Source organism: Lipophrys pholis, assembly GCF_963383615.2.
Source record: "Lipophrys pholis genome assembly, chromosome: 23".
Lineage (NCBI taxonomy): Eukaryota > Metazoa > Chordata > Actinopteri > Blenniiformes > Blenniidae > Lipophrys > Lipophrys pholis.
In genome coordinates this window covers 1,194,051-1,254,998 of record NC_137645.1, presented here as the reverse complement: position 1 = coordinate 1,254,998, position 60,948 = coordinate 1,194,051, and the positions used below count along the sequence as shown (strand labels likewise).

The 60,948-nt window shown below is 46.1% G+C and overlaps 1 protein-coding gene across 1 annotated transcript; it reads right to left on the bottom strand.

Moving 5' to 3' along the window:
• Window positions 1–638: 638 nt before the first annotated feature.
• On the bottom strand, window positions 639–19,372 carry LOC308127841 (zinc finger protein GLI2-like). The gene is made up of 11 exons (XM_080493198.1): window positions 19,200–19,372; window positions 16,367–16,543; window positions 12,004–12,205; window positions 11,535–11,727; window positions 10,977–11,087; window positions 8,503–8,634; window positions 6,782–6,931; window positions 5,758–5,922; window positions 5,203–5,484; window positions 3,988–4,336; window positions 639–3,302 (listed from the first exon to the last, which is right to left on the bottom strand). The coding sequence occupies exons 1-11, from the start codon at window positions 19,279–19,281 to the stop codon at window positions 1,255–1,257; spliced, it is 3,891 nt and encodes a 1,296-aa protein (XP_080349324.1). The 5' UTR covers window positions 19,282–19,372; the 3' UTR covers window positions 639–1,254.
• Between the last annotated feature and the right edge of the window lie 41,576 nt (window positions 19,373–60,948).

The following is a 60,948-nucleotide window of genomic DNA, read 5'->3' as shown; positions in this document are numbered from 1 at the left end:
CCCTGCAGGGATGACTGCAGCCTTTTTCACCAGTTTCAGCAATTTAGAATCGATTTGACGGGCCGCATGAATCACAGTTCACTTTCTCCCTTGTTCTTGTTCACTGTTCTCTCGGTCTGTACCTGATCATTTCCAAGAAAATACTGAAGTCTTCTCTCTTGTATCGGTGTGGTTCTGAAGGCTGATTGGTCAGATGGTGACTGTCAGATCCTTATAGCAGCAGTGTTTCCAGTCGAAGAACATCCCATATTAACCCATTCACTCTTTCTGACACTGTTTGTTCTGTTTCCACAACATTTTCCCTTTTTCCCCTCTCATTTTCTATAGATCCAAAGATGAGGCAGCACATTGAGATTAGTTTGTGAGAATATCTGGATCACACCACATCTGCTATGACATGTTTTTGTTTTTAATTAGAATTGAATGATTTCACTCTAATAGACTAAGATGCAGGACTTTTCCTGTTGAATATATCACACGCCTCACCTCCCTGCAGATGTATATGAATCATACCCAAGTCGTTTTTATAGAAATAAACTAATTGTAAGCTGCATTTAATGCTTGTTGGCACTGCTGCAGTTTCCTCTTGTTAATTTAATGGACCGCACAAACGACACCAGCAACAACCGTTTAAAAAAATTGAAATCAATATTGTATTTCTTAAAAATGTACAAATGATATTTACATACAGCCAGCACAACGACCTGCTGGAACAACGTATAAAAGGAAAAGAAGCCCAATTCTCTCCGCACACATTCAACGTTATTCTCGCTATAATCGTACGCTGGATCAATGCATGAGTCCGGGTTTCCAGGCAAGAATAGTGTGTTTGAGTGAGACGTCACAGTTAATGTCAGCAGTCAAACGAAGGCTCGCTGAGGACGGTGACAGTAAACCCCTCTGCTGACGTGTTTGATGCTTCGAACCAGAACCTGACGAGTACATTCCAAACACGCAGGCGTCACATGATGACGTTTTAAATGTCATGATATGCAGTGGATGCATGTGGTTCTGGCTGAGGCAGGCACTTAGTAAACGGCTCACACTGCAGACCTGTACGGTGACTGAAAGAACTCTGTTGTTGTTACTGTTACTACCTTAGGCAGAGGAAACTCAATTATGGCTTTTCAAACACGATAGGAAATGGCCATTTTAAATAATTAACAAAGAAGAGAACAAGAAACGAATCTGCAGCGTCTTTCGGCACAATCGCACAAGTCTGTGGAGTTCAGAATGTCTGCAAATACGTTTCCGTCAGAAGTTTTCTGCCACATGTGGCGAAGACATTAAGTCCAGGAACTTGCTTTCCTCTGCCAGGGCGGTCAGCAGTGAGCTCATGTCCCCGATGGCCATGTTCCCCGTCCCGGCTGCCGCCGAAGGCAACGTGACCGAGTTCCTGGGGGTCGTCAGACGCGAGGAGCTCTGGGACAAGCTCTGGAGCAGACCCGGACTCAACGTCCCCGACACCAGGCTGGACTGATCCCCGTCGTCCAGCATGCTCTCAAAGTCGATCTGTGCCGACTCCAGGGCCTCGTCAGAGGCGGCGTCCCTCGCCTTGCGGCTTCCCTCTGGACTGTGAAGCACCGCGTTGTTTTCAAACGGAGGCAGGTTGAGATCACTCATGTTTCCATTGGGTTCAAACACCTGAATCTGTCCTGTGTAATACATGGCATTGTCATCAGCCCCACTGCCGCCACGCAGGCCCAAACTCCTGCTGGATAACGCACAAGCAGCGTCTGGGTTGGTGTTGCTGAGGCGGCAAGTTTGCTGCATCAGTTTCAGGGCTGAATTGTGTCTACCGATGGGTTTTGGTTCTGTGGGGGGTCTCGGTAGCAGGCAGTTCTGATTGGCAGGATTTTGGGAGGTCACGTTGCAGTTCTGTTGATCTGAAATAGAAACCAATCCGTCACAGTCCTCAACCTTCACCTGTATTGGCTGAAATTCAACGTTGGCAAAATGCATGTCAACGACCTCCATGTGAAGCGGCTCCTGCTTGCAGCCGGGGCTGAGCATGCTCCCGCTCGCCGCTCCTGCGCTGCTGCAAGCCGGATACATGGCGTTTCCGTTCTGATCGTAGTCCTCATCGAACCCGCACTGAGAGCTCAAGGCCTCGTTGAGGTTCGACGGTTGGAAGCGGTCAGAAAGCAGCTGGACGCGTCGCTGCTGCATCGTGTCTGTGATGGTCTGAGTCGCCTGCTGGCGGCTCAGGTTGTGACTAAGAGCTCCAAAGTTGTGGCTTTGCTGGAGGACAGCCAGGTTTCCCCTCTGCTGCAGCTTGCTGTAGTCCTGCGAGGCATCCATTCCTCCTGGAGTCATTTTCCTCCACTGAACGTCGGCCATACTGTTGCTGAGTAAAGACTGGCTCGTCTGTTGTTGCCGCCTCGGGCTGTTGTGGGACAGAGGTTGAGTCTTTATTTGACAGTACATCTGCTTCTGCAGAGCGGAGGATCCTGGGAAATCCTGTTGGCTGGCCGTTGTTCTGTCGGTTGTGTCTTTGTTGTCGGTAAAGCCGCCCGCCGTTTCCATGGTGGAGTTCTCTGAGATGCTGGGTGGTCGCAGGCTGTGAGGGTAGCGGTTGAGTCCGCCTTGCTGGGACAGGCGTCGGCGGTCTAATCCCGGAGGCGGATGGGGCTGCGTGGCCAGTCCTGAACCCAGAGCGCCCATGCTGCTGTAGCGTTGCATCTGCGGCTGGCCGACAGAATCCATGGCCGTCTGCCTGACGGGGTCGCTGGCCCGGCGTGGGACGTGTGACGGGACTTCGTGGGGCATCAGGCTCCGGGTGTTGTAGCTGCTGTACTGCTTGGAGCCGCCCTGGGCATCTCCATACAGACCCGAGTGAGCCTTCAGGAACATCTGGTCCATGTATGGGAGCGGAGTCGGTGGAACACCCCCGGTGGCAGCGGCGTATTGCGCCTTGAGGTGGTAGTGCTGTGCCGGGGTCAGACTCAGCGGGCTTGGAAAGCCGCCCATTCCTCCGCCGCCCCCCCCACACTGGCTGGTCTGACTGGAGCGTCGGGAGATGTCCACCGAGATGGGGTCGTAAGAGTCGGCGGCGCTGATGTTGTTGGACCGGTTGGCACTGAACTGCGAGGTCTGGCTCGAGCGCCGGCTGGAGAAGCAAGGGGAGATGCCCGAGGAGCGGCGGCTGAGGGTGTAAACTGAGCTCAGGGTGCTGGAGGTGCTGTCGCGCCGCTCTGACAGGCTTTCCAAAAGAGTCATTTTCCCAGTGCTCAGTTCACCCGATCCAGAACCGGGGAAGGACAGCGGACCACCACCGATACTCTGACTCTCCAGGAGGGACCCTGCCAAGAGACAAGACAAAACATTAAGACGCTTTACTTTAACCACTTTCACAGCACTGCACAGCTTTATAGTTCCTGGTTTGGTTCAGAGCTTTAATTGATTTAATTGATTTAATTTTGTAATGAAACCACACAGTCGTGTGCAGAAAACAAAACACTATAAACGTGAACAAAATCGAGAAAAACCGACTGGACTGATGAGGAATCAGATGCTATCAGGGGAGAGTCTCAACTATTAAACTACTGATATGGACGATAAAACTAGAAATGACCACGAGTCATACCACTACGGGTCGGCCATGTTTGTTTACAGGCACATGAGCAAAAGGAACTATTTACCATGGGGGGAGAATCACATGCACAGTAACAGCTCTCCATAGTCTGCAGCAGTCTCTGCAGGGGGGAATCGTGCCCAAGAAAGAAAAGTTCCACCTTGGGAGCCCGTATAAAAAAGTCACGGATGCAGTGGATCCAAACGCCGGTGGGTGTAAACGGATTCCCCAAAAGTGAAGACAGCTTTGCGGATACAATCGTTTTGTTTGTCGTGTAAACGAGGCCTGAATGAGGAAGTTCATGTCGAAGCTAAAGAGTGAAACCAAGCTGGAATTAATAAGAGCATCCAAAGCCCGAGTCCCGCCTCCAGCCCGAGTCCCGCCTCCAGCCCGAGTCCCGCCTCCCGACTCACCTCGTGCTGATATGGGTGGGAGCTTGGTGCCGAGGACCGCGGGTGCTGGGTTGTTGGCCCACCGACAGGAGTCCCTCACAGTCTTCAGCTTCTCCCTCTTCAGGTGCTCCAGGCGCTGGCTGGTGCTGAGCTGCTTCCTGAAGTGGAGGCCCACCGCTGCGACCCCGCCGGCAGATTCCTCGAAGCCCAGGGACTCCACGGGCGGCAGGTCGTCCAGGGCGCTCAGGTCCCCCAGGCTGCCCCCGCTGTGGCCCGCCATCTCTACTCCACTGTCATTGTTGGTGGCACTGCCAAGTGGTGATGGTTCGCTGCTACATGATGACTGACCGCCAGGGCTGGACTGATACATCTGCAGGAGGACAGGATGGGGGAGGGCGCCGAGAGGGGAGCATGAGATAAACAAGACAAAAAACTAAACACACAACTATTTGTCCCAAAACCAGTTTGTTTTTCAAAAACAGAACAAAAGTGGAGTGGTGGTTAACATGGCATGTAAAACAGTGAATCAGAGCCTCTTTTATCCTCCCCCAGCCTAATTGTGAATAATGAGTGTTTTTGGGGGAATGGGGGTTGAAGAGGTGGGGGCGCGCTGCAGATTACAGACCGTCTTAGTCTGTCTGTGAATTAGAAATGGGCAGGATGAAAGGCTGCTTGCAATCACCACGAGATGCGATCGCATTTCCTTTTTTGAAAAAAAAAAAAAAAAAAAAAGGCTTAAGGAACATTTCTGTGAATCTGAAGCTCTGAGTTTAAACAAACCAGCCCAGGCAACATTTGTCCCCCTTCTGACTTCAGCTTTATTTACTTCATGCATTCATAACCTGCCCCGTGCCGTGGTTCAGGCTCGGGTTATCCATCGACTAGGGGCGACCGGATTCCACTGGAACGGTCATAATGCTTTTTAAATAATGGATGAAGCACAAAACGACGATGGGAAATGAAACAAAGTGAAGTGGTGGATAATAACTGAGCTCACCTTAGCAAAGTCTGTCCAGAAGGGAAGTCAGAAAATAGAGAGACAGGAGAGAGAAGGATCATGGAGCAGCAGAGTTAGTATGTGAGAGACACTGTAGTTGTTAGGACTTTGTTTGATTTACATTATTAAGATTGAGGCGGCCATTTGACCTTTTTGTAAAATGACCGTAAACAATGCGGCGCTGAAGCGTCGTCATATCGCACTGAGGTTATTGTGGAGAAACCTTCCGGCTGTCTCACCACAGAGTTTTCTGTCTTGATGGATTTGACGTGCAGGTAGTCCTCCACCCCTCTCAGCGAGCTGCTGTCCGACATCTTGTCGTCCCGCTGGATCCGCTCTCTGGACCCCTTCTCGTTCTCGCCATTCTCCCGTGGCGGCGGCGGCGGCCTGGGCGGGACGTCGCTGCGCTGCTTCTTGGTGACGTGGGCTTCGGGGCCGTGGACCGTCTTGACGTGCTTCCGGAGCGAGCTGGGGTCGGTGTAGCGCTTGGTGCAGCCGGGGATCTTACACACATACGGTTTCTGAAGATGCAAAGAAATGCAGAGTCAGCAGCTTTCTCACACACACACACACACACACACACACACACACACACACACACACACACACACACACACACACACACACACACACACACACACACACACACACACACTCCTGCAGCTTAAATGATAAATGGAAAAAAGTTCAATTGATTGTCCAGGTTGTAATGAAATGCAAACTCGTGATGTGATTGTGACTGACTCTGGCTGCAGATGTTGCTGCACAGCAGCTTTGACTTTATTATCATTTACCTCGTTGGAGTGCGTCCGGTTCTGGTGTTTGGCTCGGTCCGAGGCGTTGGAGAAGGCTTTGTTGCATCCCTCGTGCTCGCACACGTACGGTTTCTCCCCAGTGTGCGAGCGCAGGTGAGTTTTGAGGTTCTCCAGGCGGGAGTAGGCCTTGGAGCAGCCCTCGAACTGCAAACAAACACTGGGTTTCAGCTATTCTTGCTTTTTTTTCCTCATACATACCACCTATATCGTTCACATACAGCTTTTCAGTTTTGAAGAAGAAAGTGGGAAAACAAAATGGCACGATTTGTTCAAATTCCTGGTTTTGTGCCGAAGTTGCTCGTAAAATGTGTTTAAATTTCATTAAGTTCTTAAATCTGAGTTTTCACCTTCTTCCTCCTCCAGTGCTTTGCACGTTTCAATGGACGTGTTCAATAAATGCATGTGATATTATAAATGTTCGTGTGGTTAAATGTCAAGCATTTTGTGCGATTGAGATATTGATCAGACATTTTAAGACCAATTAAAGCACAAAACTAAGAAATTCCTAAAGGTTCACAAACTTTTAATGCCACTGTAAACCGAAGAACCGGCTTTATTGAGGTTCAAGTTGTGACTGAGCAGAGACTGAACTCAAAATAATTCAAATTGAATGTTTAGTTCAGAGTTTTAAGGCAAAACTGGACATAAAACAGATGATATGTGTTATTTACTAATGATTACTCAATATTGTTCAGTTTTCTGAGAAAAAGGTGACAAAACATTGATCAATTATTTGGATGATTTTTTTTATTCAAGGCAGCACTGACATAAATTTCTATACAAACTGGAGACATTTCTGACCAGCTCCTAATTAAAACACTGATAAGTCAGAATGATGTCGTTTGAATTAAACATCTGACGCCTTCTTCTTCTTCTTCTTTTTCTTTTTTCTAAATAATCCGTCCCGCGTGTGTGTGTGTGTGTGTGTGTGTTAAATCTACACGGTGTGTGATGTGGATGTGATGCCGCCCTCGGGGGCGCCGCAGCGCCGTCCGTTACCCACCGTGCACTTGTGTGGCTTCTCCCCGGTGTGTCGGCGCATGTGAACCACCAGCATGTACTGAGCTTTGAAAGGCTTCTGCTCCCGCGAACAGTCCTCCCAGCGGCACACGAACTCCTTCTTCTCTCCGTGGATGTGGTCGTTATTGATGTGCTGTGGGACGGACACACACACACACACACACACACACACAGAAAAGGCTTGTCCACTAAGAGGCTCTCATGTTTTTTTTCGGCCGGATGTCTCTGTATGAATCCATCTTATCAGAGGGAATCTCGGAGGACGGCAGCAGCGGAGGAAAGTGTTACACTCCCTCTAATTAGGATTTTCTCAAATGAAAAGCCACTTTCAGAGAGAAATCCAAATATTTTTCTCCAGCAAATCTTACAGTTTTCCTCCGCTATAGTAACTGTTGCTCAAGCAGATTTTTGACTCGTTATCTTCACAATGAAACGTGCAGGACACGGTAACTAGAAGCCCCTTTTAGGCAGGTTGTTATTTGGCTGGTTGGGAGCATTAGAATTTAAATTACACAAGAAATTTGACTGATTAAATCTTCTTACTTAGTGTTTTAATGTTTAAAGCAAAAACAAATCCAACATATGAGACGTGAAAGACGGTGGGAATATGAAGAATCAAAGGAAAATGTGTGGTTGAACCTGGTTTGAATACGAGCCGCAGCAGCAAAGTTTACAGTGCAAATTAAAACGACTGATTATTAGAAGATTCTCCCATCTCCGTCCGGCCCTGCAGCTTGAGTTTTGATCGGCGGCACCAACAGAGAAAAAGAACAGGATAGGACTGATTGGAAAAGTGATTCGCTTCATGTTTATTCTCTAAATCTAGAGAGAGACTGAGTGTAACTGCCAGGAAGAGGAGAGGAAGTCACTGGGTTTATGGGAAATGTGCTCTCAATTAGATAGAAAACAACAGCGCTGCAACGATATGGCCGAGCATCACGTCAACCGCACTCCCTTTTGTTTACGGGGATCACATCAAAGCTGGGGAGTCGTGGACGAGGGACGTCTGAAGATGCTTTGCATAGCGGCGTTAAAGGTCTGTAAACAGTCTCTCCTCGGAGTAGAACCAGTGATCGTAGCCCCACTAATCCCCCTCGCCCCGCCGCCCTCTCTGCTTCACTGCAAGTGAGGAATGCTTAAGACCTTTTTAACCACGACTCTGCTCACTGTGAACGGAGAACCTGAAGTCGGTGACGATCTGGAGGTCCGGTTGTCCTGCGGAGGACTCGTAACAGGAGGAAAAGCATGGAAACGGAGAATTCAGAGCGACGCTTCATCTATGGTTGTTAAAGAGACAGACGATACTTCTACAAAAGTAGTCTATAAGACATTTTCACGATTTAAGCTGGATTCAGACTTAAAGATGTAAGAAGCAGACAGAAGTTCAGGTCCCTGTAAGATTTAGGTTCTGTGCTGCACTCGGAGGTTCGGAGGTGTCGAGGTTCAACGAGAGGACAGATCAGTGTTTGGTGGATCATCTATTTGTTGTTGTCACAAGATTCCACAGCAGATTAAAGCCGTTTGGAATATTTTCTTGTTTTAGTTCCTCCAAAGATTCGGTGAAAAACTTTGTTGCCACAACAACCTGAAAGAAGCCCAGCGGGCTGCGTCATCTGAACGCTGGAACAGATTTTTATTGTGGATTCTCTCTGAAAACGTTTCAGCTGCATTCACCAGAACAGCTCGCTGCCGACCCTCACTTACGTGGACCAGCTGCTCTTGCGTTTCGTATTCCTTGCTGCAGCCCTCCCAGTGGCAGTTCGTCTCGTACACGGCCTCGGGCTCCTGTTTGCACTCGTCCCGGTCGGCGTCGTCCTTCAGGTCCAGCAGATGGTTCTGCAGGGAGTGGAGCGTCGCGTTACACCGGACAGTCGGTTCAAACAGAAAGCCGAAGAGACACGTGGAACGGTTTAGAATGTTTGAGACGTCAAATTACAGGCGGTGAAGTCCAACACTGAAGTTAGAGGAATCACACTTGTTTTGACAACTTCCACCACAAACACTCTGGAGACTTGTGCCGACAACCTCAGCGGCCCGTCTAATCCGGCAGTGTGAACCCAAACGAACCAAACACAAGACAGTCGCACTCACATGTGACGCTTCTCAGTACATTTCAACACTTAAACATGAAACTGTACTGGAGTAGCCTGATTAACAGTATTTCATTGGGTTCACAGGTTTAGAGGGGATGGAAATAATTGTACTCATATTTTCAAACTGTTATCAATTATAAATACTGCAAAATGTATTTTTATCATAATTAATTTGATAGTTCTTATCAGTCTCAATTACTTTATATCACTGTCTTCTAACCTTTTAGTTTGGTAACTCCATTACAATCTGGAGAAAAAAGACATTTCTGTGGCCACACAATGAATAAAGTTTCCTGGCACAACGTCTCTTCCTCCTCCTCCTCCTCAGCATCCAACACAGATAACCATCCCACCATGATCTATCACTTCCCCACTTTTTTTAAACTATTAGACAGGTGAAAATGTCAAAATATGCTTCTTTTCCCAAAAACTTTAGAGCCAAACTTCGTCCAAATCAGAACCAAACTTAGTGTGAAACAAAAGTCTAAAGTTAGTCTAAAGCAGGTAAAACTTAGTGTAGAAATAGAACAAAACTCAGTCTGAAATGGTTCAAAACTAGAAAAACAACTAGACTTAGTTTAGAAACAGAACTAGACGTAGTCCAATGTCCAGACAGATCAAACTTGTCCACATCTTGTGCAGAAAAGGTCCAAACTTCGTGTAAAACAGATCAAAATTGTCCCAAAAAGTTCCTGCAAATCAGGAATGTCACAACTTTTCAAAAGCTGTACTCATTTTTTGTTTTTTTATATATATATATATATATATACTGACAATAAAAAGGTTTATTTTTCTCTTTCAAACTAATAAAAAGATCCCAACTTTATAATTAGTGTTTCTCCCCCAAAGCTGCAGTTTTTTTTGCAAGTATTGATAAAACTTTCCTAAAAATATAAATAAAGTTAACTTAAATTTTTACTTCTGAAAGGATCTTTACCTGTTAAGAAAATTACTATATTGTCCAAACGTCCTAAAATAAAATATCTACAATTCAAATCACAAAGACAGAGCGTGTACTGACACACACACACACACACACACACACACACACACACACACACACACACACACACACACACACACACACACGCACACACGCGCACACACACACGGCTACACACTGACACACAACGTGCTGACTGCAGCATGTTTGTCTGCCCCACACACGCTATCTTCATCAATTCTGGTGGCCCCAAGACGACTGAGCGCGGCGCCGTCCCCATGCATCAAGCCCAAACCTGCTCGCGATCGGAGAGGAGGCGCAAATTTGTCAAAAGCAAGAGAAAAAGGCTCCTCAGATGACAATAAAGCCCGGCCAATATTTCATGAAAATGAAGTGCCGTGGCACAGTTTACAGTGGCCGGGGAGGGGGGGGGGGTGTGCAAAGCTCTTATCAGGTGGAGTTTTTCTACGTCCCTGATGGCTTTAACGTCGGGTCAACAGAGGCTGCGATTCACGCCACAGATCAGGACGCACAGGAAGAGAACGTCCACAAACTCCCTCACGTCCTCAGCAGCACGCGGCTGAGAGAGTCAAAGTCCTCTTGAGGATATCTTAAAAAAAAAATATAATAATAGTTTTTGCTCTGCGTCACTCAAGTTTTATCTCATAACGTTGATCCAGATTGTAAAAGTTCCTGAGAAAGGTTCTCGCTCAGGTCAAAGGTCTCACGTTTTCTCTACTTTTTCCTCAGTATTCACATTTTTAATTCTATCTAGGTTCAACTTCGTCAAGATCTTTGTGCATCTCAGTTTTTCAACCTTTCTGTCCTCATATAAATCGTTTCTCCTCCTCCTCCTGTTCTCCTCCTCCTCCTGTTCTCCTCCTCCTCCTGTTCACCTCCTCCTCCTCCTCCTGTTCTCCTCCTCCTCCTGTTCTCCTCCTGTTCTCTTTTTAAAACCTGAAACAAGCCAGGGACAGAGAGGACAGACTGTCTTCACTTCTGGGACGTCAGTCCAGGTATGGGGACGATTAGTACTGCTGGTAGGAGGTGAATTTTGGAGAATATGACCCTTTAAATAAAAGCTGTTCACCAAGTTTAACTTTCCACAGATGTTTTCAGGGTTTTATTTTGGTTCTTCTCACCGGTGAACAAGGAGAAGACGGCCTCAGTCCGTCTGCTTCGGCTTTCACCTTCGACCTCTTGGTGATCAGGGGGTCGACGGTGCTGCTGACGGCCGGGTCGCCGCCGTGGTTCTGAAGAGAGAACATTTAAAATCCTCACAAACGTTTGATGTCTCAGCTTGAAGCCTGAATCCAAAACCACTCTGAGATATTAGAAGTTTATTTACATGCGCGGCTGCAGATAATCACTTGTTTGTGGCGGTTTTCAAAACGAACTGTAATGTTTGGACATTCAGATTTCACTGTTGAGAGAACTTTAGTCTGTAGTTGGAGGAAAACCGGAGACTTTACCGTAACTCACATCGGAACGTCGCTGCAAACTGCAGCTGAGCGAGTCAAAGTTTGGTCAGAGAGTTTTGTCTCGGCCAGAAGGGGAATTTTTCTCCGCCGAGCAAATCGTCTGAGTCGGAATGCGACAGCGGGAAGTTCACACAGTGGAATCTGATCTAAACACGACTTCAACCCGCAGACCCGGTCACCGAGATGAGCTGAGACGTGTCTTCAGCGTTCGACCTTCACCTTGGATGTCGGGTCGCTGCTGTGGACCGCGGCGGGCAGAGACGAGAGGCCGAGGCCCGACTGGCGGCTGGAGAAAGTGGGCGGGGCCTGGATGAGCGGCGGCGTGTGGCCGAAGGCACTGAGGCCTCGCTGCTGGGAGAGGAGCTGCTGGTAGGCCACGGGGTTGATGGGGTGAGGGAAGGGGAAGGAGGGGCTGCAGGAAACATATCTTGTCATTATTACATTCATTTCACTCAGGTCATCATTTATATTGAATACTGCCTCCTTCCTTTTCTATGGAGTTGTATATAAATAGTGAATTATGACATTAAAAACAACAAAGTGATATTTCCTTGATGTGGCCTGAACACAGCTTAATGGAAGTGGAAATGAGTTTCAATCTGAACCGAACTGAAGGAAACAAAGAAAGATTCTCTATGTTTATCCTCTTTTCTCATCCCGTCATATTTACTTGCAGACGCACTCAGACCTGAGGCCTCCCACCGACAGGTGTCCGTACGAGCTGCTGGCGGCCGAGCTGGAGCGCGAGTTGTTGATGTACGCCACCAGCGAGTTGGGCGAGGTGCGTATCATCGTCTGCAGGTCGATGCTGGCGTCGGACAGCGGCGAGATGGACAGCGCCCTCTTCCTGCTGAGCCGCGGCGTCAGTCTGGGGCTGGAGAAGCGCGACACTGCGGACACAGGCGGAGGTGGGTCGGCCGTTAGTTTAGAAAAGCGGTTATTAGTGCATAAGCTGGAGGCTCAGCGTGGCGGCGGCGGAGCGACCTACTTCCTGTGGAAACTCGTCCCAGTGACACACATTTTAACGCGTCGAAGAGTTTAGCTGCTGTTCAGCTGCACAACAATGGGAAGGAGCTTTTTATTAAAGTCTGAAAACTCCCTCAAACTCACTTCTACACTTCCTGAGGTGAATTTAGATTCACGTCAGTAGAATCTGTCTCACAACGCTGCTCTATATTGTACATAAAAGCTGCTTTCTTTCTCCTCAAGATACATCTTCATTGCCGACACAGGTGAGGAACAGGAGACTTATTTCTGAATCTGCTTCTATAAAACATCTATTTTTTGTTGTTTTTTTGTGACTTTTATGTCTCTTTAAAACGTAGATGAACTAATATGAAGAATTTTAAATAACACTTAAGAATTGTGTTACGTTCATAATCACTGTTAAGTATTTATTCATCTATTTAATACTTTAAGTTGTTTCTTTTCCTATTTATTTGTTTAGTTTTGTGAGCTATAATTGGCTTATCCAAGGTTCATTTATTTGTCTGAACTGTTGTTTTGAGAGGAGAACAGTCAGAAAGCTCTTCTGCGTGGACGCTTCAACATCTGTCCACCTCATTAACATTCAGACATAACCAATCAATCCCCCCACAATAATTCTCTGTAATCACTCCAGATAAACATCACAGCGTCTGGGCCGCGCTGCGGCGTGCTAAATGAGGGCAATTTACAGGGAATTGATTTCAACTGCGTGGAAATGTATGCAGAGCTCTGATCGATTGCAGCTCTGACGTGTGAATTCAGACAAGGACCTGAAACACAAACTCCTCTTCAGGCTGTGAAAACCAAACACTGTAATGATTTATGACCAAAGCTTCTACAGACGTGAGCGCGTTCATCACGTCAGGCGTTCGGTCGGGACAAACAGGAATCTGGAGGCTTTGTTGGACTTCATGTTCTGTCTCATTTGCTTTTTGTCGCTGGATTAAATTAATGTACTTTTTAATTTTTAAACAGGCTTGTTGTTGAGCCACAGGTTTAATGACAGTTTTTAATTTTCATTGGCTGATCAATGTTTGAGAGTTTTCTCTATTATTATTATAGATCAATTCATTGTTGTTACACAACATTCTAGTGGATTTTAAGCTCCCAGTTGCATTTCCTCTCATTTAACCCTTTTAAAAAAGATGTGGTTATCAGACGTTATGAGGAAAACTTTTTCTATATCAGAAAATACTAATTTCACATTTTTAAGATATAAATATGATCCTCGTTGTTCCTAAATGCAGATTTAGAGAAACGTGTTGATGGCTGCAGAAGGAGTGAGTCTCATCTCTGGGAGTCTGAGATCTGTAGACGTCATAAACAGTCTGGGAGTTATGTAATGAGAAATACACGTCAGTGATGACATGATGGGAATATGAGGGGATGAAACAAAGCCTCTCAAAAATGACACAAGCAACGTTTTGAACTATTTATATTACGTGCTGACACAATTGCTTATTGCTGTTTCTCCTGGTCTGAGTCACAGGTTATGTGAACTTTATTCAGTGTAGAATGAATCACCTTCAGTGTGAAGATGTAAACGTTTCATATCAGTTTCTGCTCTTTAAAGGTTTATCAGCACGGGAGTAGCTGGAGCTGTTGTTTGCTGAAGTATGAAGCTCGGTGACGGAGCGCTTTCTCCAGCAACCACAATTAATTCTGCTTTGTTTGCTTTCACCGCCGCCCTTAATGACGGGGGCTCGGCGCTGGTTTCTCGGCATGTCCGCTGCGTCTAATCTCCAACATATGTTAGCTGTTTGGAAAGTGGCGCTCTGAGACTTGAGGAGGAGGGGGGACGTCTTCATCCTGGGACTTATGGATCCTGAGTGATGACGGTCGGCTGTCTCAGCTCGGGAGGTTTATTACCAGGCACATTAGTGTTTGGAGCGTTGCTGCGATGCTAATTTGGACACTTAACGAGCTAAAGGTGAACTGTAGCTTGTGTAGATGGCGGCGGCGGCGGCGAGGAGCGCTTTCTTTCCTCCTGCTGATGATGGCGGCTGGTCGGACGTTCAGGACTGGCAGACGTATTCGTCTCTGTTACTTCCTCTCACCTCTGGGGAGATGTGTTTATTAATGCGCCACTTCCCCTGATAAATGGACCAATGGAAACGCTGGGCTCCCCCCCCCCCCCCCCCCCCCCCCCGCCTCCCCCCACCTCCTCCATAATGATTTATATCAGCAGCAGTGGCGGCGGCGGGGGGGGGGGGGGGGGGGGGGGCTGGACGGGACGGGAGAGGGGAGGAGCGGACACAATCTAAGAACCTCGTCAGAGATTTTCTCACCTTTGATCGACTGTCAAACTTTGATTTGGAGGAAGTGAGCGCCCTTAAAAGTCCCAGTCAATCAGCACTTTGGGAAACGACGGCGTTCCTCCATCCAGACTCACTTAAATTAATGTTTTTCTCCACTTGAATTCTCAGTTTGCTGCCAGGCGATGAGCAGATTGTTGAGAGGTTGAAGCTCCCAGTGAATATATGGACTCATTAATTAGTTTTAACTGTTTAAGAAGTATTGGAAGGTGTTGAATCACTAGTTCTACTTTTTGTCTGGTTTAAGACTAGTTTAGATGCATAATGAAGTCGTTTTAAAAGCTTCTGTTTCGCCTGTTTAATTCCCTTCTCTTCAGCAGAAGACAGGAAGTGGAGCCTCTCACTCTGTGCCACAGTTTGAAATGCCTCCTGCAGTTGGCAGGTGGAGTCCTGCCTCTTCTCAGCCTGGGTGAATAACTTCACCGTGACTCTGTCGGGCCGGAGCCAGAGGCTCTTTGCGTTTGTTTTGGCCTGGCGGCCTGCGCAGTGTTTGGGACGGCTGCAGGCTCGGTTATGACAGCTTTAGTGAGCCCGGCTGGCCGGCTTCACGCCGCTGGCAGCCTGCCGGCGTTTTGGCCCGCGACACCACAACACGGCGAGCTCATTCACAGCGGTGCGTTGTGTCTACTCAGCCCGCAGGAAGCGGCTTCCACGAGGCTGACCGCTTGTTCAGGTTCATCCACTGGGCGACGCTGCTGTGAGGGTCACGGCTGCTTAAAAACCCCTGAACTCCAGAAAGGAGCTCAACTTTTACTACGTTAGAAATATCTTCCCGTGGGTTAGAGGGAAACTTTCACAACCATTTTGTAAAGAGTGCTTACTCATGAAGGAGGACATAATGCAGAATTCTTTCTCACTAAACTAAACTTTCTTTTTTATTGTGTGTGATTTCCTTCCACATCACATTGAAACTCTGAGGTTTAATAAGCATCACGACGGCTGGCAGTGTCCCACGATCAAGTCGTCCAACAAAGGAAGCGTCCCGTCAGAGTTAGAGGCATCGCAGAGACTCGCAGGGTGGACGTTCCCATCTCTGGCGTTCGTCTCCACTCGCTGCCTTCCTCCATTAGTCTCCCCCTTCAGACACGGCTACCCTTTTAAGGCGCCGAACAAAGAGCGGGATCAAAGTCGGCGTTCATTACATTAAATCTACCTGCTTGGGCCTGATGCGGCCCGCGAGCGCTGGAAATGTCACAGCCGCACAATAAGTCGTCCATGTTTATGGAAAAGTGCCGATGGAGGCTTGGCGAGGAGAAATATTGCACAAGTGAGCGGCCGACACCCTCGGCACCCTCAGTTCCCACCGCTGTTTGAAGCCGTCTGGCATGAAAAATGTATACAGGGCTTTTTTATTTATACGCCTCGTCTGTGATCCTGGTTTCATCCTCCACCTGGACACACGGTCGGGTAGAAACTTCATTCTGCTCCATCAGTGTCACAGCAGCTTCTCCTCAAACTGCACGACTCGTTTTGGAGACAAAAAGGTTTGAAAACCTCATTTCTGTTGTTTGACAGTGTGTGTCTGATTATAAGAAGCTCAATATTGTTCAAAATATGAATTAAAAACCTACAGGATAGTTGTTTTCCTGACTCATTAGAAACAGAGAAACAAGTAAAATTCACCAGAACCTCAAGCGACGGAGCACCTCAGTGTCACAGGTCCAGTTGCTCTGCACATGTTAACCATGACGGCCACTTTCAAACCCACTAAATCCTCTAGAAATCAGAGAGAAATCTGAGTTTACTCACCATCGATTGGTGTGATGTAGTCAGACAGGTGAGCGCCGGCGCCGGCGCCTTGCATGAGCAGCTCTCCGTACGGACTGCGGTGGCTCGCCATGAGGTGGTAGTACTCAGCCGGGCTGGCGCCGGGAGGAGGAGGAGGAAGCCCGAACAGCCCGCGCTCCTTCAGATGCTCGTGGGCCACTGTGGGTGGAGGCAGACTTCGTGGTCATTTCCCGAGTTGGTTATAGTTTGTTTCATCTTTTGCTTGGTGTATAAAGTGTTGTGGTTTGTTTTAGGCCGAATTTGCACCTTTTAATGTCGTGTTTGTAATAAACGGCTCTTATTTGTACTTTTTGCTGGTTTTAATGAGCTGTTGAGTTGAATTCTCACTCGTGAGCTGGTTTGGTGAAACATTGTGAAGCGAGATAAGTGTGTTTGTGGGAGTCAATGAGTAGCGAGAGGAGGGGAGGAAAGGGTGAATTCCTGCTGTGTCTACCTCCTCACACTGAGCGGCTCTTTGAATGGGCCGAGGGGCCGACGGGGCGGGGTCGCTGATGTGCAACGGCCCGTGTAGGTGATCCCTCCCTCCCACCACAAACTCTGCAGACTCGCAACAAAAAGCGGCTTCGGAGGATTTTGTCTTTTCCAAAAATAGCAGAGAGTAAATATCCCTCCGAGCTGAACGATTTGATTTGGTCCTTTTCTTTTCCTCCTGAATGCTGGACTCTCTTTTGTCTTGCTGAATTGAGCTTCAGAAGGTTTAAAGGTGGTCGAGACACAGATGCACACAAAAAGAAATTTATCTATCCAGTAAAAAAGTAAAAATTCAGTTAATTATTATTGTTTTATTTCTTAAAAAGTCCTAAAAATACTCTAGAAACTTTTAGTAATAGTGAGTAATGGAAAGTTTTATTCTGTGAAAAGCAGCAATGATCAATCAGGCTTAAGGGCCAAACAGGACTTTAGTATTCAAATGTTATTTAATGGACCCAGAACTGATCCCTGAGGGATGCCAAATTCAAAACCTTCATTTCATATGAATCCCTTCTGGGTCGGAAGTTTTGAAATTTTTCTTTTCTTTCCTTTTTTTTTTTTTTTTTTTAAACTCTGCTCGGTAGTTTTATCCAATAAACACGAAACCTTAAACGCTTACATGTAATATCTACATTATTGAATCCTCGGGACAATCTGAAGGGATTTCACTGTTGCTTTGGGAAGAATTAATCCAAATCAGTTGTTTTGAGTCTCTTAAATCGACAAACAGAGCCGCTCAGTCGCTCATATTTTCTGTAAAAGATGCAGTTTGCTGACTAAACGCCTCCTCCTGTCCCTGTTTCCTAATTTATCTTTCAGGAAACATTTAGACACATCGATGTTAGGAAAAGCAGTCGTGTTGCTCATGCTGACTTCATATCTCAACAAATCTTCCCTCTGAACTGTTGAATTTCCTCATTGAAATCTTCTCAATGTGAAGGAAGGAGGTCAATGAAAGCCAAAGGATTAAAAAGTAAAGAAGAGGCCTTGAAATCCCAAAAGTTTCTACTCGTTCTAATGAAATCACATTGAAAGTCCTGCAGTGGGGAGGAAACGCAAAAACAAACCCGGCAAACACAAAAACCAGAACCTTGGTCTTTAAACAGGCTATTTGCATTCCCTCCTCATTCTTCTCCTCCCATACGACTTTATCACAGCCCGATCTGACGCGCCGCTGCTTATTTAAGTTTAAAAGCACTGCCACATTACCAATGACAGACTGTAAAAGAAGATTTATACTCCGTCTCGCCGCCGCGCTCCAATCTGTTATTGTAATCCTGCACTGAAGAAAGAGTTGTCATCGCGTCCGGGGAAACGTGGAGGCCTGCTGAGGGGGTGGAGAAGGATTTACATTGGCTCTTTTGCTTTTGTCGATTTCCACTCAATTCATTTTTTTTTTAGGATCTCTTTGCCGTATGAAAACACCTGGGAAGGCAGGTCAAGGTTCCCCGCCAGCGATCACTCTGTTCAGTCAGCTGATGAACAGACAGCAGCTTTCTGTACCACGGAGGAGAGAAAGTCACCGTTTCCCTGCTGGACAGACGTGTAGAAAGGTCCTTAGTTAAAAGATGGATCGCTCTATGTGGCCTCTGGTTTATGCTGGAAGTTTGGTTTGGATGCTGCTTGAGTTTCTCCAGGTTGTGTCCTTGAAGGACCCTCAGGTGGAAAAAGTCTTGTGGTTGATGTCTGTGTCCTCTCAAACTTTATCTTTCATCCTGACTTGGTTTAAGGGTTTTGAAATTAATACGAGGTTTCTCTTCACTTGGTTTTATTGGTTTCTGATGAGTTTGGGTTTGGGGCTGCCTGCCGCTGGTTTATAGCGGTGAACACTGGTGAACACTGGTGACTGTGAATATGGACTGGCTTTGTTCACTTCTTAGACCTGGTTTGTTTGTGGTTTTGTACTTGTCTTTGACCCGCTTTACGTCTGGTTTAACAATGTTTGTGATGCAACTGATGCTTGGCTTTGAACGGGTTTTGTTATTGGTTTGGAGATTAGTCTCTTGTTTGGGTCCGTCCATCTCTTTGACTGGCTTTAAACCCGGTTTGGTGTTGGACTTGACGTCATCCTCCTCTCAAACTGATTTGGAACTGAAGGTTTTGTGTTTCTGAGGCATGTGAAAATGAGCGATCGCTCACCGTCTCGTTGGAAACTGGAAAAACTTTCCTGAAATTCAGTGTCCAGAACATGCACAGCACAATGGTAGTGTTTCAGTACATGCACCGGTGGATCAACAGAGTGTTTGCGCTGCTTGCTCTTCAGATTGCAGCTTCTCTAACCAAGCGTACGTTCACTTCGCCATCATCGTCCGGCTCTACTCACGGTCCGCCGGGCTGAGTCCTCGCGCTGCGGAGATCATCGACAGCGTGGGGCTGCCGTGCACCGAGCGCAGGTAGTGCTCCATGTGGGGGTTGACGTAGTGGTGGGGCGGGCTGAACGGGGAGTCGCCGGTCGCCACGGCGGCAGGCGACAAGCGAATCAGGGAGATGTCGGAGATGACGGGGCTGCTGGTCAAACCTGCTGGGCTGAAGGAGAGAAAAGAAAAAACATCAACATGCAGTTTTAGTTTCTGGTTCGACTGATTAACTAGTTTAGTTCTTTGCTTTGTTTACATTTTGAACCGCTTTCTTGTTGTTTATGTCTAGTTTTTCTTGTTTTCGACGTTGTCTCAGGCTGAATTTGGATTTAATGAGTCATTTGATTAAGTTGTGGTTTCTATCTCAGTCTCATGGTTCATAACAGACTTTAGACTGGCTTTTTCTTCTGATTTTAACTTATTTAAACCTGGTTTGGGGTCAGTTTTAGTCTAGTTTTAGTCTCGTTTCACGGTTTTGTTTCAAGCAGCTTCACTGCACGGCGTCAACATGATGCGTCCTCACATGTCTCCAGTCATCCATCTGCAAACCCGATCCTGCGAGCGTCTGCGTGCACACGGAGCGATGAGGGTGAGATCACGTCTAACGCGGCTCCTCCAGGGTTTGATGTGAAGGAGTGAGAACAGGGAGGAGGTGAGGACGAGGTCACGGAGGGAAGAGCTGGTGCGTGTTGGAATTACAAGAGAGCCCACAGGGCAAGTGTTGGTTTGATCAAGGGAGTTTTAATAAAAGAACCCCGAGCAGGAGACGTTTCAAAATGATCCAGGTCTGTGACTTTCAGTCTGACTCATCACTGCATAGTGTCGCTCTTATGAAAGTTTACAGCTGTGTGTGTGTGTGTGTGTGTGTGTGTGTGTGTGTGTGTGTGTGTGTGTGTGTGTGTGTGTGTGTGTGTGTGTGTGTGTGTGTGTGTGTGTGTGTGTGTGTGTGTGTGTGTGTGTGTGTGTGTGTGTGTGTGTGTGTGTGTGTGTGTGTGTGTGTAAATGCAATGTACTTCAAACAATGAGATAGTACATAAAACACAAATCTTAGTTACTCTGTGATGCTTTTACACTGTTTTCTAGATTGGATAAAGATTTGATTTGGGTGTTAACTTTATTTTAGACAAGCTCCTCCCACAAACTAAAAATATAATCAGTTTATCTATCAGTTATTTAATGACGCTGCATTGTCTCGACGGTTTGAGTGTGGACCTGCAGGGTATCGCAGTTTAAGACCAGTCAGATGTCCAGAGGTTTTATTTCATGGACTTTTCATCTCACCTGATCACCGCATGAAAAACACACGCTCCATCATCAAGCCTCCGTCACCTCAGTTACGGCCACATTATTTATCTGCGTCTCCGTTCACAAGGTAAAGATCACATTTTTCCACCCAGAAACACAATCAGCCCCTCGGCGTGTGAATGATGAAAGTTCTCATGTTTTAACGGCCTGCAGGTTGGCTGAGTGTCTCTTTGAATCCGCGCAGGTTGTTTACCGCGGTAACGAGCTCCGCCAACAACCACGGCCCGGAACCACATGAGAACCATAAATATTTCTCTCTTTACATCCCGTCTCAAAAGCTTTGTTAATCGCCGGGCGAACACAGAGTCTTGTAATATTCAGGTTTGAAACGCCGGCGCTTTGAAGCGTGTCGTGGTTCGGCGGCGGGCCGCAGGGATCGCCCGGAGCGGTGGACACGGGTCGGTGGTGCAAAGCCACAGGATGACTTTTGTCTCTCAGATCTGAACGTGTGAGTGTATCATCATATTTGCAGTAATCGTGGCGAGAAGCACAGCCATTGACCGCAACGTGCAACTTCTAATGTCTGCATACTCAATTGTAAAAACTCCATTTATACAATTAAGCGTGTGAACTCTTCTTATTTCTAATAAAAACTTTAAACTGTTCTGAAGCTGTCGTCCGAACACGTTAAGCGTGTTTAGCTTACACGTTAGGCGAGTTAACGCTGCCGTGACGTCGCTCACACTTTGCTTTACGCGGCTGCAGCTGCTCATGATATCAGCGCCATTAACGAGGTGTGCAGCTTTACTGGCATGTTGCAGCACAAACTCGCCCATAAATTGTGTCTGCACTCATAAAGTGGCTCCGAGGAGGGCATAAGTTAGATATTACACATAAAGTGATATTGTCTGGAATCACAGAACTGTTGGGACGTGTAATATTTAGGTCATTTGCAGAAACTCTGAAGTATCGTCTGTTTTGTTTTCACAAATTAACACTTAAGTATGATCTTTTTATGTAATTTATGGTCTTTCATTTTAAAAGAGATGCAATAATAATAAGTTATATATATGAAGTGCACCGCACTGTTTCTTTATGCTTGTGTGTTTGTCTCGTGCACGTGTGTGTGTTTACGTGTGTGTGTGTGTGTGCGCGCGCTCTAACCTGGCCGACACCAGAGATGAATTACAGTGTGACAGTGACTCTTCGTCTCTTGTGCTGGGCTCAGGGAGCTCCTCTGATTTAGATAAATCACGCCGTCCAGCGTGCAGCTGAGTAAACTCCCACTGTAGGTTTGTGAGTGCGCTGCCTGAAGCGGGCCGCTCAAACTTAACAGGCAACAAACCCTCCCTCCGCCAACCCGGAGCCCCCGGACGCCTCTCTCCTCCGGCACGGCGAGAAATGACCCAGATACAAACAAACACAACGCCGGGCTGCAAATCACCGCCTCCGTAAAGACGAGTTTCATCAGCGATTTGGTTTTAATACTCGTTACAGACATATTCAAAGCCTCATCGGTGAAGAGTGTCGTTACTCAGGTGGGGAATGGCTGCTACTCTTATTGTACTTAACTTATTTTAAAAGGAGTCACAAGTGTAAAGGTACATTTTACTTCACCGCTTGTAAATAAGCTAAAAAGCCTCAGAAAAATCCTGATTCTGTCTTCTTTTTCTTTGTCGCAGGTTTATCAGCGAGTTTCAGAGGAATGTTTTAACCTTTAGTTGAATTCCTTCTTGAACATAATAAAGTAGTATTTTAATAATCTGTGGACTTCCTGCTTACATTTGGTCCATAGTTTGTGTGTTTGTTAGACATATGATGAGGTGGTGGACGAAATGTTGATTTCAGTTCGTGTTTAGCTTCTATATTCTTGTAGTTTCCTGGTAACATCATGAATTCTTTGCTGTTTGGGACTTTACACTTTGTATCTGCCCCCTGATTAACCTGAAACTGTTCTTCAGCTTCAAGTCTTTAGATTCGTCACCATGAAGTTAAACAAAAAGTGACAAACATGGAGCTGAAGTTAGAATTAGGAGACTCGGTTAATTGAAAAACTGAAGGTGGACTCTCTTGTTGGTTTGAACTGGGACACAAATCCCCGGCTGCTATAAAAGGAACTTGAGAGAAACTTCATCCAGCTGGAGTTTCAGTCTGAGGCCGGTTTCCTGTCCGCAGAGACGCCGTCACGGAGGAGAAAGTGTTCCTCGCCGCCTACTTCGGGAACTTTGTCTCCTCACTGTCATTTGCGACGACGGCGAGGGAAGAAAAAGCATCTTCTGTAGCGGCTGGAAGAGGAAGGGGGGGTGGGGGGCTTCCCCTCGGCTGCTTTTTATGACAGGCCTGACAAAATAACCAGCCCTCTCATTACGGTATATGCAAACAATGATAAAGGGGACGGCGCGGAGATGTCATGTTAGACAATCAAGGAGGGGACCTCTGACACGCTGCCACGCGCCTGTAATAAAGTGCCGCACCAGGCGACAAATGACACCGCACTTAATTTGCTGCGCAATGTTCCTGTAATTAGGTGAATTTGGCACAGGCAGAGGGGAGCGACAGCTAGATCAAGGTCTTGATGAATTAGGGGTCCACTGTCAAGATCAAATCACATTAATCAAGGTGGCCGAGTCCGTGGACAGCCCTCCCCCGCCCTCCCCCTCCCTCCACTCTCCCCGCCGGCGTGATGAATAGCCCTGCTTCCGCCAGGCGCGAAGTATGCATCACCATCAAATCTGTGAATTTAAATGTAAGAGTACTATTTGGAGGATTGTATTGACTTTTTTTGTGTCGGTGCCAGTTTTTCCCCCGTGATAAAGTAAGTTGAAGCTTCGGCAGGAGGCTGCGCGTCGGACCGGAGCACAGCTCAGGTTAAACAGCTCACCGCTCCACTCTGGATGAAGATAAGCTCCTCTCTGCTCTTGTTTTTGCCAGCACAAGTTTTAAAACTTGAACGCACGATAAAGAGGTTTCTCCTGAACTCAAGTCAAGTGCAAACCTTTTTCATCACCGTGCGTTTGCGTTTCATTCTTGACTAGTCGAGTAGGAAACTTTAAGGAATCTTCTCTTGTAAAACTTCCTCGGAGGTTGTCGGCGCAAGAATGGGACAAATGAAATGCTGAAGTGCATCGATGCAGATCAATAATTTAATAAGGTCACAGTAACTGAATGTATGTAACTTATGCATTACATTTACCTCTCTTTATATCTTCGGAGAATTGGTGGCAATAACAGGTTTGACATCCAAAGAAAAGCCACGAAAAGTCAGTTTAATTTTGTTAAAAGCTATATTTTGTGTAAAACCTCCTGTATTTTCACCACAAAGTGAATTTCCCGTGGGGGGAATAGGATCCGTATTGAACCCAGTGCAGACTGGACGTGGTTCCTCACCACCAGCGCTGCAGCAGCCTGCGCCCTGACCTCTCTACACCGGGAGTTTAATTATGGCGGCTGCTCGGGGGCAACATGGCCTGCACCGCACAGATTAGCTCCACAACAAGCCATTAATGAATATAAAGAGGCTGCTGGACGCAGGTTGGGTGTGTTATGTCAGTGGTGATGGATCCGGGCCGGCCGATCGCTGCTAATGGAGCGAGCCGCAGATTGAAACCAGCCGACTGACACACTTATTTATTTATTCCACCTCTCCGGACTGAACGCACTTTTCTATTTAATAGAACAAATCCAAGTGTGAAGATATTCTTAGCTAAGAAACTCAACCCAGTCCAGTAGGAACACAAACACTTGGGTAACCAGCAGGTTGCTCTTAATCTTCACTGCTGCTGCAAAAAGGCAGACACCAGTGAAATTCCTCCTCCGTTACCGAGACAGACGGGCTTTTTTTCCTTCTGGATCCCGGCAGCCAAACTTCACACGCGTCAGTGTTTCATCCCCGGACGTCTCGGGCCCCGCTCGCCCTCAGAACCAAACCGGATCAGACACGGCGCTACAGCGAGCATTGCATATTCACTTTGCACGTCAGCGTGTCGTCGTCCGCTCGCCGTATTAAAGTTGGCGAACGTTCAGCTCTCATCAGCAACACGCACTTGCAAGCAAACCCTCTGGAGTTCGCAGAGGAATAACAAGCTCGGGGGCTGTGCAGTGGAAACATGAGACCGCTTCGCCCCTTCATAGGATATGGAGGCCGCCGCCGCTTACCTGTGCATGGCGTGCAGCGCGTGAGGCTCGTAGTGGTAGCGTCCCTCGTGGTGGCGCATGTCAATCGGGATGGGCGTGTGGAAGGTGGGGAAGATGTGGTGGGGAGCTGCAGGAGCAGAGAGGAAGAGGAAGAGAGGGTTAGATGTGGAAGGCAGCGAGGGAGAGGAGACTTCAAAAAAAAAAAATGAAAAAATTCAAAGGCAAAAGGGGCAAGATGAATTTCAGAGCAAGCTGACCACTTTCGTGTAAAGTATTGGGCACTATCACACAAGAGAAGTGGAATAAATAAATAATCAAAGTCGTCCTAAGAAATCCTACATCTTGAACTTAAAAGATATCCAACCAGGCTTTTGACAAAGACCTGCAGCTCCACGCTCTTTGAACTAGACACCATGATGGACTGTGTGGAGGGGAGCTGCAGCCGCGACTCAAACTGGGACTGACAGCGCTGCGAAAACGCTTTCTTCTGCTCTGGAGCGGAAACACTAAACCCACCCAACACACACACACACACACACACACACACACACACACACACACACACACACACACACACACTGGGCTGAGTTACACTCATTCTCAGTCGTTTGCAGGTTTAATTACATTGAGAAACCTTGATTGAACTCTAACGTGTCTCAAGAATTAAATGAGGAAAAGTCGATGCAGCAACAATTTACATTTTATTAACTTCTAATATACTTTTCACATGAAGATCCTCGTATTAAGTGTCGAGCTGTGTACATACTACAGTCTGATCTGTTCCCAAACTCAAACTCCCACAATGCATTGGAGGGTGTTTGTGTGTCTGCTGCAGCCAGTGCGTGCCAACATGTTTTTGGATTATTTCCTCCTCAAAAAAAAATCAAACAGGCAAGAAGATGAAGGCCAAATCCTGAAGTAATGACGGAGCATTCTTTCTTTGTTTACTTTTTATTTTTATTTTTTTTTGAATTTACAAGCGCTGCATGTTTCATCCTTTTAATGGCCCTTTTTATTTTTCATTGGAGCCCCGCTTCCTTTCATAGGTTCCTCTTCTGGGATCTGGGAAGTTTACCCAAAACATCAGAACTAATTAGCTGTTTCAATAACACAAAACCGCAGAAGATGTCTTTTATTGTCACGCAGTATAAACCCGCAGCCTTTCAGGGCCCGTAAGGCGCTTTATGGAGTTATGTTTCTTGTTAACATTTTTCTCAGGTTTTTAATCTGGACAGCCTCCATCTGAGCATTGCTTAACACCATCTCTCTCTCTCTCTCTCTCCCTCTCTCTCTCTCTCTCTCTCTCATCATCTCCTCCCTCGCTCACACTGTAAAGCTTTCAGATCCTGCTAATTGTAACCCGGTGTGGCCGCCCCGTCAGAGAGGACGAAGAGGGAGGATGAGGAGGTGAGCCAGCTGATCTCTGGATTGCATTAAAATTCTTCCTGTGACACACACACACACACACACACACACACACACACACACAGAGTAGATGTTCTTGAGGGAATCTGACGGGGTGACCTGGGATTTGGGAGCGGAGGGGTCGGGGCTACGGATCATTATCTGCTCTCCGCCGAGCGGCGGAGGAGGATAATGGGGCCTCGCGGAGCCCCGGGGGCCTCAGACCTGAGTGAGTCAGCAGTCCAGGTCCATTCCTCTCACTCTGCACCTTGACAGTGTGAATGACAGGCCGAGGTCCCACAGCGCACGCAGAAATAGCCCACTTTACTTCATTTTTCGTCCCCCTGGGGGCCCGGCTGCCCCGGGCCGGATTCCTCCAGTCGACCCGGCGGCTCTGTCGCCCGCCTGCGTTTGGTCTGGAAGGTGGAGTGCGTCCGCTTCCTGTCACGGAATACCAACACGGCATGGCGACAGATGTAATGAGCCATCGCTTTCAGCAGCCTCCCCGGCGTAGAAAAACCCTGGCGGTGAACCCGTCGTGGTCGTCACTCATCGGAGGAACCAAATGAGAAAGTAGCGTGACGATAATTTCACATCATTCCCCGAGCGCTCTTTAAACTAACTGCTGCTTTTCTCCTCCTGGATGAGTTTATGTAGGCGAACGCGAAGTTCAAACTGCTCGGCGGGACAAACCAGCAATTACTTTACACCAGAATAGACAATTACAAAATATAAAAATACGCTAAAGTGGGATTGTATCGCTCTGCCAGAGACAAGAAGCCAGGACTCCTGAGGACTGTTGAGAAAGATATTAGGTACAGGACGGTGGTTCCCTGGTTCGAGTCTCAGCTTGTTCCAATGCAGTGAGAATTTTCCACGTCAATATTTGATCATGCCTGTAGAAAAGTGCCGTGAAGAAGCTCGGTGTTTCCTGTGTGTCGGAGTCGTGACTGACTCGTGTTAAAGCCGCCCCTTCTCTTCCTCTGCGTTTCGCGTCGGAAAAAGCCTCCAGGTTGTGTGTTTTAATTGATGTGAAACGCTGTAATCAAGACGCCACACATGACATTCAAAAGTCAGGCAGCGGCAGCAGCTGTAATGCTGAGCAGCTGTGCTTGAAACACCACGGTCCGTCTTCAGACAGTTCCCAGCTTTTTGTTCACTGAATCTTCCTCTGCATCCCCCCGTTTATCTCCCTGCAGGGATTCTGCAGCTACGGAAACATCTTACTCACTGGATTGTTTCTCCTCGAAGAAATGCCTTAACTTGGCTCAGCACAACAAATCTCTGACTTAATGGGCCTGACTTCAAGAGTGTGTGTAATGTGTGAGTGTGTGTGTGTGTGAAAGTTATAAGGCCCACTTGAAAGAGCAGGTCGAGTTAATGACAGGCGAAGGTGAATTATCAGATCAAGATCAGCTTAATAAAGGACAAAATCAACAAAATAGAACATTACAGCAAGTAAGATTATGATCAAAGTTCACAACAAAGGAAAGGATAAAAAAAGAAAAACTGAAAGTACATAATGACAAACGTTTAGTGGGAATAGCGTCAGAAAACACAGGATGCTGTAAAATAATCACATAAATAGAAAAGTTATTTGAAAAAAGTAGGAGCAAACATCTTATTTAATAATTTATTGATCCTGATTAAAAATTGGTTCCATGACTCGTTGCAATTTTAAGATAAAAAAGTCACAAATGTGTGTTAATTTCTTCTAATGGAGAAAAGAAATTCAACAGTATTGTTTAGTAGTTGGCGTTACATGATGGAACTAAATCTGTATTAAATTAAATCATGAAATTGTGACTCCAAGTCATAATATTGAAAAAGGAAGAAGTCATCGTGATGTGATCTGATGTAACGCTGGTTTAGTCTTAGTTTGATTTGTGTTGAGTTGTTGGGGCTGGTTTCCGTCAGTGACCTGCGGGTCGGCGCTGGCCGTTGTGACGGTGTTTGAGTCGAGGTGATGGTGTAAAAGCGTTGCAGCCTGAGTCACGGCTGAAACCTGGAGCGACGGCGCTTTGTTCTCTGTTCTGGAATGACCCGGACAAGTCCGCCCTGCGCAGAGTGACTCAGCCTGTCAGACTTCCAGACAGTAATCTGAGCCGCGGGTCCCTCAGCGGGCCGGGCCGGGCCCGGGGCCAGCGAGCCGGGGCCCCGGCGGCGTGCCGGCCGGTGGATTGACCAGGCAGGCTTGTTCCATCACCGAGACAGCTCCATTGTTCCGCCGCCACAGGAAGAACAAAAGGCGAGTGCTCATGAGAGTTCAAGAGGCGCGTTTACCTGATTCGCCGGGCCCCGGTCCCCCCCGGGGCGCCGGCAGCGTCGGGCAGCGCCGCAGTTCAGCTCCAGCAATCTATTAGTCTTTGCTTGATAACATTTGTTTTAGCGCCTGCAGGAGCTGGCTCCAGTTTTTCATAGTCAGCCCGTCTTCAGCATTAAATTTATTCACTACCTGGCTGCCACAAATTCACCTGACAACAAAAAGTAAACACTTTTTGTCTAACTTTTCACATGTTTCCACATATTTAGTTTAATAAAGCTGCAGAGGAGTTTCAGTGCAGATGCTTCTGATAACTGCCACAGTTTACTCTCATCCAGGGCGGAGAGTTTTCGTCCCTCGGCTTGTTTCAGACGAGACACAGTCTTGAACTTAATTTGTAGAAATGCAGATGTTGACATTTACGTCCTCTTTGAAACACCCCTGCTGTTTCTGCTGTTTCGAGAATAAACAGAACTTTATCTGAACTATGACAGCTAAAATAAACCCAGCCGATGTTTTCCTACCTGCTGTGTCAGTGACTCAATGCACCACCTTGTGGTGGAAGTTTGCATTGCAAGACTAAACATGCTGACTATAAAATATGCAGAAGCAGCGTATTGGAAAACTCATTCTTTCAATTATTTTAGTTTTCTCATCTTTCTTAAAGCCTCGATGATCTCAGGTGTCAACAGCTGGTTTTCCTCAACTACATATATCCAGTTACTAAAGTAATCAGTGTCTGTCTTCTGTCCAGCATCTTTTCCATCTTACTCACACTATAAAGGCCCAATCTGAAGATCCAGGCAGGAAATTGCAGTTAAGCAAAGTTGGCTGAAGTCCTAAATTGACAGACTGCTGTTTGCTTCACACGTCTGCTCGCGTTTTCTCATTTAACCCAAGAAACAGATGGATTATCCCTTTGCAGGAATATTGTTGCGTCTTATTAAACGGCAAAGTGTTAGTAAAGCTGTTCTAACCTGCAGGAGTGATATCGAAATGAGATGCAGTTCTTCTTTCTTGTCTTTTAAATTGTTTTAGTCCATAAAGGAAGTTAGATCATGAAGATGATATGAGCTCACGTCACATTTAAAATCACACTTCATGACATTTAAAGATTTTTTATATTTATTTTAACGAGTCCAAACAGTTTTGACCATGTGGTATTTTTTTCTTAGTAATGTTGACGTTGTGGGTTTTGTTGTGTGTTGCTCTATGGATGTGTTGAGCTTGGTTGAGGCCTTTGGCGGGCCCTCCATCGCTCCCTCCACCGCTCCCTCCACGCCGGCCTGACTGCCGTGTGGCTGCAGAGAGGTGGCCCGGTGGCGAGCCGCCACGAGGGAGAGTTACTTATCAGCCTTGGACAGCTGCGCTCAGGCCATGTGCTAATAACCTCCATGCATCACCGGGCTGGAGGTGAGCGGCGGCGGCGGCGGCTGGCATTAACAAAATGAGGCAGGCGGAGCGGCGGCGGCGGCACTGATGGGCCTCCTCTGCTCGCCGTCCTCGGAACGGCGTGTTGTTAGCATGCTGTTTGTGTAATTTAGGTACTTAAAAGACTGCGAGGGTTCAAAGACTGATTGCACCGTCGTGTAATCACCCACCTCCAATGCACGCCTGATTTATCACCCGCTCGCTTAATAGCACTGCTTAACACACAGGTTTGTCCAGATTAAGTAATTACCTTAAAGCAAAAGTTTATTATCTGGTGCGATGGGCTGGTGATAAAGGCTTGCTGTCGAGAGGAGCCAAGGAAAGGGCTGCTCGCTGCTGAATGAGAGCGATAATTAAAATACAATGAATTAAATTGTCGCTTCTGGGGCTGTCACCGTGCTCCCCAGCTAACATCCATATTACCCCGCTGGCACCCGCGCTAGGGGGGCGCCTGGGATTATGCCGAGGCCCGGACCAGTCGAGCAGCTGAATGGGAAATTACTCCATCTGTAAATTAAACAAAGACCCAGTTCTTCTCCAAAATGAGGAAGGAGGGTGACGAGAGGGGGAAAAAAACCCGAGCTAAGAATAACATCCGAGCACTTTTACACATTAACTCAGGTTCTGATGTCTTAATGAGGCGGGGGCTGCTGCAGATACAGATGTTGGAGGAGGGCGGCGGGGGGGCACAGGGGAGCGTTCTGACTGATGCCCCTCTCCTTCTCCGCCATGATGGATGTGTCACAGGTGGATGTGGAAAACATCCTCCCCCCTCATCGTCACCAAGGAGGCCCGGACCTCCAGCAGCCGAAATAGATGGAGGTCCCGTCCTGTGGCGTCAGCACTCGGCCGCTCCCCGTGTCAAACGCTCCGCTGAAGCACAACTGGCTCTATTTTCTGAGCCTGAGCGGCTTTATGTTACCGCGGCGCTGCCCGTGTTTGTCTGACATTGTGCGGCGCAGAGCAGACCCCCGGCTGGCTTCCTCTGAAGACGGCCCAGAGTGAACGCCGTCGAACATTTGCACTTGAGAAGCTTCCAGTGTCGAGTTTGCATGGTCTCCCTATGCATGCGTCCAGATCCTCCGGTTTCCTTCCACAGCCCAAAATCATAGTCTGAGGCAGTCTGATGACCGGTCGACCTTCGCTGCAGAATGAATCTTTCCTGATTTGACTGTTTTGTCCAGAGGAACAATAGCAAGTTTGTCCTCTGTGTTTTGCAAAAGTGCAATCAAGCGTGTTTGCTCAGCAGAAACATAAAACTGAACTAGAAACTGATGCTGCTCAGGAAAGAAGACAAACACAAATGACTCTGGTGCAGATTAGCCGAAGCTAAAAGCCTCCTAATGCAGGTCAGGAGGCTTAAAGACACTTTTTAATCCAGTTTCTTTTGGAATCACAGTTTGGGAATTGGAAGATGATGAACTACAATTTCCTTGAGCAGATATTTAGATTCACGCCACAGATCGCCCATCACTTTGAGCTGAAATTATAAGGACGGGCTTTGAGTTGTTTTGACGTCCGTCATCGCCGAGATCTGCTGCTCCTGCGGAATGACACGTTAAGGAAAAACCCTCCGGTAAACAAGCCGCTCAGGGGTTCGCTTCAGTTTAGTTTACGGGTCCCTGTCGGCTTGTAATCGAGCAAAACGAAGCAAAGCGTTTCGTAAACACAAACAGAAGAGACTGTAGGTGTAATTACGCCCCGCAGACGTTTCAGGTGGATCCGTCCACATTCTGGAGATACTTTAACAAGTTTTTGGTGAAAAAATAATCCTCATGAAACTGACGTGTTTACGGTGGATCCTCACTACTGATACCAGCCAATTAAACTTCTCTGTCTTTGTCACTGAGCGGCTGGTTGAAGCACAGCTTATCTAATCCTAATCCCTTACACCACCGGAATCTGAACACTGTTGTAAAATAAATGGGGAGCTTTCGGGAGCAGCTTTGTTGTGTCTGCAGTTCGGCCGCATACCAAAGCAAATCCTGCTGTCATGAAGCTATTTGTGTGTGAGTGAAGACAGCTGCGCTAACGTGGAAAATAGGAGAGGAGCGCCGTTTGAGCGCCGCGTACGCCATTAAACATTCACTCTGGACAGATTCTAAAGGGCATGAGCGTAAAAGTCAGGAGAAGAGCAGGGGAACCTCCAGCTGTGACGGCTCCGAACTGCTCTTCCTCCGTGAGAATGGAGCTGTTGCATTCTGGGTGTTTTTACACCCTGACGGCACAAAGTTGAGGCGAGATTCACAGCAACTTATTAAAACATCTATTTCTTAGGGTTTTTTTATATTTCTTTATGTTTTCTGCCCTGCATATAACTACATTGTTTTGATGTTTTCAACATGTTTATAAGAATGAAGGTGAGCAAAAATATAATTTTAATTTGTGGACAGGGACTTGGTTTTAACAATTGTAGTTGTAATGAGGCTCATGTATTAAATTCTTTTTGAAAGTCCACAAACCGCACAGAAAAATGAAGCAGCGCCGGCACATGGAGCCTCGTATGGCTGCGACTGTGGGTGAGGATGGAGCTCGGAGGGTCTCCCTCCTCCCGCGTCTCATCCCCCACCGGGCGACCTCTGACCCGCACGATTCAGCCGCTGAATAGGGACGACGAAGGCCACAAAGCCCCGAGCGCAGCGCGCTGTGTAATGATAAAGTGCTTAGCTTATGGGAGAGTGGAAGAGGAAGAAGAAGAAGAGGCCGCCTCACACAATGAGAGCACGGCGCACAATTAAATGCTGACTCGCAGTTCACCCCGTCCACAGAAAGCCTGTGCAACCCGGGAGGAGCAGGAAAAGTTTGCATTCCCTCAATGTGGTGGGTTCAAGTGCATCGTTTCAACTAGAAATGGAATAAAACATTCCTGCAGTGTGACGCTGGCCAGAACAAATCTGTGTGTGACGCCTCGTTACAGTGATTCATCTGAAAAGCCCCGTCTAATGGGTTCACCGTTATTTAGTAAATGAGAGCGGCTCCAATATGTATATTTCCTGACCTTATTTCAGTCCTTGCTTGGCCTGGTTTGGTGGCTAATTAGCTTCATCCAAAGGCTCGAAGACAAAGCACACCAGGACAACAATTAGTCTGGGAGAGCCATTAGCTTCCTGACCAAATTAGAGGCTCCGCTGAAGCAACGCAACTGGAAAGGAGAACAAATAAACAGATCACATTTCTGTAGGTGGAACTCAAATATCCCCTGGTTTGCTGTTTCTTGCTGTTCAGAACACGAGTGTACAAACAAGAGGGGAGATGACAGGGAGGCTTGTTGCTGTTGACCGAGCTGACTGGTGTTTAGAGGAACAAGTTGACGGTTGCAGAAAACTGCATCGTCTCTAAGCTCCGGTTTCCTTTAGTAGGACTAATTAACCTGGAGCGGTGGTGTTTCACACAGCAGATCAAGCTGTACGATTGAACTTGAGGACATTTCAAGTAACACAACTCAAGACTGTGTGACTGAGATTCGTTGTCTATTGGTGGCTGAGGTCTGTTTCCTCCCTCGTTCTTTCTTCCTTGTTTTTTCGAAGAACAAGCATGATTATCTCTCTGAGTCCTTCATCACTCATGACACGGCCTTGATTGGTCCTCGGGCAGGAAGCGGCGCTCGTCGGCTCCTGGAGGAAGCCCTTGATTAAGAAACGAGATCTCGGCCGAGGGGATTGTGAAAAGAGGGAAGGCTGAGTTTTAACGGGGGCTGGAGGCCGCCCCGCCGAGGTGCTCGTGTCGGGCCTCGTCGTTCCTGCAGCTCGTGTTACTGCCGGAGCAGTGAGGAGTGTGATTACACCTACGACCTGACGGAGTCCGGAGCTGCTCCCCGCTGCTGCAGCAGCTGGAGGTGGAGGAGGAGGAGGAGGTGGAGGAGGAGGTGGAGGACCGCCGACTCAGCACTGCAGCGGCTTGCTTTGAAAAAATACAGTTATTGTGAGATAGACACCCTGGATCGTGTGGGAGAGACACTCGTGTAAACAAATGAGTTTACTCTGCGACCTCCTCCTGTCTGATCCTACAACAAATATCAAAGCTGCACAAATTAAAATATCTGAGTCAACAGTGACTCACTCAGTAGTTTGTTTTTTTTAATTCAAGGGTGTGAATCTCCATCTTTTCCCAGAGTCCTCTCTGCGTGATAGAGACCTCGTCTTTGGGAGTGGGCGGAGCGAGACGATGGGAATATTGAGAGGGACACGCCCCCTTTTGTAAAAGTACAAAGACAGAATGGAGGCGAGTCAGACGCAGCGCCGTGACCCCGCCGAGCGGTCGGACCCGCCGAGCGGTCGGACCCGCCGGGGGCGGCGAGCCACAACCACACAGAGGCTGAAGGCTTTGTTTTAATGAGCTGCACACACCGAGTTATCTCATCGCTCCACTTCCACCATCAAAACGAGCTCGTGAAGTCAGGGAACTATGACATCTGATTACATTTACTGGCAGTACTTTTCTTACTCCGTCTGTCCACGCAAACCCTCTCTGATTGGCAGAAAGATGATTGATGGAGTTGGAAATCATCAAATATATCAGAGTTTTACTGGAAGAAAATAACAGAAAATCTAAGAAGTATTAATTAGAAAATGAATAATCACAGTGTGAACTGATTCCTTTGTTTTCGACTGTTTTCAGGCTGGACTTATCATTTAGCATCTTCTCTTCCTGGTGTTTGCAAGCATGAAATGACTTATGCATGAAGGAAAACATGCCAAATGAGTGTTTGTTTGTTTTGCATTTCGTTTAGACCCAATCCTTCATGTGTTTGCACGCTCTGACCCTTAGTTTAGTCGATCAGGCCCGTAATGTCACTACTTTCTGTTTTAATCATAATGAAGTTTAATTTTCCCTTCAAATCTTCCAACATCTCCTCTTAACACGGATGTTTGCCGGCTGAATCCACCTCAGTCAGTCCAGTACGTCTCGGCTTCAGTCCTCTAGGAGTTTAAAGTGTTGGAACTGATTCCCAACTCAAACAAACGGACCTTTAATGAGGCTCTAATCACTTTCATAACCCCGCTGAGTGTCGGGCACCAGGCCGGCTAATGGGGAAGCACTTACATCAGCGTGTGTTTATGAGGGAAAATATTTCTCAGCGCGCTCGAACGTTACGTTGAGAAAAAAAGCGAAGTCACACAGTTTTTAACGGCCGCTGCGGGCCGGTGGCGGCGGGCACGTGAAACACAACACGCCTCGCTGTGTGTCGCAGCGCCAGCGAAGTGACAGGCCGGGGCTTCATAGAGATTTATAATCTGCAGACAAACGGCACACTGTGTTTATCCCGGCGTGCCAGCTTTGATTTCCACTGTCGTCCTGCTAATTAGCTGTTATTGCTAATCTCCAGCTGCTTTCTGCAACACTTACAAGGCAATTAGTGCGCCTCTTCTCATTTCACTGTAACTTTGTACTGCTTCAGAGGCTCCTCGTCCTCAAACCGGGTTTGAGTCGCAGCTTTGGTTATTGCACACACACACACACACAAAACCTGCTGAGCATTAAGTAATGGCTCTGAATCCTCAGTTTATTGACCTGCGATGGTCCGTCAGACAGTCCAACCTGCTGATGAATGAAACAGCCAGAACTAATGACGTCAAAGTGCTTGTAATTTAACCTCAGCCTCCACTTCTTACAAAAACACATAAATGCAAAAGTTTGTTTCTTTGATAACTATGAAGCGGAGCTTTAGTGCTGATAAAATATAACACCTAAGGTAGATTTTTCTTTACACGCCTGATCACTGAGACTGTATGTTTATGAGGTCATTGTAAGGATTTATGCATTTGTCAAACAGAAGAACAGGAACTTAAATACAGATGACAGGTCATTATTTTCACTCTTTAAATGTCAGAATTAAAGCTTTTGTACCACAGTTCATCTTCCAGAGGTTTCCGAGCTGCGCAGCTTCCACTGCCTCCGGGATTAACGTGATAGAAGCTGGTGTGTCGACGGAAAATGTGCAGGCTGTTCTTCTGGGTTTACTTTATGTTTTTTTGTTGGTTTTTTTTGTGGTGGGTGTTTGTTTTGGAACGCCAGACATCGTGCGGAGGGGTTGGGGGATTTCCATAAGTTGACAAGAAGAGACGTTACAGGGGAGGAAAAAAAAAGTCTGCAACCACTTGAGTGAGTGTGCCGGTGTTTCCTGGCCCTGCAGCCTCCTGGACCAGGTCCCCGACTCGGAGCTGCTGAAACCAACGACGGGTTAATCCCACTTTCTTGTGCGGTTTTAAAGAAGTCCTGTCGGGAGCTTTTCGCTCTGGGAAAAGTCTTCAGTGTACTTCACTGTGGTTGTGTTTTCAGGGAGAGATGAGCGAACAGCTCTCTGATTTAAAGCCCAGTTGTGGCTGGATGCACAGATCACATCAGTAGCACATGAGTGGGCCGAGCCTGGCTGTTGCCCGGGTTTCCTCCTCCTCTCATCGCGGTGCAGACGGGACGCTTGACCTCCAACCCCTCCTGCTACTCTCTGTCTTACCGGGAGTGGTACATTTATGTGTTATGTGTAGACTAAAGCTGTAACCTTTATTTTGACTGCTTCTTGCTGCTGCAGCCTCACATGCAGGAAGATCAGCTCAGAAAAAAATCCAACCATTTAGGACAAACTTGGATTTTCACATCATTCTGCCGTATTTATTTCCTTTTCCAAGCGCCGTAATTTATTTGTTTGTTTTGTGACGGAATGACTGGATCTTCAGTGGACTTTAGTGGCACACGCTTCTCCATCTGTGAACGCGTGTGAAAGTGTGTTATTCCTCGCGTAAACAAAACGCCGCCTGTTTATTTTGGTGGCGTAGCGACACTCTCCGACCTCCCGCCGTCGCCACGCGTGCTGCAGTGACACGTACACTGATCCCTGTGTTTGCTCAGCGGGTCGCGAGTTAAACCAACACACACACACATACACACACACAAATACACGCAAACACACACACGCAAACACACGACTCGTTGGCCCATCTGGGATCGTACAGAAAAAAAGTTAGTCGCAGGGATTGAGCAGTCAAAGCTGTTCCATTGGTAATGTTTGCAGCGTGTTGTTCTCTGCACGCGTGTGTGTGTGTGTGTGTGTGTGTGTGTGTGTGTGTGTGTGTGTGTGTGTGTGTGTGTGTGTGTGTGTGTGTGTGTGTGTGTGTGTGTGTGTGTGTGTGTGTGTGTGTGTGTGTGTGTGTGTGTGTGTGTGGTTTCGTTACAAAACAGCACCAACTAGTGGCATGGCATGAAAAGTACATCGTTTTCAGAACGTTGCTGTGTGAATGTGAAGCGTTTGTGAAATGAAAATGCAAAAATTATGCATTTTCTCTTATTTATATTTGCTTGTTTTAATTTAATTAATGCTTGTTGTTTCCTTTGGGTGAGATTGAAATAGTTTTTTTTTTTCCTGTTTGTACTCATTTGCTGAGAGCTGACAGAGCTGATGGCGCTGAGGTTGAAGTAGATTAGAGGGACCGCTCGGTGAGAAGGTGAGCGCGACGAGGTTGAGACGTTTGATCGTGTATGTCGGGGAGGGGAAGAGGATGATGAAGATGGAGGAAGGCCAGTGAGGACGTTCATGGAAGCAGTGAGATTGTTAGAACGTGCACTTAACAGTTATTCTGCAGCAGCCGAACTGTTTAAAAGTGTTTCATAATGGAGCGAATGAGGATTACAGGCGGGATGAACCTTTGGTGGTTGGATTCTGCGTTCCTTTTGTTGAATTGTGCTTTTGTGGCTGATTTCCTTGGGTCTTTAGGCTGAACTCAGACAAACCTGGGACCTGCCCCTCAACCTCAGGGGCCTCCTCTCAGGGGGCGCAGACCTCATTTGTAGTCTGGCAGACCAGGAAAGAAGGAATACTGAGTCAAAAAAAAAAAAGAAGAGGAGGAGAGGTGGGGGAGTTTTGGCTTAATCCTCTGAAACATCCATATATCGCTCCCAAGCGCTCACTCCCCAAAGTTGTAAATCTCCAGGAATGTAGCCTCTTGTTTTTGGATTCGGTTCAAGAAAACCTTAATGGCTGTGAGTCTGATGTCTGCAGACGTTGCCCCGAAGCTTGTGGTTTCAGTTGACTAGCAATACTTAATAAAACGCAGTCACTTTGATCCTCGGACCTGCTGAGTGACCAAAAAGGAAGCTTTTGTGTGTATTGTCTGATCTGCTCGCAGGTTTCTTACATCACAGCTCAAGTTTTCAAATGAAATGATCTCCTCCTTCGACTTAATGCTCCAGCAAATACACTTTTGAACATTAGAGCCAGATGTTTATGGATTTGACTGTTATTTGCAGGACATGCAAATTGTTGTGGATGAAAAGAAAAACTTCCTCTCAGACGTGACTGAGCGTTCGACGTCGTGTTTTAACAACCTTCCTTAATGACTCTGTTCTAAAAAAACAACAACTGAGTGTCTTTTTTTTTTTTTTTAAAGCAAATTTTTATCCAGTAATCTAGCAGACGCCTATAAATAGATTCAGATATGAGAAAAGCAACATTGGTGTTTTCACTGAGTACGTCTAATCTGGAAGTTTCCTCGGACCCGCCGCTCCCCCGAGTCCCACTACAGATAAAACAGGACGAGGGCATCTTGGAAAGTCATCAAGCTCAATGTTTACCAAGAGCCAAAATATGTGTGTGTGTGTGTGTGTGTGTGTGTGTGCGTGTGCGTGTGCGTGTGCGTGTGCGTGTGCAGAAATCCCATTAGTCCCCATGATGGCGCGTTCACATGTGGAAGTGTATTCAGAGGCCGACTGCCATTACTGGAAAACTGCACATCTGATTTCTCAGTTTTGGTAAAGCAAACGAGGGACTGTGAACTCGCTTCAGTTATTTCCAGATGTAGACGTGTTTCGATCGGTAAAGTCGCGGTAAACCGTTCACGGTCACTCTTCCTCTGTGTTCGGCCACAGTGTTGAGAAGTGAGCGACGCCACGGCGCCGAAGGGGTTAAAATACTGAGGCTATTGTGATAATCAACCACAATGCTTCACTACAAATCACTTAAAGCTCCTGAATGTCTTGGAAATCCCTCCATTCGGTGTGTTTATCCGCCACATCTGAGCTGAATCAGCAGAAACAGACGAGGCGTTCAGGTACAAATAGAAATCTCAGTGTTTTTAAGACACGGTTGATTTTGTGTTTGTTCCACTGAACGGTGTAATCACAGCAGAAATGCCTGTAGATGTTGTTTTGTTATAACGAAGGGAGGTTTTTGGGTGTATTTGGTGAGTAGCCAAGTTATCTGTTGTAAAATACTCCAGATTTCTTCTTGATTGGTACGAAACGAGACTCGGAATATGTGAAGTAAAACCTGAACGCGCCGGTCCAGGGTGTAAGAAGCCCCATGCTGATGTCAGGGGGCTGTTTTCCTGCCCCTGCCTCTCGGAGGCCTCCCTGGGCCGGGCCTCATTTAGACAGAGAAAAGACCCTCCTCCTCCTCCTCCCCCCCCCTCCTCTTCGTCTCCGTCGTCTTCTCCTCCTTCTCAGGAAGATTAGTGGCCGTCCTTTTGCAGTAGGAGGCGGACGCTGAGCCCTTTTTCGCTCGCATTTTTCTCTGCCAGCGGGTCTGACCCCCTGAGCGCTCCCTGTGCAGCTCGGCGGCGAGCTTTGGGGGCCAGCGCATCCAGCCGCCATCAATTACTCACTGTCCAGCAGCCCCGATAAAGAAATCTGTCCTTATCGCCAACCCACCTCGCTTAAAATACTATTTACAGAGCCGAGCCCCGTCTCCATTCATCTACCCAGGCGGCTCTTTGTTCCGAACAGGCCGGTGAGGACCCGAGGCAGACGTCAGGATTTGTTTTAATCCGAGGCGCTTTAATGTGTTCATGTCTCAGCCCATGGCCGAGTTGAATTCCCCAAAACACCTTGAATATTTCTGCTGGATCCACCACATTCCTGCTGCACGCTGGCCTATTGATCCGAGTTTAGAAAAACACCGGAATCATCTGAGAGCCGCCACAATTCTCCATGTTAGTTGGATGACACAAGATGTGTAGAAATCCTAATGGATTTCAGGTGTTTTCATCGTACAGCAGATCTGGTGTGAAACACTGGGCCTGTTCAGGTCTGCCGCCCCCTCCACCCCCACCCTGCCGCCCGGGGCGGCCGAGGAGGTGCTAAGTACTTAGGGTCCGTCCCCTGGACCCGCCGCGCTCAGCAGAAAGACCTGGGAGGCTGCAGGGTGGGAGTCTGGTGGGGGGGGGGGCTGAGCACCGCACATCAATCTCCCTCTCCAATGACAAACTCACTCTCAGCAAGATGTATGTCATGAGCCACCAAAGCCAGTTAATCAAATCATTAGCGGCACCCAGTCGTTTCCTCTGGCCTAGTTTACTGAGCGAGCGGCGAGCTGCAGACCGACGCTCCCAAAACATTCATTCAAGGAAATCTGCATCGGGGAAGGATTTAAAGGTCGGACGTCACAGTCTCACCGGAGCAGCTCTGCAGGTTTCTCTCAGGTCACAACACTTCTCATCAGTTTCACTGTAGGAAATGAAAATGTGAGAAAACAAACAAATATTGCGTCTTTATTTACGGGACAGGCCAGATAATCACGTCTGTAGTTTCTGACAGCCTCGATGTTCCAGTATCACATGGTTTTAAAATAACAGCTCAGTTAATTCAGTGCGTTTGGTGGCAGTAATGCGGCTTTTAGTTTGTCCTGAAATTACTTTTACGTTCATCCATACTGTTGCTGCTTCTCCTCTCGGACTGAGGACTGACTAGATGCCACAGTAATTTACCTCATGGCAGCAAAAAGTGTCCAGTCTGTTCATCCAGCTGTTTGAGTTAATCTTCACTGAGCGCTTCGGCCATCGGGAATATTTCTCGATACGTGACCAGTGACGCTGGTTCTTCTTGGACGGCTGACACACTAGACTCTACAAACATTCCTACAGCACAATATAGCGTCAAAACACTTTATTATTTAGGGTTTATATCCAATGTTCTGAGGTAAAATAAGACAAATTGCACCTTTAAGGGTCAGGTTTACACATAATGTGGTTTTTTTTTCCAACCACCTGGAAAAGGGAAGGATTTTTGAAAAGGCAATAACTCTAAATTTAGCCAATCCGACGCAAATCAGATTCCACCCGAACCATCATGAAATGTCTGGGAGAGTATATATGTATATAAACAGAGGGAAATTTTTATCCCTAATCCGGGGCGACTGTAATCCCCGGCGGGGCCGCGGTCCAGAGCCTGACACATACATCATCAATAACGCTGGATCCTTTGTCATTTCCCTGCTTTCCTCAATATTATTTTTTCTCTAAATACTCTCCGTTATTACAAATGGGCTGGAAATCATCGAGGTCCCCGAGACGGCGTAAATCTGCGACTGTGGCCCGGCGCGTGCGAGCAGACAGATGCGTGCTGTCACAGGAAATACAGGCGCTCATTTGAATCTATTAACGGCGGCGGTGGCGAGGAGTAGAGGGGCCCGAACGAGACCGGGGCCCAGTCCTGGTACATGACACCAGATCCAGGTCCAGCAGTGGCCCTGCCAGAGTTTTATTTCCTGTCAGGCTGCTTCCTTTCCTCTCCAGAATAAATAAAAGTGCAGGCGGGGGCTGAGGGCGTCCCGCCGCGGACCGGGCGGGGGGGGGGCTTGGGGGGGGGGGGGGGGGGGGGGGGTCATCAGGAAGCAGCAGATAGGAGCGTCTGGAGCACCTGGGTCCATCCTAATTGACTCGGAGCGGAGCGTATCCACTTTTTAAACAAAGTGACTCTCACTTGAGCTTCATTATACGCGCACCCCATTTCCATAGGCCTCTGGGAACGGGACCTGGGCTGCTCACATAAAATAAATGACCGCTCCATGATAAATGGTTCTATTAGCAATCCAGATTGTTAAACTGTGATATAACAGATCGGAGAGGGGCGCAGGGGCCCATTCATTTTCCTCCCTTCTGCACACATGCACCGCTGTAAATAGCTTGTTTTTATGTGTAAATAACATATTAAAACTCGGCATTAGCCGTGTGCTTTGATAGAGAGGAAATTGTTCTAAATAAATAACGCGAGACGGGAATATAAAACAGGGCGGGCTGTTATACAGCCGCCGTCGGAGCTCAGAGGTGGGCATGACTGAGGTGTCAGGAATCCTGCAGCTGACGGTAAACCATCGTGTGACAATAAAAGACCCCGAGCAGCAGCGGTATATTACACCAGCGTGTGTTTTCCTGTGTTTTGGGAATTCGCTCTCAGGTTCAAGGACCTCAACTCGTCTGATGCTGCCAACTTATCGGGAGCCGGCAACAGGAATAATAATGCATATTACCTCAATAAGTAATTGCTCTGTCTGCACACGCTGGCAGACGCTCCTGGTTTTTAGCGCCCGTGCCCATATCTGATTGGTGGAGACGGGAGCGGCCGAGAATCGAAGCCTCTTGTTTATTTAGAGATTAAAATACGAGGCTCTTCCCGGGAGCTGATAGGGGCGAAGAGTTATGGAGAGAGTTTTTATTTGAGCTCGGGGAGGATTACAAACGGCAGCCGATGGTGAAACAAGCAGGTATTAATATGAAACAGTGACGATGTTCAGGTGAGGTCAGGTCGGAGGTTAAAGGACCCAGAGACATGCAAAACCAAACTTATTATTGCTTCTCCGCTTGAGTTATGACTGGAGTTTTCCAGAAGCAGCGGCGTGCCGAGGCCTTTCAGGGGCTGAGAAAGTAAGAAAACAAACCATGACTCTGTATGGGTGCAGTGTGAAAGCATCTTTATAGACACGCACGTGTTTATCTCACCTGGATCTGACCTGGTCGCTTCATACCGGAGTCTAGGATCTAGATTACCACTTAAATCGAATTTGTTCTTAAAAGTTCAATTGAGAAAATCTCATTTTAGGCTTTTATTACTATAATCGTGACTTTAACCTTTGGCTGATTGTGAAACTAAACCAACTGACAAACTGGACAACTTAAGAGTTTTGACTTAATATGTTGATTTAAAGAAATAATCTCGTTAAAGTATCGTTAAGTTTGAGCCAATAAAAGTGTTTGATTTGATCCCCCTCGGCATCATGGGAACTGCAGACTAATCCAATAACGCGGGCGACTTTGTTCAAATATTGAAAAGATGGTGTCCAGAAGTGGAACACTTGTACACGCCAGCTCCACATGTAACGCTGTCCTACATTGATCTCCTCGTATGAACAATTAATGTAGATTTCTTCATCATGGCAGGCCACCAAGTTCTTCATTAAAGAAAAGAAATGTCACTTAAACCACCGGCTGCATTTACATTTCAAAAGTGGCCCGTCACTCTGCATCCATGTCGTCCTCCGCAGGCCCCATAATTCCTGCCTTTCATACTCTGGAGGTATGAACGGGGTCTTTTAACCTCATTACAGCGAGCTTTCATCACGCGTTCACTGACATCTTTAAAACACGCCTCTCTCTCATGTCACTCTCACCTCCACTCCATCACAGAGACGGCCCGGCGGGTCGCCGCTGTGCTGAATGTGGGTCAGAACTCTGACAGGTGAAACTACTGTACCGACGCTCTCGCGCCATCAACAAGATCTCCGTTCTGCTCCTCTGGGGGTTTTTAACGCTGGAGCTGACCGCAGGACCAAAACATGATTCATGTAGATGTGAACTTATTTTCTCACTCCTGCTCGCCACTAATCCTCTCGGTGGTTTTCATGTTTCATCAGCTTGTGGCGCAGATCAGCTGACCTTCAGTGTTCGTCCAGTTATTTAGTCAAGACATTGATAGAACAACCAAGGAGTGATCAGAAGGTCATTTTCTCACTTTGCTCCACAGATTTTAAACCTCAAATGTTGTTTTTATGGTAAACAAACCAGTAGATGTTGAGATTTCACAGATTTCACAGAAAAAGAACACTCCTGGTGACAAAGTTGACAAAATAAGAAAATAGTTGTCGTCCTCCATCGTTGGGCTCCACATCCAGCTTTGTCTGCTCTTTATCAATTAATGAGTGAATCTTTCTAATGGCAGGCCACCAAGTTCTTCATGAATGAGTAAAAATGTCACTAAATCACACGTTTAATTTGCATTTCAAAGGCGGCCCATCAGCTTGCATCTTTGTGGCTCTGAAGCTCCGTCGTCCTCGGCTCAACCTTTTTCTTTTTTCTCTTTTAATACTCTGGAGGTAAGAACAAGGTCTTTCAGCCTCATTATGCCGAGCTTTCATCACACGTTGGCTGACATCTTTAAAACATGTATTCTCTCCCTGCCTCCCCTGTGAGAGCGGATCGCTGCTACTCTTCATTTAGTTCAACAACACAAACACTGGTTCTCACCTGCGCCGGCCCGCCTCTCTCGCGCTGTCACGTTATCTATTCATCAGCGTTTACGGGCCCAAACGGCGCCACACTCCTCGACTGTGCTCGCCAGCGTCCGCGGTAACGAAGCTCTGTTTAGGATTCCTATCAGACGTCTGCTGCGAGTCACCTCTGACTGCTGCTGCCGCCTTATCGGGCCCGAGGACAGCGCAGAGCGCCGGCTCCCGAGATGCCGCCTTATCTTTGAAATGCATATTTCATCAGAGGTGTTGCCCCCCCATCCCCCACCCCCACCCCAGGCTCACGAAGACACACGTGCAGCTTCACAACTGGACGCCAAGTTCTCGCCCAGCTCGGAGAAAAGTTTGGGGAAGCGTCTCACCTCTGGTCTCGGAGGGCGAGAGCTTCTTCGGGAGGTCGGCGAACCCGCTGCCGTCCATTTTGTCTTTTTTATCCCTGGACGGCGACGTCTCCATGGCGGACGCTGAGCCCTGCGGAGACACAAAAGGAGCTGCTGAAGCCGAAGCGGTCGAGTGCACTCAGGGTGCCAGTTCAAGAGGAGACGAGGACACTCGAGTCTCCGTCTGGAAGCACTTCTGCTGGAGAGCGCTGACGAGAAGGAGTCGTCAGGAGCACCGAGATAAATACTGAAAACAACGGAGCCTGCAGCTCGTGTGCTCAAGTAGCTCAATGAGTGTTTGACTCTCAGCTAAACAATGATATTACATTTGATTTGTAAATCAAACGTGTTACACTAGTTTAAACAGACAAGCCTCAATTGTGTGAAAGTTCCTGTTTTATGATTCGAGTTCTGAAAATGTTGAGAAGAAATGGAACAAATAAGTGATTGAATCATCTCCATCGTGCTCGTTTAGAAAGTTCACATGATTTCATGTGGTTTAAAAAGTGACTGGGAGCTGTAATCAAAAAAAAACAACAAATAATTGTGGCCTTGTAAAGTAGTTCATTAAGTCAGTGGTTAATGATCTTCTATTTGAATGGTGCGTTTTTACTGCTCCAGCAGCCCGGAACCAACATTCACACATTCATTCACACATCAGCGGTTTCCCCGCACTCAGGGTCTCTCCCAACAAGCCAAGCCTGGGAATCGAACTACCAACCTTGGACTGGAAGGCGCCAACTGAATTTGTCTATTAAACCACACAAAGTTTAATGGAATAATGTAGTTTGTTACTGGAGTTTAGAATCCTCCGCGCCTCCATTCACAGCTCCACTTCCTGCGGTGGCGGTGGTTGTGGGGTCAAAGGGGACGGAGGATAAGGAGGCGGGGGTCTCCGCTTGCTTGTCATCAAAGTTTATTTGACTATTGACCTTTTCACCAGCGCCATTCAGGCCGGCTCTGTGGCTCCAACAGTTGGAACAATACGACTTTATCTTCAAAGCCGGGATGGAAATGAGGCGCTCTCTTCATTCAGCTGCTGTAGTGGCCCTTTAAGGGGCAAACAAACCAAACATCTGGGGACCCGGGTCCCTCCGTGTGGCGCTGCTTTACTCAGATTAGACGACAACCGAAGGAGCAAATCTGTAGTGGATAGGAGCCTCTTCACAATCACAAGCTTTCCTCTGTTTGAATTCATAGTAAAGTCAAGATTAGTGGTCTTTTGGGCAGAATCAACACACACATTCACTCATAATTAAAATGGCTTGGAGCCAGTAGGAAGATAAAAACACAATAATCTTTCTTTCAATATGGTAGAAAAATGTTTTAAGAACTGATTGATTGGAGGAACAGCAGCTTTAACTCTGCTGAAACTACGTCTTTCTTTCATTTCCGCTGCTCGCAAACATCAACTGTTTGGGTGAAACGTTGAGGCACTTTGAAATGGAGCGGTTTGGGGAATCGGACCTGCAACCTTTTAGTTTCACGACGCGGGTCGACACTCCGGTGAACTCGGTTTGTGAACGGGTGAAAAACGGCTTCTTGAGAGGCGTCGTGTGTGTGAGAGACTGACAGTTCGGCCTGGTGTCTTTATCGCTGCGGGTGAATCAGTGTAACAGGTGTGAGAGGACACACACACACACACACACACACACACACACACACACACACACACACACACACACACACACACACACACACACACACACACACACACACACAGGCCTTCACCAGAGGTGATATATGAGGCACATAATTGCAGGCTTTCACGCTCGCAGTCCTCTGATCTGTCCTCGCAAATCATCATTAGTCAGGCTCAACATTTGCTGCTCACACGTTCGGCAGCGGGGCGATCCACTCAGCCACCGTAGCAGAAAATAAACTGTGATTCCGCCCAAATAATTCTGGCAGGAATATTGACACCGTTCAAAAGGACGGAGGGGGTGACGGTCGGGCCCCTGTCCGGAAGCAACCAAACACATCCCCCTTATAAAAGCAGTGCAGTCTCCACACACTGAAAGTTAAAACAGCAGCAGCAGCTCAGAGAGCGGGGTAATTACCCGCCGCCCCCCCGCCGCTCTCTGTTGACTCCTCTCAGAACAACACACACTCATTCATTTGAGGATAATGGCTGACAAAGAGATCTTTACAATGAGCTTATTTAACAGAGCAACGCGTCGAGGCTGAGCTGCTTCTGCTGAGTCATTGTGCTGAGTCCGTCTTCTGTCCACTCGTCCTTCTGGCGGTTTTTAACTATGTTGAAATAAGACTTGAAATCCTCCACAGTAAAAAGGTTACCTTCCCTGTAATGAAGTGTTTAAAAACATTTTAGTTGGATATTATCAAGGTTTAGTCTCTAATTGCATTCTTCTCCAAACACATTTAATCCCTGCAGACCTGCTTTCTGTCTCCTGGTCCTGAATGGTGTGTTTCTCTCCCTGCAGGTGCTGCTGAGCTGATTCCTCCCCCCCGAAATGCTCCGGGAGAACTCAAAGTGAGCCACCCCAACGCAGCACCTTTAACCCGCGGTAAATTAACTCGGTGCCCGCAAACACTCGCTGACACGCAGGATATATATTCCTCCCGCGGAGGGCCGCGACTCCCACAGACCGGAGGAGGGCATCCCCTGCGTCAGGGAAACAAATGCCTCTGCTTTCAAGGTGCAGGAGCACAGTTTGGCTCATCACGGAGTATTACCGGCAGCCTGTGTCCCCCTGAATTATTAGAGCCGCTCTTGTCGCGCAAACAAATGACTCTGTCTCCGCTCGAAAGGTCACGGCGTAGCAGAGTGAAATCACGGAGCACGCAGTCAATTCCTGGGCGCCGTCCCCCTCTGGAAGGGCCACTTGCTGGAATTTATGGTTGAGCCCTACACCTATTCTCCTTTGAATAATAGCTATCCCGTAAAAGAAGCCCAGGTCGGTGGCGAATGGGTCTAAAATAGGATACAACCGAACAGGGGGTTGTTTATTGCGGAAGCACAAATAGAGGCTAACAGTGACATTTGAATTTATACCCACTTGTTCCTCTTAACTTGAAGAAGCAGCAGCCCCCCAAAAAAAAATCCCCCATCTGAAAGCTAAAAACAGAGCGGAGCCGCTCCCCCGAGGCCGGGCGTGATGAAGCCTCTTGTTTGTGTTTTCTGCTTCGCCATTTGTCCCGCAGTCGATAACAAACCCAGCCGCCGATGCTCGGACTCGGCTGGATGTTCAATATCCTGTGGCTGATCTCCTCCTGCCCCTCGCCAACAGCAAACAGATGTGTGGAGGCGAGTTCAGAGGAGAAATCCTCCGCTGGATGAATGAAACCCCCCCCACCCCCAACCTGTGCGCCCCCGCCCGCCCTGACCTCACGTCTCCTCCACTTCAATCCCAAACGCTTCCTGGATGAACGTAGCGAGGAATTCCAGGCATGACTCAGACGTTTGTCATTATTTCACATTCTTCTGTGATTAAGCCTCGACTCAGAGGAATCAACCTGCTTTCAGCCCGGCAGATCCAGAGATTATTCCAGGGCTGATCAGATTAGTTGATACTTATCAATGATATGGATTAGAACTTATTTTCCTGCAGATACAAGAGGCCCGTTTCACCTTTTTATACGGTCATATACTTTCATACAGAGAAGAGAGCTAAAGTTAGAAATAATATATTCAATCTTCTTCTTTTGTTCCCTCACGTTAAAGCAAAACTGTGCCAGAATTTTAATGAAATATCTTTACATCTTAAAATCTTGATGGTACTTAAAATAGTTTTGGAATCCATGTTGAGTTGTCGCTCGGCTCGCACGTCTTCAGCTCGGTGAGGTTTCAGTGTTTGTGGCTCACTGCAGTTTGTCGTGTCTCGTCACTGAAGCCACTCCTCCCTCGTGTCTTTGCAGCTTTGATCCCCGACGCTTCGGACAAATGGCGCCGCGGCCGCTCGCTGTTTTACGGCCTCGGTTCGGACCGCAGACTTCCTCTTTGACCCCTTTATGGTCGACACTCACGGTACGTCTGAACGTCTCCTGTACATCACCGCTGACACTCAAGCCTCTCCGGGAGGGGGAAGTAAAGTAAATAAGAAGTAAATAAATAAAAGAGCGGTGGAGGAATGCTTGTTGTTGGTGTGTCCACGAGAGCTGGACGGCGTCCAAACTCATCCAGGCAAAGCACATGTTCACAGTTTGGTCGCAGGCGTGAGCAAATGGTCCAATTCCTGACGATGGAGAGGAAAATTTGCACCCTGGAAGGACAGCTGGTGTGTGTGTGTGTGTGTGTGTGTGTGTGTGTGTGTGTGTGTGTGTGTGTGTGTGTGTGTGTGTGTGTGTGTGTGTGTGTGTGTGTGTGTGTGTGTGTGTGTGTGTGTGTGTGTGTGTGTGTGTGTGTGTGTGTGTGTGTGTGTGTGTGTGTGTGTGTGTGTGTTTCTCACGTCATAAAAACATACAGGTCGGATAATAAAAACAACTTTCAGCATGACGTGACACGAGGAGAGCAGGTAAGCAGAAACAGACGGGAGGAAAAAAAAACAAAGCAGAAGAAGAAGAAGTGGGAAAAGCTGCTTCACTGGACTAGAAGATGTAAATCCTGTTTACTGTAGTTTTTCTATCTGACCATGTCCACTGCTCTTCCTCTGCCTCGTGTTCACGGCACTGGAACTGTGCTGCTGGAATTCACCACAGGGAAGCTCATTGATCATGACCGTCTTCAGAAATACACCTGCAGTCGTGTTTTATGTGAAGCGTGTTGATATTCCAGCTGTTTTTAAGACAAATCGTACGTATTAATATCTGTACTCTTTACCATCGTGTGACGATATTTGTGAAGTTTTATTCAGACAAATTGAAACGAGACATGAAGGCCTGTCTTAGTGAAACTGATGATTTACAAAGCCTCTCCTCCTCCCAGGTTTCACCTTTAACATTAAAATCTGTGAACATAAAACTAATACAGGCAATATATTTCAATTTCTTCATAACATTCATAAATAGTATAAATCGTGCACGACGTACACGACGAAAAACGTGCAACCAAACGTAACTAATAAATGACATTTATTTAATCACCACTGTGGAGTTAATATGTTTTATTTCCTTCAGGAAGTTAAAATATGTTAAAATACGAGGAAAGATTTGAATATAGGGCGTGTATAGAAACTGGTTAGATGAGAAACGTCATTTTGTGCGTGGTGTGGCATCAGGTTGTTCAGTTTCAGCCCGATCGGAGTCGCATGAGGAGAAAATCAAACGTTGTGATTTGAGTTCAGACGCTGTGGCGTCCACAGCTGCCAGCCCGGAGGTGGAAAACCATCACCGACAGCATGTCACAGAGCTCCAGGGCCTCGTCCCGGAGAGAGGAGGAAGAGGGGCCTCCCTCCTCGCCCTCCCCCCCCTCCCACCCTCCTGACCCCGAGGTCTCACTGAGCTCAGGGAAAGATGCTAAAGAACGCCACGTGTCCCCGCAGACACGCCGCATGGCGAAGGAATCCGAGGAGCAGAAGTCTGAGGAGGTGGTAATGGCGGCGGCTGTGATGACCGCGCCGCTCGCAGGACCTGTCGGCGTGTCGACATGTCATCGACAGCGTCTCTCCTCGCAGCGAGGGGCATCCTTCACATCCCGCACTGATCTGTCAGGCTGATGGCGGCGCCCCCGCCGCCCCTGCAGGAGTTAATTAACAGGCGCTTCAAAGCTCGTCCCGAGGAGGAGCGGCGGCCCCCGGCGGCCCCCGGACCTTTGATTTCTGCGCCGTTGCTTGAAACACAAGAGCGTTTTCATCATGTGGATCCGCCTCCCTCCGTCCGGGGGAAGTTCCTGCTGTCCTCCTCGACACGTTCAGAGAAACTCCCCAAAATCAATGTTTGCAGAGGAAGAGGAGGACAAGAGCCTCCGACGTTATTCACGACTCCTCGAGTGTTTGGCTGTCAAAATAATCACACGGCGCTTTAACGTGTGCAGCAGCCTGCCAGTGATTAGCAGGGGTCAGAGAGAAAAGCAAACACAGTAATCCACTTAAAGTCAAAGCCACGGCGGCTCCAGTCCAAACACACCAGCACTGCTCTTACAGAACTCACCTTCATCTTCCTGTTCCACACAGAAAACAATGAAGTGTCATTCTTCCCCAAACGGAAACCCGATGCCGACGTACGAGGATCAGCTCACCTGCTCTTCAGCTTAGTCATTCACAAAATGAATAAGAAGTCATTGTTCCGGTGGCTGGTTTGTTTAAAGCCGCGGGACGCGTCAGCAGTGAGCTTGAGATGGATCGATGAGGAAAATGATGCTTACAGATTAATTTAACTTGAACAGAAAATTACTGAATGACAGACGAGCCGACGCAAAATATGTTTAATCATTGGCGGGCGGCGTTTTTGTGAGCAGCTGCAGATTTAAATAACGAATATTCAGGAAAATAGATAGTGGCCTTTTATTTTGTTTTTTTTTAACAATAAAATACCGTTAGGTTTTCTATTTTTCTTTTTTCTCTTTAGAAGAGACAACAAAATGTATTCGGTGTTACATTTGTGAGGAAACATAAATAAGCTTTACTAATAGGAATATCTATTGATCCTCTAATAGTCGAATTACTGTGTTTTTATTGTTTTTATGGACAAAGGTGATTAAATATGTCAATTTATGGATCAGAAATATGAACATGCATTGATAAAAATTATCATCAACTTGCACAATTTTGTGAGCAATTCAATTATTGCATGAAAAGAAAAACTGTAAAAAAATAAAATAAAATCGATCCCGTATTTTTTTTTACGCAGAATGAAAAGTTAAAAAGGACCGTGAGGACCAACAACCGACAGGATGAATGTAAATGAGTAGAAATCACTTGATTTGTCTGTTTCTCTGCTCAAAGTTTCATGAAATCCCTGAAAGTTTGTCGATGAAGCAGCTTGTTTGTTAGTTTTTTTTGTTTTTTTCCTAAATGGAGCAAAAGATGTGAACTTCTGATCGGGTGATGCATGATGGGAACTGGGCAGCCGTCCGTCACTGAACCACCTGTTCCTCTGTGTGTGTGTGTGTGTGTGTGTGTGTGTGTGTGTGTGTGTGTGTGTGTGTGTGTGTGTGTGTGTGTGTGTGTGTGTGTGTGTGTGTGTGTGTGTGTGTGTGTGTGTGTGTGTGTGTGTGTGTGTGTGTGTGTGTGTGTGTGTGTCTTCTTTTCTCCACTAAAACCCACAAGGCCCCGGGGCCACACGGCGTAATTGGTGTGGACTTGTTGTTTTGTGGGATAAGAGACTTTTGAGTCGTCACAGCGGGGCGTTTTTTTTTTACTCACTTCCAATTCACATTTATCGCGCCCGCATGCCAGACTCCTCTCTGTCTTTCTCCCTCCGTCATTTCCATCCAGTTTTTTCGGTGGTTACAAATCCCCGCAGCAGAGACGCAGGAGTAGAGAGTGTGAAGGTGACAGTGAGGGGAGGCTGCGCCGCTGCAGCGTGGGGCAGGATGAAAGTGACATCCCCATCACAGGTTTGGGAAGCCCCCATGTCATCCTGAATAATGTGAAGGGCCCCATTATTTCTTCACATCTTTTCAGTCGCCCCCCCTCCTCCTCCTCCTTTTGCTCCCTGACTGCTGGAACTCCTCATTCTGCACAATAGCTAATGCACTAAAACTTTTTTTCTGATGCAAATGAATGCAAGCAGCCATTCAGCGTCGGAAAGAAAAATGAAGGCGAGGGAAAGCAGCCGACGTTTAGCTGCTTGATTATTAAAAGACGGTGCAAGAATTTTAGATAAGGACATTTTTCTGCAGCTTTACTTTCACATAAAAACATTTGTCATGAACAAAATAATCAAAAATAGACTTTGAATTGTACAAAGTGTGACTCTCGGGAGACTTTTTGGGCCTCCTATTTGAAATTGCAAGACATTTAGGATAATGTGTAAGAAAGTCAGCTTGCTTTACTAGACAGCTTCTTAAATATCAGGTTGCAAATTCCTGGAATTCCAGGGTCGATGTAAACCCCAAATAACTGTTTCCTGGACTCTTTTTAAACTCACCAGGGAGAGTTGGTTTCTAAAAGTGGCTGTTTTTATTTGTTATTTTAGGTTTAATGAAGGACTTATAGGGGTTGAATTTTGCGGAGTGTTTAAAGGGATCTTGGGTGTAAAGTCGGACCACAGAAAGTCAATTAGAGGAGGATTAAAATGCAGGTAGAAAAAGTTATTAAAGCGTCTTAAAATGCGCAGAAAGGCGCCGCGGCAGCGGGCGAGCACATGGCCAACTCACCCAGTGTCTCCTCCTCCTCCTCCTCCGGCTCCTTCTTCACGCTGCTCCGGGTAAACTTTCTGCAAGTGTGAGGAAACGTGAAGATCGAAATCCCGTCTGCGGGACGCACGGAGTTTTATTCCCAGAGAGGCGCAGCGCAGCGCAGCGCGCGTCCGCGTGTCTGCTCCGCCGTGCGGGTCTGGACCGACTGCGGGATGCTGCGCGGCGTGCGGGACTTCAGGATGCGCCGTTCTTCACCTCCCCTCTCCGCACTTCACTTCTCCTCCTCCTCTCTCTGACCCCCCCCCCGGACCAACCTCTCCAACCAGCGCGTAAAACTGCGCAGGAGCAACTCAGCAGGATCGGAGTCTAGAGATTCATAACGAGGCCTGAAAAAGCGATCAGCATCGATTAAATCGATCGATTGTCTGTTTATTAGAAACAACCCAGCTCTTTTGTCGTCAGTCTCTTCTTAGAAATACTTTATTAACTCGTTATTAATCATGGTTCAAAATCCAATCAACTTTTTTTTTTCCACACGTAAAACTTTTTTTCGGTCCGTTTTCAAATATTTTAAAGTCAGAAAGTTTTTTTTACATGTTTGAAGAATCTTTAAATTAAACATAATTCCCAACTGCAGTGTTCTGGACCTCTGCTTTCCCGCTGTATCTCCCAGCCAGTGCGGATGATTTACGCACGAAATGAGGGACAGCATATTTTAATCCCCAAACCTTTGGACACGCACGAGGAGCCTGCGTCATTTCATTTTCATGTTTAGGGTCGTTTTTCACAAATAAAAGCTCTACAAAGCATTAAACTGTCCAGTTGAGCCAAATATAAATAAATGCTCAAATAAAACATATCTGGAGTCGATGTTATTCTTATTTTAAAATATTTCTGTCTTGTGGTTTATAAAGTACATCTCTTCTATAATTTGTACAAACCTTAATTTATAATATGAGCCAGTTCATAATCACTTTCATTATTGCTGCAGAATTATAGTGAAGTCATTTGAAGACAACTGAACAGTGTAAAATTACAAAACTGAAAACTATTATAAATGATAACGTATATATTTAAAATGAGAATTCAAATCGGAAATTGAATAATTTATCAATATTTCTACATTCATGGACACAAGAGAACAGTATATATGTAAAGTAACATGACGTATGTTGTATTAAATCTTTATTCCAGTGATGTGCAGAGAAATTAGATAACTCTAATCCCGGATTGAAAAGCCAACGCGTTAATTTTAATCTAACACTGACATCTCGCGGTGGTTTATAGGAACAGTGACTATTATATCGTTCAATTTCTATAGAAAAACAAAATTTTAGAATAGTTCTTTGAAACTTTACTTGAACGTTATGGGGCATTAAAGGAATTATTGCGTTTCAACAGTGACACCTGCTGGCCGCTTGTGTGTGTTGCATGGAGAAGAGAAATGATGTGTCAGCATGTGATCTTCTAAGCCTTTATGTTGTGAGGTAAACAAATCTCCTCAGTCTCAAGTGGGATTAAAAAAGCTGTGAAAGTTTCACTTTGGATTTAAGCTGCAGGTTTGGTGGAAAGTCCAGAAGTTCATATGTGATTAAACATCTTGTCTTTGTTCCTCCAGGCGCAGGTCAGTGTGAACTCCACACTGTGACAAACAACAAATCCACATTACGCTTTAGTAAATTAAGTCTTATTTAAAAAAGGAAAAGAAAAAAACTACATGCAGATGATAGACATAATGATGAGATTGAGCTCAAAACAAGCAGGCCGCTGGGGAGGGCCTCTCCAGGACTTGAACCAAACTGTGTCCAACGTCAGGATTTTACAAGCCCCGCCCACGACCTGTCCATCAGCAGACACACCTGCAGCCAGTGACCTCATTGAGTGAGTGAAGCCTCGTGCTTCCTGTTCAGCATCATGTCTTCCTGTTTTTATTGTGAGAGTAAGAAGACAAGTGTCCCCCTGCAGACGTCAGGGACTGAGGACTTCCAGCTCATAGTACCGACGGTCCTGGAAATCCTGTGTGAAACATTTAGTTAGTAGGTTCCCCTACTGATCATCAGGCTAAAAGTCAACGGACACAAATACATGAATGTTGTGGGGAAGCGCGTTATTGTTCAGGGAGAACTCACAAGACCAAGTCTTGAATGTCAACCTAACTTTTAGTCAAATCTTAAACACACGCAGTAGAAAGTGGCTCAGGATGACACAGTTGATAGAATTGATGTGAGCATCATAGTGAGAAAGACTTGGACAGTCACCCTGAAGTCTCTCCTTTGTAGTACTTTTCCTTCATAGCTGCTGTGATGGAGGAGAAAACTGGGGTTTCTGTGGTCATGAAGAATTTGACGACGTCCCCGCGTGGTGGGGTCATGGAGCGGCGGACGAAGTCCAGTCCTTCTCTCCAGAGTGGCGAGTGGAACGAGTTGAGACATTACCAGACCCACAGAATTTGAGAGTATAATGTTATTTATTTTTTGTAACCTGTCCCCCCCCCCGACCCCAGCCTGTAGTCTGACCCCCTCTAGTGAAGTGATCTGGACTTGAACCGCCACCAGTCTGAAGCACCAAAGTGTGTCTGACAGACTTAACCACTGCACCACCATGTGTTTGTCTTCAGCTGCTTCTTTTGTCCTGACATGTCAGTTCTGCTGTCATTGATGCGACAAGTGAAGGTTGAAGTCCCCCCACAGGTAGAAACCTGTCCTGGTGTCTGTGCCGGAGCTTCACCAACGTTCGGTTGTGTTTTAATCCTGGTTTGTGACACATGGAAGTATAAATGGAACCCGAGCAGAAGCTCCAGTGTGGCTCGGTGGCTCAGTGTGGAAGAGCACTGCCTTGCATGTGGGAGACCTGGGTTTGAGTCCTGGAACACATGTTACATTTTCTGTGTTTAGCAGAGGTCTGGTCCTCCACTCAAAGCATGACAACCGCTGGTGCAGTGGAGCAGTGTGTGTGGCTGTGTGGCTTCACACAGGGAGGAGCACTCTCTGTGTTCCAGGAACCACGGTTCAAATCTTTGACCAGCTTTTGAGCTTCAAAACTCCAATTGAAGACTTAAATACGCCAGGAGAAGGGGTTTGTGTGTCGAAGGTACTTGGTGGTGTACTGGTCTGTCCCTCGCTTTGGAGAATGCAGACTGACGGAGGTTCGATTCCTCCAGTACTGGGACACTTCAAGAAGGTGGCAGTGGAGGAGATGAAGGATGCGGTGGCAGCGGAGGAGATGAAGGATGCGGTGGCAGCGGAGGAGATGAAGGATGCGGTGGCAGCGGAGGAGAGAAGGATGCGGTGGCAGCGGAGGAGAGAAGGATGCGGTGGCAGCGGAGGAGAGAAGGATGCGGTGGCAGCGGAGGAGAGAAGGATGCGGTGGCAGCGGAGGAGAGAAGGATGCGGTGGCAGCAATAGTAAGTAAGTAAGTAAGTAAGTAAGTAAGTAAGTAAGTAAGTAAGTAAGTAAGTAAGTAAGTAAGTAAGTAAGTAAGTAAGTAAGTAAGTAAGTAAGTAAGTAAGTAAGTAAGTAAGTAAGTAAGTAAGTAAGTAAGTAAGTAAGTAAGTAAGTAAGTAAGTAAGTAAGTAAGTAAGTAAGTAAGTAAGTAAGTAAGTAAGTAAGTAAGTAAGTAAGTAAGTAAGTAAGTAAGTAAGTAAGTAAGTAAGTAAGTAAGTAAGTAAGTAAGTAAGTAAGTAAGTAAGTAAGTAAGTAAGTAAGTAAGTAAGTAAGTAAGTAAGTAAGTAAGTAAGTAAGTAAGTAAGTAAGTAAGTAAGTAAGTAAGTAAGTAAGTAAGTAAGTAAGTAAGTAAGTAAGTAAGTAAGTAAGTAAGTAAGTAAGTAAGTAAGTAAGTAAGTAAGTAAGTAAGTAAGTAAGTAAGTAAGTAAGTAAGTAAGTAAGTAAGTAAGTAAGTAAGTAAGTAAGTAAGTAAGTAAGTAAGTAAGTAAGTAAGTAAGTAAGTAAGTAAGTAAGTAAGTAAGTAAGTAAGTAAGTAAGTAAGTAAGTAAGTAAGTAAGTAAGTAAGTAAGTAAGTAAGTAAGTAAGTAAGTAAGTAAGTAAGTAAGTAAGTAAGTAAGTAAGTAAGTAAGTAAGTAAGTAAGTAAGTAAGTAAGTAAGTAAGTAAGTAAGTAAGTAAGTAAGTAAGTAAGTAAGTAAGTAAGTAAGTAAGTAAGTAAGTAAGTAAGTAAGTAAGTAAGTAAGTAAGTAAGTAAGTAAGTAAGTAAGTAAGTAAGTAAGTAAGTAAGTAAGTAAGTAAGTAAGTAAGTAAGTAAGTAAGTAAGTAAGTAAGTAAGTAAGTAAGTAAGTAAGTAAGTAAGTAAGTAAGTAAGTAAGTAAGTAAGTAAGTAAGTAAGTAAGTAAGTAAGTAAGTAAGTAAGTAAGTAAGTAAGTAAGTAAGTAAGTAAGTAAGTAAGTAAGTAAGTAAGTAAGTAAGTAAGTAAGTAAGTAAGTAAGTAAGTAAGTAAGTAAGTAAGTAAGTAAGTAAGTAAGTAAGTAAGTAAGTAAGTAAGTAAGTAAGTAAGTAAGTAAGTAAGTAAGTAAGTAAGTAAGTAAGTAAGTAAGTAAGTAAGTAAGTAAGTAAGTAAGTAAGTAAGTAAGTAAGTAAGTAAGTAAGTAAGTAAGTAAGTAAGTAAGTAAGTAAGTAAGTAAGTAAGTAAGTAAGTAAGTAAGTAAGTAAGTAAGTAAGTAAGTAAGTAAGTAAGTAAGTAAGTAAGTAAGTAAGTAAGTAAGTAAGTAAGTAAGTAAGTAAGTAAGTAAGTAAGTAAGTAAGTAAGTAAGTACTGTTTTATTGCGTGTCGGTCAAAAAGTGCTATGACACGTTAAATTGGGGCTGTTGCTCTATCAAGAGAGCTACGAAGTAGCTCACTTGATAGAGCAACAGTCTGGGAACCTGAAGATCGGCGGTTCGAGACCGACTGTGGACCAACAATTGACTGTAAAAAGACTTAGAAACGTCCAAAAAGAACTTTGAAATAGAAACAAACAGTTCACATATTTAAAACCTTTTATTTGCGGTTATAAAATTCAGACTCAGTACAAATAAATATGTTTCCAACTGTGGAGCTCGTCATGAATTTAAAGTGACGGCAAACTACCAGTTCTCACGTGACAGCTCCTTCTTTCTGCCATCTTGTGGACGAATGTGGGAATTACAAACAACAGTCTATATCGTCACCAGTTGGCTCTGCAAATAAGTTCAGTGAAATCTAAAGGACGACGTTCTTCTGCCGGATAAAAGGAATAACATAAAATAGAATAGATTAAGGCTTTATTGTCAGGACATAAATTAGAAAATATATTAATTTTTTTTTACAGATATCAAGCTTGAGAATCAAACCACAGCCTGCTACCCTCAGAGCAGTAGTCTTCCTCACTGAGCGACACACTCACATCAGAACGATCGGCCCATTTCATCATGAAACATTGATTAAATTCAGGTAAAACATCAAAAACATGCAGGCCGATGCCCATCTTTGACAAACAAACACATAATACTTCAGCTGCAACATGGTCCGTGGGTCCTCAGAGGACCGCTTCGTCTTCAAGTGGACACTGTCTTCAGAGGAATTTGTCCTTGGACTGTAGGGAGTCAAACATCACAGGTTTTACTTTACGTCATTTATATCGAAATACATCAATTTCACTATTTAGACGTCTTACTATAGCCTTACCTCCAGGCTATTAAATTTCATTACATTTTTTGTTTTCTATTTGAACATGCTCAAATTGATATATCAAAATCAACAGTGCAAACAGATAAACCAAAGATATTTAACCATTCATCAGTAATCGTAGTAAAACAGAATTATTTGGGGAGTGGGAAGAAGTAGAATTAAATCCCACCCCTTCTCTATGAATAAATGACTTCTGTAAGCATTATTATTTTCTATTCAGGCTCACTGTCTATTAAAAAGGTCTGAACAAATTTTTTAAATATTATAATTACCTATCATATATCATGCATCTAATAAAATAAACTCATGGGACGATATTTGCACCTTGATCTCTACTTGTATTAAACAATATTTCTCTCTTTGCTTAGAAAATTGGCTTCATTGACTTTCCCTCTCTGATAAAAAAAGTTATATCATTAATCTTATTATACTTTTAGCCAAACGCTATATTCATCAATGTTGATACACTAATCAAAAAAACAATAATGTAATATTCTCAAGTTTTGTGTTGATTGCCCCCTGGCGGCTGTTATACAGTATTGTTTACTACTGTACTGCCGGTTTTGTCAATAAAGACTTTAAAAAATATCCGCAAAATACTAAGACTAAGTTTTTCTAACTCGCCACTGTGTTCAGAGTTTAAGATATCTTTTGTTTTTAGAGACTCATATCTGCCTTTTCATGTAAATTCAAGTCCCAAACGCAAAATATCGATGGTTTTATGAAACTCCGGCTTCGGGTGAACGTGGCTTTACTCTGCCCGTCTCTTCATTCCAATAACGACTTTAATAAACTGTCTTCTTCAAATAATAAAAGCCACAAAACACATGTTTATGTTTGGGAAAACATTTCAGCGATGTTTACAACGGACAACGTGTGAGCTAAGAACGTTAGCCGATGCTAATGGCCGTGATATGACGTCAGTTTGACATTAAACTTCTCCGCAGACATTCAGCCGCGGATTATTTAGGATTATATGTGGATTTTGCTGCTCTGATATGCTCTTACCTGTGATTAGTGTCTGTTTAGGGGTTTATTGACATGAGTTGACATGGGCGTTGTGCCTCAGGTGGTGCGCAGGTAAGGTGTGTCCGGAGTGTTGCAGTGACGGTGAACGAACGTTCCTACTGGGGTCACGTGACATCCGCTGCTGCTGTCGCGGTGAGGAAATACTGGACATCTATGGAGATAAGTGGCCACTGTTTACCTCCCACCCAAATCAAACAAGGATTCCATTCATGAATTCTTTCCTGAACCACAATATAAAAAAACATCAACACAGCGATGATCTCTACAATAATAGTCTTGATAATTTTAATGACTGGATCAATCGTAGCACTCTGAGCTTGTTTCCTGTCCACCGGCGCCACAGCGTGCACGACAGCCTTAACCCACTTCACCACCACCTGCTCAGCTTCACACACTTCTCATGGTGCTTTTGTCTTTTATTTTTTCGAGGTTGAACTTTGAAAATCATAAATTTTCAAACACAAACTTCCTACCTTTGGTTTTACGCTGTGAGCTAAACAGTCACTGTGACTCCTGAAGACACGTTCACCTTTACTTTTCCACGTGTTAGAAACAGTTTGAGAAAACACTAGAATCTGTGGACTTGAACCCTTGACGTGTTGGATCAGTGACAGTGGTGCTTCCCACTTAGCTAGCCCTCTTTACCTGAGACAGGCATGAATGGTACAACTTTATACATATACCTACGCAATAGAACATGTTTAAGAAGGAGGGTCACTGACCAGGACTTGAACTCCTGATGTGTTGCACTCAGGTCAGAGGTCTCACCCACTGAGCTACAGCTCTGACCAACACAAGACATGGACACACCTTCATACGTATATGAACACAAAATATTCCACCATAAAGACACTACTCAATCAGAGGTTGACTTGAACCTGTGACGTTGGACAGTGACATCAGTGAAGGTGACCACTGAGCTACGTCCACCACGATGCCACAGCATGTGACAATGCCATCATCTGCAAATACAACACAAAACAACAAAACATTGTTTTATCCGTACATGACATTAAATGTATTTAACTTACTTTGACCAAACATGACAAAAACTGATCCATAAAGTAAATATTTCTCATCCAGACTCGCAACAGATGATTTACTGACCTCCTGTGGTCACGAGGTCTCTGCTATACCCTGGTAGTAGTTCCTACTTTTAACCACTAGAGGGCAAACCTCCATTTTGTTAAAAGGCCGCTCCTGATTTCTCGCCATCTTGTGGCCAGATGTGTGAATTACAACAACGGAACAGTTGTTTATTATATATCCAATGCCACGAGTGTCTGACTAATTATTAACATCTTAAGTAACATCTTAAGGCGACAAGAGGTCAGAAATCAACCTATTGATCAACTTAATCTGAGTAAAAGACATTTAGTAAGAGAAAACTGTAAAACAAATTCAATAAATGAGGATAAATATAAATTAGGGAACCAGTCCATGGACTGAACCATCAATGTTTCACGTCCAGGTACCAGCAATGTGTCGCTCTGCAATTATTTCTTATGTGTGTCAGTAGAAACCAGTGTGTATAAAGGTGAGGATTACTGCAGGAAGCCAGGTAGCTGGACAGCTCCAGTCCAGCCCTTCCCCAGGGAGGACAGAGGGTTATGCTGGACAAAGTTAGGATTTTTTATTTTATGTCCCTCAAGAGCTGCAGCGCCTCATGGGGGTCTGGTAATGAACTGCAGTCTTCTGTCTTGACTCCTCCCACTGCTCCACGATCACACCAGGTGGGAACGTCAC

Bases quoted from the DNA above. Each gene is read 5' to 3' on its own strand.
- LOC308127841 (XM_080493198.1), bottom strand. From the start codon at position 19,281: ATGGAGCACTACCTGCGCTCGGTGCACGGCAGCCCCACGCTGTCGATG. The intron at 12,206-16,366 runs GTGAGTAAACTC...CTGTGTCCGCAG, and splicing joins CTACATCACACCAATCGATG to TGTCGCGCTTCTCCAGCCCC. The intron at 5,923-6,781 runs GTGGGTAACGGA...GTTTGTTTGCAG, and splicing joins AGAAGCCACACAAGTGCACG to TTCGAGGGCTGCTCCAAGGC.